We start from the raw sequence: 58,334 nt of genomic DNA, 5'->3' as shown, positions 1-58,334 counted from the left end.
GAGGATTATTCTTAAATTTATTTAAGTGTTGAATATTTACAATATTTAATTAGACTATAACACAAACAGTAAATAAAATACAGACAAATAAACAGCAGAGTTTGGTTCATGATGATAATTCAGAGGCCAAAGAAAAGAGATGGATCTTCAGATGTGTTTCAGAGTTGTGAAAACAGAGGATCGATAATAATCATCAATAAATGGTCAATAAAAGGTTTTATAATAAATCAAGTCATTTCAGCGACCGTGGTGTTAACTGTTAATAATCAGTTTTTAAACAGAACTTGTTCCAGATGTTGGAGGAGGATTTTCTACAACCTGGCAACGCAAACATTGTTCTAATGGTTTATAACTGATCTGTGAATTAAAAGATGTGATAATCATCAATAAATATATTGATTCCCGCTGATAAATGGTTTCTCATCAGAGGGTACAGGTACAGAACATTTACATTTCCCATGAGGCATCAGCAGGACGCAGAATAATAATAATAAAATAATGTGACATCCAAATAAATTTATATTTATATTCATATCTCAATAAAACAGAATTCACATTCATTTGAATCTGCTCTTGTTATCAGTGACTCTTGCATAATAATTCATGTTGATTTGCTTCTTATTTAATTTCACAGAATAAATAATATGTAAAGAATAGTATAATAGATAATAAATAAATAATATGTAGCGAACAGCACATGTTAAATTTTACATACAAAAATAATAAATAATAAATACTATGTAGAGAATAGTACATGTTTAATATTAGATATAAAAATAATAAACCAACACACATTAAATCAGTTTTCGGAACAGTGTCGCCCCCTGTCGACAAAAACATGTTTTTACTGCTTCTACCTCCCGTGATGCTCCGCGGTGCCAACGTCACGTGCGCGTTCTACACCAATCGCGTCGTTTGTTTGTCCGTTACTCCCCTGCTATTGGCCGGTGTAAATTTAAAAGTACAGTTTGAACAGTGTGAGTCGGAAGGATTGTGAGCGCCACAGAAGCGACGAGTGAGCTGCGGGAGAAAAGAAAAAACAAACACACGCAGGAAATATATCTGTATTTAACGCGTTTTATTCACGGACACGTTGTTCAAGAAGAGGCGGAGAAGGGAACGACGTCAGCGGGTGAGTTACCGCCCGAGCTGCCGCGGCTCTGTGGCTGTTAGCCGGCGGAAGCTAACGCAGCTAACGTCGTCGCGAGTTTAAAAAAAAAAAAAAACCGGTAACGGGTCGTTCGAACCGGTGAAAGTTGTTAAAAAAAGTCCGCGATCGTTGTGTGTTTCTCTCTGGGGCAGAACCGAAACATGGCGTCGCACAACCTGAGCGGATTGAAGCGAGACGAGAAGGGACGAAACATCCAGGTCGTTGTCAGATGCAGGTAAATTCACTTTAATGTCCTTTAACTTCACCTGTGTGTGTGTGTGTGTGTGTGTGTGTGTGTGTGTGTGTGTGTGTGTGTGTGTGTGTGTGTGTGTGTGTGTGTGTGTGTGTGTGTGTGTGTGTGTGTGTGTGTGTGTGTGTGTGTGTGTGTGTGTGGAGGTTTAACACACAAGTAGAGTTTGTAGTTTTTAAAATCACAATCTTCACTCGGGAGCAAAATCCAGATGAAAATAACAATAATAATGATGTGACATTTATCGTTATCGACTGATATGAAAACGATTATCTTGATGTCATTTAGGTTTCCCACATAGTTGATCTACCTCGGGTTTATAAACTGTTTTCTGTCTTTTTGGACATTTTAATCTGGATATAAGTTTGTAGTCGCTCAGACCATATTCCACCCACAGGATCTAGATCTGTTTAACTGTGTTCTTTCACTGACATGAGAGTTTCTGAAGCCCGTGAGTCAGTAACATGTTTAATTTGGTCACAGTGATGATATAATAAATAAAGGACAGTGACAGTTTGAGGCAGATTTCTGGTAATAACGTAAAATGAGTTGACGGAGCAACGAAACAATATCAATAATTATCTCAAGATCATTTTCATCAAAAGCAATGTAACAAAAAGTTGAATATATTGTTTATGCGTTGTATAAACACAGTGAGGGTAATAATATAAGAATAAAAGGTTAATTATTATAATAGTATTGAACAGAAATGTTACACACAGCATCACAGAACTGAAAGATAAATACTTCTCAACGCCGGCAGCTTCTGATGCAGATTTGCTTCTTATTCCTGTTTTTTTTTCTGTTTGAATTTAAATCGACGTCAGACTTCACCTCGGACACTCTTGAAATCCTGTTGTCTGCGTCTGTCTGATAAGTCGTCACTGCTCCGTTGTGCTTTCAGGCCGTTTAACACAGTGGAGCGGAAGTCGTCCTACGGCGTCATCGACTGCGATCAGAACAGGAAAGAGGTGCTTGTGAAGACGGGAGGGATGAACGACAAGGCGTCCCGAAAGACCTACACATTTGACATGGTGAGTGGCTGCAGTGTTGTTAGATACTTCATGCAAAGTACAAATTTACCTGAACCTAATGTGTCCACTGAGGATAATTAGATCATTTCCGCCTTTTCTTTTTTTTTTTAAATTGAATTATTCTGTGGTCAGGTGTTTGGTCCGGCAGCGAAGCAGATCGACGTGTACCGGAGCGTCGTTTGTCCCATTCTGGACGAAGTCATCATGGGATACAACTGCACCGTGTTTGCGTAAGTTTGTTTGAATGGTTCAGTAAACGCATGAAGGTGTTACTACTACAGGAAGGTGAACATAGTTATGGAAGTTATTACAACAACAAACCAGTGATGTGATCAAATCTAATCCTTTGTATTGGAAAAGTTTATGTTTCTTATTGGAGTCAAATATTTCGATTTTTCATGATGACATTTGTTGTTTGATTTGTTATGAGAGACTATTTCCCTCTGCTGTGGTTCAGCTACGGTCAGACAGGAACAGGAAAGACGTTCACCATGGAGGGCGAGAGGAGTCCGGGCGAACAGTTCACCTGGGAGGAGGTGAGTTCACAAACTCCTGCGTACGAGTTCTGTAAGAGGTCGTTACACACAGAATGGATCGAATGAACGTTTCCTCTGCGTTGTTAGGATCCTCTTGCCGGCATCATCCCCCGGACGCTGCACCAGATCTTCGAGAAACTTTCTGAGAACGGCACCGAGTTCTCCGTCAAAGTCTCGCTGCTGGAGATCTACAACGAGGAGCTGTTCGACCTGCTCAGTCCCAGCGAAGACGTCAACGAGCGGCTGCAGCTGTTCGATGACCCGCGCAACAAGGTGACCAAAGACTGAGGGAGATATTTAACTGCTGTTCCCAGGACACGGTTTGTCTGTAGAGCGTTTCCCTTTTGCTCTGAGTGATCTTGGGTGTTTCAGGAAGAGAAAATGATGTTGGTTTTTATCAAGAGTTAAATGTACAGTTAACACAGAGACACAGGATTCAACCTGGAACGTGGATCTTTAGTTTCAAAGAGACTTAAATCGGGATAAAACATCTTGTAGAGATAAATTAAAATGTCCCTGCAGCACAAACAGGGATGTTTGGCTTCTGTACATGTGATTTTCTGTCCTGACCCCTGTGTCGTGTCGTGTCGTGTATCGCAGCGTGGCGTGGTGGTGAAGGGCCTGGAGGACGTGACGGTCCACAACAAAGACGAAGTTTATCAGATCCTGGAGAGAGGATCCGCCAAGAGGAGGACGGCCTCGACACTGATGAACGCCTATTCCAGGTCAGCGTCAGCAAACAACTGTGGTCGGTATTTAATCACCTCGGCTGCTTGTGTCGCGCTCACGCTTTTTGTTGTGTTTTTTTGTGTCTGCGCAGTCGCTCCCACTCCGTCTTCTCCGTCACCATCCACATGAAGGAGATCACTCTGGACGGGGAGGAGCTGGTGAAGATTGGGAAACTCAACCTGGTATAAATCCTTCATGTTTGATAAAAGAGGTTTTCAATGTAAAGTAATAAAAGTTTCATTTCAAATCTCTCAGTAAAACTTTTCAATTCAAGAATTCTCTGAAAGAGCTGCTATGATTACTTTATCATACATTGGATTTGTAAATTCAAGAATATCGACAACATCCTGCGGATTATCAAACAATTAAACACCTGTTACACACACACACACACACGTCTTTTCAATGGTTACATTTCTAAGAGCTCCTCCTCATTAACCGTCCGCCCTCTGCAGGTGGACCTCGCCGGCAGCGAGAACATCGGGCGCTCGGGTGCGGTGGACAAGCGAGCTCGCGAGGCCGGAAACATCAACCAGTCTCTGCTGACGCTGGGCCGAGTGATCACAGCGCTGGTGGAGAAGAGGCCGCACGTCCCGTACAGGTACGAGCTGGTAGACGCACGGGGTTGTCGTTATGTTGTGTGAACGCAAGAAGAATAATGGATGAAACTAACACAAATGTGCATTTACATATTTCTATTCCTTTGTTTGTCTTCGTTCCTTCGTTTTTAATATAGGATAAGAAAACTAAAACCAAAAATCGTCACATTGGAGAGATTAGAGCCAGATGTTTTCTGACAATCGGTCACTAAATATTTTCAGCCTCAGAACAATTAAAGGGATAGTTTGATGTTTTTTGGAGACGGGTTTTCCTGCAGAAGCTTAGATGAGGAGTATAAATAATAAGAAGCTCCTTAGCTTAGCATGAAGACTGGAAACTGTCAGAGGTTGAACTAAATTAATATACGATCACCTCCGATGTCAACAAGTGAACGTGTTTTCATTTAATTTTTAAATCTAGTACAAAAAACTGAGTGTAAAAACTGACCAGTTGTGGCTTCTTGTTCAAGGTGTAAAAAGATTTTGGTGGGAAAAATTGGACTATGTTCCTAACCCATAAGTTCATGTCTGAAAACTCTTCTCACAGAGAGTCCAAGCTGACCAGGATCCTGCAGGACTCGCTGGGAGGACGAACGAAAACCTCCATCATTGCCACCGTGTCGCCTTCATCCAGCAACCTGGAAGTATGTCCTGCTGTCTCTGCACATCTGTTTTACCATCCATAACGTCACACTGCTCCAGAGCAGTTTCCTCCTCCGCCGGAGCTCGTGTTCATCAGTGTGATTCTCTCTGCAGGAGACACTGAGCACACTGGAGTACGCCAGCAGGGCCAAGAACATCATGAACAAACCTGAGGTCAACCAGAAACTCACCAAGAGGACGCTCATCAAGGTAGACGAGCTCTAAGACTTTGTATGATTGTGAGATTATTTCAAGCTCAAATATTAACACAGGCGTCACATCTCATCGGCCTGTGTCTGTGTTCAGGAGTACACGGAGGAGATCGAACGTCTGAAGCGTGACCTGGCCACCACTCGAGACAAGAACGGAGTTTACCTGTCCTCAGAAAACTTTGAGTAGGTCACACAAGGTGTTCCTTGTACTGGACAACATCCTTTATCTCTTTCACACCTGCTGAGTTCAGAGCTAACATATCCTTCTCTGCAACAACAACTACACATTTTATTTAATCCATAAAATGTGTTTTTAAATGGTGTTCCCTCATATAATTTCTTTCTTGTGTGTGTTTTATTTCAGGAGTATGAAGAGTCAGATCACCGCTCACGAGGAGCAGATAGTAGAGTACACAGACCGGATCGCCGCCATGGAGGAGGAGCTGAAGAAGGTTATGAGACTTTTACCACGTGTTTACCATGTGTTCTAATAAGTCCTGACTTCAGTGTTGCAGGTTGTTGCAGCAGCGACATGTTAGGAGCCGTGTGATGAGGCAACATTTATATTAATTTATATATCACGTTGTAGATGCTGCGAGAGAGAAAAAAAGAGAAATGCTTCCATTTCACTTACAACTCAAAGCTACAACCTGCTCGACGACAAATACAACTTGTGCCATGAATCATCACAGCATCACGTACAAGTCGTCCTCACACGTTTTCTCCTCTGCAGGCAATGGAGCTGTTCACCGACAGTAAAACCAGACTGGAGCAGTGCTCCGTGGACCTGGACGAGAAGCAGCAGAGGTGAGGCGTCGCTGTACTAGAGCAGCATCTAGCTGGGAAATCAGCAACTTGTGAAACTGAAGTGTCGTGCGTCTTTTTTCAGGCTGGAGGAAACAAATCGTTACCTGCAGGAGACCCAAGAGAAGCTGAGTCAGGAGGAGTTCATCTGCTCGGAGCTCAGCTCAGTCCAGGAAACCCTGTACGCCTCCGCTGACCAGGTACGAACACACATCACTGATTGATCTGAGTGAAATCTCTTTTTATATCTCTCTTCTTTTTAACGTTTTCGTCCGTGTGCTTTTGTGGTTCCACTTGTTCAGCTGCTGACGACGGTGGCCGCCAGCACCAGCGACGTGTCTGGTCTCCACGACAAACTGGACCGGAAGAAAAAGGTCAGACACCCCAGACACACTGTAGAAAACACTCAACTGCTTTATACACTGAATATAATGAAGAAGATTCAGAGTCCTGCAGTTTGGAAATGATTTTATCCCTGAATAGATCAAATATAATCAATAAATAACAAACATTGAAATATTTCAGGACGACATTCAGCAAAATCTTACGTTTAAGGGAACGTGACCGGACACAATCGATTTGTTTTCTTTGTCAAGTCTTTGCATCGTTTTTACGATTAACTGATTAAAATTTTAGCCTTAAAAATGTCAGTCACAGAAAAAAAGTCTTTAATGAATTTGGAGCATTTGTGTTTTAATGAGCAGCTTAAACCTTTAATTTATCATCAAAATCGTGGACGATTATTTTCATTTTCTTTAATTAGTTGATGAATTGACTAAATTTATTTCGCCTCTAAAACTGAATATAGTAATTTATCATTTTCACTTAACTAACCCTTCACTTCTTCTCCACTGCCCTAAACATTTTTTACATCGCGTCACATTTTCACATCATGTCCTCGTGACCTGAGATGTTGACGCTCTTGATTTTTAAATGTCAGGTGGAGCACCACAACAGGCAGATCCAGCAGAGTTTCTCTCAGCGTGTGGACGGAACTTTCAGCAGCATGCAGCGCTGCGTTCAGCAGCATGGAGCCAAACACCACGACATGATGAGCAGCTACTCGCACGCCATCGGTAAGACCAGAGAGCTCTGCTCACAGTGTAATGTCCCAGAACAGTCACACAACTCGTTTCTGACCCTCCACCCTGTCTCTTGCTCAGATGGTTTACTTGTGATGAACGAGGCTGTGCTGGAAGGAGCTCTGACCACCGTGGAGTCCTTCGTGGGCAGCGTGGGGCCGCTGGTGGCCGAGGGCGTGGCTCGCTGTCAGGAGAAAGTGCAGCAGCAGGAGGCGCTGTGTCTGCAGGACAAAGAGAATCTGCTGCAGCTGCTGGTGAGAAACAGACGACCTCCTGTGACGTTTCATACAAAACATGAGGTTTTTAAAGGTTAATGTATTGGTCTGAGTATTAACTCATTTATGGTCATAACGATTCTGAAACGCTAGTTGTCCTCAGATTGTAATCTCAGCGACCTCCAATGTTTGTTTCCAGCTTTTCCTGATGTGAGTTTTTAGCTGGTCCTTTTGTGTGACTGCAGGAGGAGCATCGACAGGACATGGAGCAGGTGTTAGTGGTTCGGACTCTGATGGGATTATCAGCCGTGAAGGAGCTCGGTGACACTCTGAAGGCGTCTGTGGCGGCGCAGCGAGCTCTGGCCGACAAGGTGAGAACACAATTGTGTTCTGACGTTTAATTGATCAAATATTTCTATGAAATCCAGGAATGAGAGGTCTCCTGTTGTAACCCTCATCGGTTTCACGCTCTCAGGTGGAGGCGATGAAGGAGATGGGGGTGTTTTTCAGCAGCCTGGTTCGGGAGCTGGGGGGGCTGCGGGTGGCCGCTGTTCAGGGTCTAAGCTCCGTGCAGACCGAACACGAGAAGCTTGAGGACGATATCAGACGAGCGCAGGAGAAACATCAGACGGTAAGATTTTTTCTCTCCGCACTGGTGACACGCAGCAGGAAGTCTCTGTCACAGTTGCTGCCCTCGGAGTGTAGTTCTGCCTCTTTCGTTATATTTAGGATGTTTGAAGCTTTTGCAAGAAATTCATTTGACACGGCAACTTCCTCAAAAACACGCCTGCCGTGTTTGACGTCATCGAGAAATAGAGAAGAGCATAGTTTGTCATGTTTCTAAAGGTTTGCTTCTATCGCTCACAAACCTTTTTGTAATGTGAGTAAAAACTGACGTAACTGTTTCGCTCCATCAGAATATGAAGCAGACCATCCAGTGCCTGCAAGACCAGCTCAACCTGCTGACCCTGGAGGCCCAGAGCGACTACACTGATCTGTGCACGTCCTCCAGAGCGCTGCTCAAACCTCTGCAGAGCCTCCAGCAGAGCATCAGCACGTGAGTCACACACAAGAAGGTTTCTCCTTTTATCCAACTACTACAAACCGAAATCATCAGACCTAGAGAAGGAATTTCTAACATTTGTTTTACCTTTTCATTTATGTCACGTCCTCGTCCTACAGCGGCTGCAGCACAGTCGAGCATCAGGCCTCGACCCAGGCGGACCTCCTCTGCTCCACCTCCTTATCCCTCGCCTCTTCACTGCGTCTCAGTGCAGACGAGAGTCAACAGACGCTGGAGGAGATGACGGGCTGCTGCTCCCACCTCCACAACTCTGTGTCTGGTACGACACCGATCGTTTCCTCATGTGAACTCACAACCTGCCGGACGTTCAGGGTGAGTTGGTGTTAATGCTGTTGATGTGTGGCTGCAGGTCTGGTGGAACGTGACCTCCAGTGGAGCTCCGGAGCCAGGGAGCATGCAGAGACACAAGCCCAGGAACATCTCACCCTGATGAGACAGAGTGTCACTGAAGCTCAGAACCTGCGTCAGGTAAGAAAAAAGTCACCATCGGAGAAACATCACCTGGAAGATTTCATATCTTTAAATTTGACCATAATCTAATCCTCCTCCAGAGCGTTGAGACGCGCTGCACCAAACAGCTGCACGAAGCCAAGGAGGAGCTGTCGTGTCGGCAGCAGGAGGTGAAGCGAGTTCTAGTGGCCGTGCAGGAGCAGAACTCCTCAGACAGGATTGTTCTTGACGAGCAGCAGGCGGAGCTACGTGACCACGTGGAGACGAGCCAACAGCTGGTTTATGGTTTCCTGCAGGACGAGCTGCAGCAGGATGTTCCCACCGGTAAAATCTTCAACCACCATCTGTTTCTGCTTTTATGTTTGGTTCGGCCCCAAAATCAAATCCACCCCGTGCCCATCTGAAAGAAATGAAATCGAGTCTCGCCTTCGTCACAAACCCGCTCTGTTGTCGCCTTCAGGTGCCACCCCTCAGCGTCGGCAGTTTTCGTATCCCAAGCAGCTGGTGAAGTCTCAGAGCCGTGGCGAGCTCCTGGATAGCCTGGGGAGGCAGCAGGAGGAGCTGCTCGCAGCCATGGAGGAGGAGGAGCCCGAAGAGGAGGACAGACACAGCCAGGTGGAACATGTACGTTCACCTTTTTCCTCCTCAGTGACGGTTACTCTGCATAGATGGCGATTCCTCGTGTAATCGGCTTCACATGACCTCAGTTAAAACTCGACGGCTTCTTTTCACTGTTTTTTTTTTACGCTGCTCCTCTTGGTTTCATCCAGGACTCTCTGGAGGACGAGCTGAGCACTTGTAACGAAAGCTTAGCCACGGAGCCGTCATTCATCGACGAGAACCTCGTCTTCAACGAGAGTAAACGTCTTCCCTTCTTCAAGGTGAGCAGCGAGAATGTTCAATTAAAACCAAAGGCTGAAACATGTGTGGTTGTTTGGGGAGGAGTTACATTTTTATTTCTGCAGATGATGAAAAAGATAACTGAGGTTGTTTTTTTTTTCCTGTTGCCCAGCAGCAGAAGGGCGGTAAGAAGGAAATGAAGATCCACGGCCGACAGAAGATGTTAGAAGCCGAAGCTGCGTTGACGCCGCAGAAATCCAGGCTGCCGCTCCGCTGCCAGAACTAAGACAGTTTTTAATTTTATTCTTTTAAACAATGTTGTTATCGCTAAACTCTTTCTAATATTAATCTTTTGTCTTTTTAAACATTACGATGCTGTGTCGTAAACTGTCTCTTGTTGTAGCACCGTGATTGTCCCGACATTTTCAAGTTGCTTGTAAAATTAAAGAGATTTATACTTGTTTTACTCCTTTTGTTTGTTTTTCAACTAAGAAAATTAAGTCTGAGCGGGTTGCCGTGACGCTTCTGTTTTAATTTTAACTTAAGTTTGGTTAAATTGTAAATAAACATGTCGGCTCCCATAAGTGAACCCAAAGTGTCTTGATCGCTCCCTGGTGTCTGGCTGCAGTATAGGTCATAAACCCCACCTCCTCCATGTTAGCAGATTGGAAATAGACAAAACAAAAAAAATTGACGTTAAATGTTTGTCAAATGTGGGTTTTTTTTTTTTCATTTCATTTCTGTGAAGCGGGAGGATGTCCAACATTATTTACAGTCTTTGGTTAAACGGTCTGTTTAATGTCACGATGTTAACACTCGTGTGGTCAACAGCTCAAGTTCACGTGGATTTGCAGATTGTGCTGGGACACTGAAAAAGCTGCATGAAAGATGGTCATAGGGATGCACGATGCAGTGTATATATCGATCCGATATATTATTGACTCGATAATAGACACTTTTTATTATTTATTTATCGGAATCTTAAATTATAGCCAATTAAAACGTCTGATGAACACAGCGTACCTGGTCGCGCTCATGACGTCATACATCAGTCCCTGTCCATGCCACCGTGATGTGTTTGAGTTGGAACTGAAAACTCGGTGTGGACGTTTTTTATACATTCTGAGAGTGACTGTAAGATTGCAATTTGCAACAAATGTGCAAAGGTTCCGAGAGGGAAAAGCATTTGCAAATTTTAACACTACCAACACCTTAGAGTCCCTCATCGCAATTACAATGTATGGCAAGAATGCGAGGCGCTTGCAGCCAGCGTTACTGAGGGGGGGAGTCTGGCAGTGACAGCTGCCTCCAACCGGTGTGGCATCAAAGACAGCTGCCTCCAACCGGTGTGGCATCAAAGACCACTGCCTTTACATATCAGTGGCAGTTTCCGTTGACACCAGAAGTACCTCTACGAGCTACCGCTGCCACGATTTGAGCTTGCCCTTACTGACCTATGGGCCTCAGACGTCAGTCCAGTGAGTATGGTTAGTTTGACGGCTCGATGGCTGCATGATGATTTCAATAAGAAACGGACATTGTTGCATGCACTCACATACAGCAGCCTGTCAGTTCTATAAGAGCCTTCATTTTTTAATGAAAGATGCACTATTTTGCTTCAACTAATTGTGTTTAAAAACATTTCTGTTCAGAGTAATTTGTAATCTATTTTGAATTTTTATGCAATACACTTGATAAGACTTATGTTACATGAAGGCCAAAGTATAAAGAAACCATCCTTACTCTCATGCACTAAAAGTACATAAGCTGTCCTCAACCTTTTTCCATTTCTTTATTGAGCAAAATATTCCATGTGCTTTTGTCAGTTTTCATCAGGCTTTCAGTTCTATAACAGATGCACCAGACACAGTTGATCTATTCTCATTATTCTGCTGCAGCTCAGAAAGGAAACAAAGAGTTTAGGGGGTTAATTTCAGTGACAACAGTTCTATCACAGCCCATGAATATGATACATAAAATACAGTACTTTTCAAATTGGTGAAGTTTCGATGATTGCTTATTATTCAAAGAGAAGCTGAAGATTGGACACAGAACAGATGTTTTCAGGTGGTTTGCTGTTTTCTGAAAACTGTGTGAATAACAGAGCTGGATCTTATTTCTGTGTTTCCATGTTCCTCCCTATTACTTCAACCTAAATAACTTCCCTCTTATTCATGCTATTTTTATTATAACCACACCCGAGGTGGAGTGTGTGGGGGGTGGGGGGAGACCCGCTCTGACCCTGCTTCTGATTGGCTCAACATGATACTCAGACTCGGCCAATCAGAGGCAGGGTATGGAAACAAACACACGAGAAGCTTCTTTTTTACTTTCGGTTTATTCTCGGTCCGTCTGAAAACTGACTGAGTCGTAGAAATAGAATCGTCTTTAAACTCTGAAACCTGAATAAATGTGCTGTGATATATATTTTAAATGATTCGAATTTAAATCAGGCACAGGCACGAAGAGCTGAAGGACCATCGGTGCCTGGTGATTTTGACGCTCGGCGGAGAAGGGCGGTTCCGGTCTAACGGAGGTTCCTACTTCCACAGAAGAAGGTTCGTGATCAGCGGAAAGAGACTCAGGCAGTGTCCGCCTCACAGCTCGTGTTCTGAGGCATATATGAAGTTTGAGTCGCTCCGGTTCTGAGTCGAGGACATGGATGGACACTCGAGTTCCGGACCCCTCACGGTGCTGCTGCTCGCCGCCCTCACGTGCTCCGCGCTGGGCCAAAGTAAACCGTTATACTTCTCGGTCGGCGACTCCCTGGTCCTGACCCCTCCCAAGCACGGAACCGCCATCTCCGGCGTCGTGTGGACCCACAACTCGAACCTGGTGGTGGAGTGGGTGAATAAAGACCTGGAGTTCTTCAGGTCGTTTAAAGGACGGAGCAGCCTGGACGAGAGCACCGCACAACTGACCGTCAACGACACCAAGCAAAGCGACGGGGGAGAATACAGGGTGGAGATCAACAACGTGCAGCAGAGTCAAGTGTACACGGTTATCGTGATCAAGAAGGTGCCCAAGCCCTCGGTGGTGGTGCCCCCGTCATGCAGCCCCACATCCAGCAAATGTACCCTCACCTGTCAGGGAGACCCCGCCGGGACTGAGCCCCTCACCTACAGCTGGAGGAAGGACTCAGGTGGGTGGGAGCCAGAGCAGCAGAGCATGGACCTCCTCATCATCGATGACGCGACGACGAAGCGTGTAGAACAGATCTCGTGCAGGATGAAGAACCCAGTCAGCGAAGAGGAGAGCGACCCTCTTAAGAACCCAATATACCAGAAGGGATATGTGTCTCCAGGCGAGCTGGCTGCAATTATCTGCTCCTCGATCCTTGCTGTGGTCTTGGTTGGTCTTGGAGTTTGGAAGCGAGAAGCCATCAAGAAAAAGTTCTCTGCAGATTCAGGGACTATTTAGGGGAGGTCGGGAGTTCTGGTTTAACTGAAGGAGATGGAAGTCCATCTGTTATGAAACCCCTGAATGGAAAGCCCAACTAGAGAGATTTACATTCCTCCACCAAGGCCATCAGTCTGTCTCACTATGAAACACGAGCAGAAGAAAAAAATCCAAGATTTGCCCCAAAATGAATTGAGCTCTTCCTTAAGTCGTGCCCCAGCCCTCCTCTAAACTTCACAGGACTCTGTTCAGTGGTTTCTTCGTGTTTCTGCTAACGAACAAACGCAGGAAAAACCACGACCTCCATCCAGGTAATGAAGCTCCAGCATCACATCTGGTCTCCGGTGCCATGAACAACTGGACTGTTCATCCCTGAATTCTTCCTGCTTTTTTAAGCAACCACCTGTGTACAGGCTGTAGCTGTATGGTATTCAAAATATGAGATGGGTGAGAAAAATAATTCAGTAACTGCCCCGTCTAAATTCATAGTATGACAGTGGTGGAAGAAATGAAGCATTTTTTGAAACCAAAGTAGTAAAAACAGTTTAGAAATATTATTTGACTATTATATGTAAAGTCAGGGAATCAAAATGAACTTGAGCTGCTTTCAGACCTTCACTAAACTGCTATTCAGATGAAATGTTCTGGAAGTTCTGTATGTGAGAACAGATGTCTGAGCCAGTGTCTCCCTGCAGCCTCCGAGTAAAATGTCTTCAAAATGTCAGAGTGAGTCCATGTGAGAGTTCAGCAGGAGGCGAAGTGGACGTGTTGATGAGGTTTCTAACACGTGACGGACATGAAACTGGAAGAATACAAATATCTCAGGATGACGATGATGGAGTATTCTGACCTTAGTCTCATTATGTTTACGTGTTAATCTCATAATGTCCCATTGGACGTTTCACAGCATTTTGTGTCATCGACATGCGACAGTTACCAACTGATGACAACATGTGTCCTGGATTTGAGTGTAAACAAGATTAAAAAACAGAGGAGTTGAAAGTTTGTTAAAACCAGACAGAAAACTCTCAGAAGGGTAAATGAGAGTATCGTGTATTAAATAATTCCAGTTTGGAGTTTTAAAATTCTAGTGGGAATGTCAGACGTATGACATAATGGACGTAATGTTGACATGTGACATCATCAGTGTAACAAGTCACCAGGATTATGAATGGAATATTCTATTAGCAACGTGTGTCAACATTATATTCATATTATTGTCTTACTCTGAATAAGGCCAATAGTCAATGTATTGTGTCCATGTAAACGCAAGTACTAATATAATAACTTCCTAATTGATTTGTTGATGGAGTAATCAGAGTATGATTGTGATGGAAACTGGAATGAGTACTTCAAAGTTGTACTCCTGAGTTAATGATCTTAATTACCTTCCACCGCTGCACAGCTATGACTGAACCATGTACACTGAAGGTGAAAATAGTTCCTGGCTCATTATGTGCCATCTTATGTATGTTGTTAACTAATGTTTCTTCATTTTATCAATTTTTATCCGTCACTCGAGGCAGAATAATTGAATGTATTTTTTAAAACGCAGCCTGTCGTGAGTCAGAATCATTTTTTTGCTTATTTTTCCCACAATATGCACGTACAGGGTCAATGTGAAACATTAAGACGCATGTGTGTGATTAAATTCAACAACCAAATCATTAACTGAACTATCACCATGTTTTATGCACTGGCTGCTTCTGTGTATTTAAAGTTGATCCCTGTTTGCTCTGAAAAACAACTTCCTCTCTTAACAAAATGGAAATATGTTACGAAAACCTCCACTTTGTCTTTGTAATTTATAGCTTCTCACATTTTAAATGTTTGACGCTGTAGAGTTGTGTGCCTTGAAATTAAATTTATTTTGTTGTGATGGTATAAAGTGTAGATTTGTGTTTATTTCAATCGAACCCATTTATTCATATATTCATGTCACAACTGTTTGATGTCCTGGCTCCTAAATGGTGGAATGAGCTCCCCAATGACATCAGGACAGCAGAAAGTCTGTACATCTTCCGCCGCAAACTAAAAACACACCTGATCCGACTATACCTTGGATAAAAGTTTAAACTAACAATTTAGTAGCACTTAAAATGGCACTTCCTTATAGCACTTTGTAGTTTGGCTTTCTGGAAGAAATAGTACTTTCTTGATTCTTGTTGTTCTGGGTTTGTACCCTCATGGTTGAATGCTCTTATTGTGAGTCGCTTTGGATAAAAGCCTTAGCTAAATGTAATGTAAAAATGTGTTGCCCTTCGATTAACGTGGCCAAGTACAGTGGGTGGATCTCTCTCTCTCTCTCTCTCTCTCTCTCTCTCTCTCTCTCTCTCTCTCTCTCTCTCTCTCTCTCTCTCTCTCTCTCTCTCTCTCTCTCTCTCTCTGCTTCTGATTGGCTCTCACCAGACTCCAACCAATCAGACAGGAAGCCACACGTGTTGGCCAATCAGAGGCAGGATAGGAAGCAGACAAACGAGAAAATTATTTTTACTTCCGGTTTATTCTCGGTCTGAAAACTGACTGAGTCGTAGTAATAGAATCGTCTTTAAACTCTGAATAAATGTGCTGTGATATATATTTTAAATGATTCGAATTTAAATCAGGCACAGGCACGAAGAGCTGAAGGACCATCGGTGCCTGGTGATTTTGACGCTCGGCGGAGAAGGGCGGTTCCGGTCTAAAGGAGGTTTTTACTTCCACAGAAGAAGGTTCGTGATCAGCGGAAAGAGAATCAGGTAGTGTCCGCCTCACAGCTCGTGTTCTGAGGCATATATGAAGTTTGAGTCGCTCCGGTTCTGAGTTGAGGACATGGATGGACACTCGAGTTCCGGACCCGTCACGGTGCTGCTGCTCGCCGCCCTCACGAGCTCCGCGCTGGGCCAAAGTCAATCGTTATACTTCGAGGACGGCAAACAACTGGTCCTGACTCCTCCCAAGCACAGAACCGTCATCCCAGCGTCGTGTGGACCCACAACACGAACCTGGTGGTGGAGTGGGTGAATAAAGACCTGGAGTTCTTCGGCTCGTTTGAAGGACGGAGCAGCCTGAACGAGAGCACCGCACAACTGACCGTCAGCGCCGCCAAGCAAAGCGACGGGGAGAATACAGGGTGGAGATCAACAACGTGCAGCAGAGTCAAGTGTACACGGTTATCGTGATCAAGAAGGTGCCCAAGCCCTCGGTGGTGGTGGTGCCCCTGTCATGCAGCCCCACAAATCCAGCAGATGTACCCTCACCTGTCAGGAGACCCCGCCGGGACTGAGCCCCTCACCTACAGCTGGAGGAATGACTCAGCTCAGTGGGAGCCGGAGCAGCAGAGCATGGACCTCATCATCATCAATGACGAGAAGACGAGCGTGTAAAAGAGATCTCGTGCAGGATGAAGAACCCAGTCAGCAAAGAGGAGAGCGACTCTTAGAACCCAATATACCAGAAGTTCCCGGTACCTCCAGGCGGGCTGGCTGCAATTATCTGCTTGTTGATTCTTGCTGGGGTCTTGGTTGGTCTTGGAGTTTGGAAGCGAGAAGCCATCAAGAAAAGGTTCTGTGCAGGTCCAGAGACTGTATCTTCAGGGAGGACGGCAGTTCTGGAAGTCCATCTGTTCATGAAACCCTGAATGGAAAGCCAACTAGAGAGATTACCAAGGCCATCAGTCTGTCTCACTATGAAACACGGCAGAAGAAAAATCCAGATTTCCCCAAAATGAATTGACCTCTTCCTGAAGTCGTGCCCCAGCCCTCCTCTAAACTTCACAGACTCGCTCCTCCAGCTAATGAAGCTCCAGCATCACATCTGGTCTCCGGTGCCATGAACAACTGGACTGTTCATCCCTGAATTCTTCCTTCTGAAGAAGGACCACAACAGTAGACTGAGGGCAGAAGCTAAGAAATTTTATAATCTGACTATTTTTTAAGCAACCACCTGTGTACAGGCTGTAGCTGTATGTATTCAAATATGAGATGGGTAAGAAAAATAATTCAGTAACTGTCCCGTCTCAATTCATAGTATGACAGTGGTGGAAGAAATGAAGCATTTTTGAAACCAAAGTAGTAAAAACAGTTTAGAAATATTATTTAACTATTATATGTAAAGTCAGGGAATCAAAATGAACTTGAGCTGCTTTCAGACCTTCACTAAACTGATATTCAGATGAAATGTTCTGGAAGTTCTGTATGTGAGAACAGATGTCTGAGCCAGTGTCTCCCTGCAGCCTCCGAGTAAAATGTCTTCAAAATGTTATTTGATTTGAAATGTTGATGTGTGAGGTAGCGTAATTTTAATGACTTCACATGCTTCAACTTAGTCTGTGAATTTATATTTTAGCAGACACGTTTCCATGGAACCAATATTCTGACATTAACCAGAATAAGACAATCTGAATAAGGCACTGCATGTAAAGGCGTGTTCTGATGAATTGAACCTGAATGAGACAACTCAGACTAATCAATTATCAAACTAAGACATATGGAGTATTCTGACCTTAGTCTCATTATGTTTATTGTTAATCTCTTATAATGTCCCATTGGACGTTTCACAGCATTTTGTGTCATCGACAATCGACAGTTACCAACTGATGACAACATGTGTCCTGGATTTGAGTGTAAACAAGATTAAAAAACAGGAGTTGAAAGTTTGTTAAAATCAGACAGAAAACTCTCAGAAGGGTAAATGAGAGTATCGTGTATTAAATAATTCCAGTTTGGAGTTTTAAAATTCTAGTGGGAATGTCAGACGTATGACATAATGGACGTAATGTTGACATGTGACATCATCAGTGTAACAAGTCACCAGGATTATGAATGGAATATTCTATTAGCAACGTGTGTCAACATTATATTCATATTATTGTCTTACTCTGAATAAGGCCAATAGTCAATGTATTGTGTCCATGTAAACGCAAGTACTAATATAATAACTTCCTAATTGATTTGTTGATGGAGTAATCAGAGTATGATTGTGATGGAAACTGGAATGAGTACTTCAAAGTTGTACTCCTGAGTTAATGATCTTCATTACCTTCCACCGCTGCACAGCTATGACTGAACCATGTACACTCAAGGTGAAAATAGTTCCTGGCTCATTATGTGCCATCTTATGTATGTTGTTAACTAATGTTTCTTCATTTTATTACTTTTTATCCGTCACTCGACGCAGAATAATTGAATGTATTTTTAAAAACGCAGCCTGTCGTGAGTCAGAATCATTTTTCTGATAATTTTTCCCACAATATGCACGTACAGGGTCAATGTGAAACATTAAGACGCATGTGTGTGATTAAATTCAACAACCAAATCATTAACCGAACTATCACCATGTTTTATGCACTGGCTGCTTCTGTGTATTTAAAGTTGATCCCTGTTTGCTCTGAAAAACAACTTCCTCTCTTAACAAAATGGAAATATGTTACGAAAACCTCCACTTTGTCTTTGTAATTTATAGCTTCTCACGTTTTAAATGTTTGACGCTGTAGAGTTGTGTGCCTTGAAATTAAATTTATTTTGTTGTGATGGTATAAAGTGTAGATTTGTGTTTATTTCAATCGAACCCATTTATTCATATGTCACGACTGTTTGCTGTCCTGGCTCCTAAATGGTGGAATGAGCTCCCCAATGACATCAGGACAGCAGAAAGTCTGTACATCTTCCGCCGCAAACTAAAAACACACCTGATCCGACTATACCTTGAATAAAAGTTTAAACTAACAATTTAGAAGCACTTAAATGGCACTTCCTTATAGCACTTTGTAGTTTGGCTTTCTGGAAGAAATAGTACTTTCTTGATTCTTGTTGTTCTGGGTTTGTACCCTCATGGTTGAATGCTCTTATTGTGAGTCGCTTTGGATAAAAGCCTTAGCTAAATGTAATGTAAAAATGTGTTGCCCTTCGATTAACGTGGCCAAGTACAGTGGGTGGATCTCTCTCTCTCTCTCTCTCTCTCTCTCTCTCTCTCTCTCTCTCTCTCTCTCTCTCTCTCTCTCTCTCTCTCTCTCTCTCTCTCTCTCTCTCTCTGCTTCTGATTGGCTCACCAGATGATACTCACCAGACTCCAACCAATCAGACAGGAAGCCACACGTGTTGGCCAATCAGAGGCAGGATAGGAAGCAGACAAACGAGAAAATTATTTTTACTTCCGGTTTATTCTTGGTCTGAAAACTGACTGAGTCGTAGTAATAGAATCGTCTTTAAACTCTGAATAAATGTGCTGTGATATATATTTTAAATGATTCGAATTTAAATCAGGCACAGGCACGAAGAGCTGAAGGACCATCGGTGCCTGGTGATTTTGACGCTGGGCGGAGAAGGGCGGTTCCGGTCTAACGGAGGTTCCTACTTCCACAGAAGAAGGTTCGTGATCAGCGGAAAGAGACTCAGGCAGTGTCCGCCTCACAGCTCGTGTTCTGAGGCATATATGAAGTTTGAGTCGCTCCGGTTCTGAGTCGAGGACATGGATGGACACTCGAGTTCCGGACCCGTCACGGTGCTGCTGCTCGCCGCCCTCACGAGCTCCGCGCTGGGCCAAAGTAAACCGTTATACTTCTCGGTCGGCGACTCCCTGGTCCTGACCCCTCCCAAGCACGGAACCGCCATCTCCGGCGTCGTGTGGACCCACAACTCGAACCTGGTGGTGGAGTGGGTGAATAAAGACTTGGAGTTCTTCAGGTCGTTTAAAGGACGGAGCAGCCTGAACGAGAGCACCGCACAACTGACCGTCAACGACACCAAGCAAAGCGACGGGGGAGAATACAGGGTGGAGATCAACAACGTGCAGCAGAGTCAAGTGTACACGGTTATCGTGATCAAGAAGGTGCCCAAGCCCTCGGTGGTGGTGAGGACCCTGACATGCAGCCCCAAATCCAGCAACTGTACCCTCACCTGTCAGGGAGACCCCGCCGGGACTGAGCCCGTCACCTACAGCTGGAGGAAGGTCGACCCAGATGACCCAGATGACCCAGCTCAGTGGGGGCCTGAGCAGCAGAGCATGGACCTCCTCATCATCGATGACGAGAAGACGAGGGGTGTAAAACAGTTCTTGTGCAGGATGAAGAACCCAGTCAGCAAAGAGGAGAGCGACCATCTTGATAACCCAATGTACCAGGAGGACACGGGATCTTTCTCTCCAGGCGGGCTGGTTGCAGGTCTCTTCTTCTTGATTCTTGCTGGGGTCTTGGCTGGACTTGGAGTTTGGAAGCGAGAAGCCATCAAGAAAAGGTTCTGTGCAGGTCCAGAGACTGTATCTTCAGAGGTGGTCAGGAGTTCTGATTTAGCAGAAAGAGAGCCATCTGTTCATGAACCCCTGAATGAAAATCCAAACCAAGGCGAGGATTTGCCCCAAAAACAATTGACCTCTTCCTGAAGTCGTGCCCCAGCCCTCCTCTAAGCTAATGAAGCTCCAGCATCACATCTGGTCTCCGGTGCCATAAACAACTTGACTGTTCATCCCTGAATTCTTCCTGCTGCAGAGGACTTTTCAGTTTTTTATATGAAACCACAACAGTAGAGCTGAGGGCAGAAGCTAAGAAATTTCATAATCTGACTATTTTTTTTAAGCAACCACCTGTGTACAGGCTGTACCTATATGAGATGGGTAAGAAAAATAATTCATGAACTGCCCCGTCTCAATTCATAGTATGACAGTGGTGGAAGAAATGATGCATTTTTTAAAACCAAAGTAGTAAAAACAACCGTTTAGAAATATTGTTTAACTATTATATGTAAAGTCAGGGAATCAAAATGAAGTTGAGCTGCTTTCAGACCTTCACTAAACTGATAATCAGATGAAATGTTCTGGAAGTTCTGTATGTGAGAACAGATGCCTGAGCCAGTGTCTCCCTGCAGCCTCCGAGTAAAATGTCTTCAAAATTTATTTGATTTGAAATGTTGATGTGTGAGGTAGCGTACATTTTAATGACTTCACATGCTTCAATTTAGCCTGTGAATTTATATCTTAGCAGACACGTTTCCATGGACACCAATATTCTGACATTAACCAGAATAAGACAATCTGAATAAGGCACTGCATGTAAAGGGCGTGTTCTGATGAATTGAACCTGAATGAGATCATACTCAGACTAATCAATTATCAAACTAAGACATATGGATTATTCTGACCTTAGTCTCATTATGTTTACGTGTTAATCTCATAATGTCCCATTGGACGTTTCACAGCATTTTGTGTCATCGACATGCGACAGTTACCAACTGATGACAACATGTGTCCTGGATTTGAGTGTAAACAAGATTAAAAAACAGGAGTTGAAAGTTTGTTAAAATCAGACAGAAAACTCTCAGAAGGGTAAATGAGAGTATCGTGTATTAAATAATTCCAGTTTGGAGTTTTAAAATTGTAGTGGGAATGTCAGACGTATGACATAATGGACGTAATGTTGACATGTGACATCATCAGTTTAAAAAGTCACCAGGATTATGAATGGAATATTCTATTAGCAACGTGTGTCAACATTATATTCATATTATTGTCTTACTCTGAATAAGGCCAATAGTCAATGTATTGTGTCCATGTAAACGCAAGTACTAATATAATAACTTCCTAATTGATTTGTTGATGGAGTAATCAGAGTATGATTGTGATGGAAACTGGAATGAGTACTTCAAAGTTGTCCTCCTGAGTTAATGATCTTAATTACCTTCCACCGCTGCACAGCTATGACTGAACCATGTACACTCAAGGTGAAAATAGTTCCTGGCTCATTATGTGCCATCTTATGTATGTTGTTAACTAATGTTTCTTCATTTTATCAATTTTTATCCGTCACTCGAGGCAGAATAATTGAATGTATTTTTAAAAACGCAGCCTGTCGTGAGTCAATCATTTTTTTGCTTATTTTTCCAACAATGTGCACGTACGGGGTCAATGTGAAACATTAAGACGCATGTGTGTGATTAAATTCAACAACAAAATCATTAACTGAACTATCACCATGTTTTATGCACTGGCTGCTTCTGTGTATTTAAAGTTGATCCCTGTTTGCTCTGAAAAACAACTTCCTCTCTTAACAAAATGGAAATATGTTACGAAAACCTCTTTTGTACGTGTTATTTATAGTTTATCACATTTTAAATGTTTGACGCTTTGGAGTTGTGTGCCTTGAAATAAAATTTATTTTGTTGTGATAGTATAAAGTCTAGATTTGTGTTTATTTCAATCGAACTCGTGGGATTCAGGAGGGAAACGAACCCGGAAATACACGGAGGTAACCCTCCCACGTTCCGTCGGTAATGAACTTTAGCTCCCGGTACTGGAGGCTCGGGGATGGATGTGGACGCAGCCTTCCTGGTGGTCGGTGAGTTCGGACCGTACCAGAAACGGGCGGTGGCGGTTCTGGTCGTGACTCAGGTCAGTAAAGCTCAAACTGTTGTTGTTTTTTTGTAAAAGAAGAAGAAGAAGAAGAAGAAGAAGAAGAGGAGGAGTCCATGTTGGAGGCGGCCGAGCGACGTGGCTTTAAGGTTCTACTGCTGGTTCATATTTCACTGTTTCACCGGAGCCATTAAACTATATATTCAACTTATATTTATATATTGAATTTCGGACACTTCTGTGAAGTTAAGCTAGCGCCACAAGTGCGTCCTTCCAGGGTTGATAGCACCAGACTTCATTCAAATAACCCACAAGAATAGAGTTACCTGACTTATCCACTAGCTTTAAAATAACGCAACCCATAATTCAATATACAATAGAAATGTACGAGAGCTATTAGTGAATTCGGCTGATAGCAGAAACATTTAAACACGAGTTAATCCAATTTAAAGTCTTATTCTAACACAGCTAAAACAACAGCTCCGCTCCGGACACCTGCTTTGACGAGCATCTGCGGAACATCTCAACAATTTGCCCATTTATGAAAAGGAAATCCCCCACATGGGCGTCAAACATATGCCGAATTCATCCCGACAGCCCCTTTATTCATATATGTCGTAATTGTGTCGCCCTTCGCTGTGTGTTGTCTCCAGTGTGACGTTAAATGTCAGTGTCCACATCTGTAAATGAGGTTCGCCATTGTGCTCTGTGAGGTTAAGCTAATCCCGTTAGCTGGTTAAACGTCACTAAACTAGTTAACTAAAGTTCCTACAAACACATTAATTTCTAACTTCTAACTTTTAACTTCTAAATGATGTCACATGACTTTAAAAACCTGTTGATCCAAACTGATTAAGACTGTGAGAAACCAGCCCGAGCCTGAGTGAACGAGCTGCTCAAACCCTCTTCAGTTACTTTCTAAGCTTTAGATTTCATCAATAATAATAATACTTTTTATTTGTACATCGCTTTTCAAGAAACTCAAAGACACTTTACGTAGCATTTAAAATAAAGATACACTGAAGATTAAAAATGAACATTAAACAAGGTCGCTGCAGTCGCTGAAGTGTTGGAATACTGAGTTTTAATTGAATCTGGATTGTGAAGGGTTCTAGTTTGCAGGAGGGGAGAGGATGTGTTTACAACATGGACGCTGTAATCGACATGTTGGAACTACACCTTGACACCTCTTTATAATATTTACTTAATAACTACGAGCAAAGAAAAGGATCAGATGTGACGGGCAGATAAAGGATGTACAACGTGCACTTAAACCATAAAAATGTCTGCTGGATAAAATGTGCTGTTAGGAGCTTGTGAGGTGTGAACAAACAGTTTGAGGGGAAGTTCACATTAAAAGCTTCTATAGAGTGGAATGTAAAATTATGTTAATTGGTTAATAAGTGATGACAAAGTTTTTTGGGACTTTCCGAGTTTTTGTTCCGATTTGAGATGGTGTTCATGTGAATTTCATGTCAATCAGGAAACATGGACATTTGAACAAACATCAGTGTGATAAGAATTACCTGAAATGACAGAAACCATCTTTGACAAACATTTATTTAACGTCTACTTTGATTTTCTTTTAGTTTGGTCCATGTCCCATTTGCTAACATGGAGGAGGTGGGGTTTATACTGCAGCCAGCCACCAGGGGACGATCAAGATGATTTGGCTTCACTGTCAGTGAGCCGTCATGTCGTCCATCTTTATTCAGTGTGTTTGTTACAGTTGTGTTCTGTGTGTTTCAGGTGTACATGGCGTGTCAGTCCATGCTGATTGTTCTGGTTGGTTCTACACCCGAGTACCACATCGAGCAGCAGGACGACGCCGCGGCCGGACGCCAGGAGCTGCACCAACAAGTCACCTTTACAGAGGACATCGACTCCATAGTGACTGAGGTGAAGGAGTTAACATTCACGGTCGCTCTTACTGAGCCGAGGCCTCTGGATTCATCGTCTGTGCTCGTTTAAATCTCTGCATCTTAAATGTACAGAAACAAAACTGGTTTGTGTGTCTGTCCCCTGTCGCTCCTCAGTGGTTTCTCGTCAAGCAGCAGGCCTATAAGGTCAGTCTCGCTGGATCGCTGTTCTTCGCGGGCCTTCTGGTGGGAAACATCGTCTTCGGGCCGCTTTCCGACAAGATCGGGAGGAGACCGGTCTACTTGACAGGTGAGAGAAACCACAGAGCATTGATAGACGGGCGCTGTTTGTCCTGGGAACAGTGGAAATTATCTGCACGTCTGGAAAATTCTCAAAAAGCATTGGATTCAGTTTTCTTAAAAAACTGGGCTTTAGACAGTTTTCAAAAGTTTGAAATTGAATTCACAGTAATTTTGAATATTTTTTTCTTGTCTGCTACCGGCAATTATGTTATTTTAATGTTATGTAATGTTGTAAAATGACTGTGTGTCCGACTGCTGACTGTCGGGAGACACCACACGTATCAACTAGAACTGGGATTATTGTGCGGGTGTGTTACGCTGCAGGAGACGTTTTTTTTGTCACTTCTGCAGTTCATCATCCCATAATGAGCTGGTGTTGTACATGACCTTTTAAAGATTTTATAATTTTCTTACTACTCGTAGGCCGAGGCCGACGTTAATTAAATCATCAAGAATCAGTGATGCACAAAACAAGGAAATACTGATAAAAATGTGATTTAGTAATAAATCATTCCAGGGCATATCGTCCTCACTGGATTGCTTTTGGTTTTATTGTGTAACGGGTATTAAACTTTGTGTGATTTTAAAAAGTCTTTCATTACATTGGGTGAATCTGTAGAAACCCCGGTGAGTTATTTTCAGAAGAGTTGTGGTTTATATATTTAATTTGTGGCATGGCCTGAAAAGAAAAAGTGTGTTTACCTGGAGCTGTAAGGGATCATTGCTTTGTGTCATTAAAATAATTCAGCCTTATCACTTATTCATTCACTTCTTCCATAAATCCATAATGATCGTCTCTCTCCTTCCCAGGTCTTTTTTTTGAGGTGGTCTTTGGCTACATGACGGCGTTAGCCCCCAACTACGAGGTCTTCGCCGTGTCTCGTCTTCTGGTGGGACTGATGAACGGCGGCATCGGCCTGGTCAGCTTCGTCCTCACTCAGGAGTACGTGGGCAAGTCCTACTGGGCCATGACAGGCAAGACGACACCACGGAAACATTGTCATTCGCAGTTTTCTTTGCTGTCTTGGTTTAGACCTGCTGCTAAATTATTGGCAGTGAAATTGTTTGTTCATCAGGTGAAGTGCAGATTTTTGTGGGTGGGATGGATTTGTAGCATCGGACACTAAAGCCGTTTTCAGACATGACCTCCAGGTAAAATCCAGAGGCGAATATCCCCTCCAGAGAAAATACTGAGGATCTGCGGTGTCCACTGAATGTCTGAAAGCAGCTTAAACGACCCTGGTCTCACTTCTTTGTTTCTTCAGGGACATTGACCAGTATGAGTTTTGCGATCGGTATTGCTCTGTTCGGAGCTCTGGGATACTTCATCCGGCCGTGGAGGAGTCTCGCCACGGCAGCCAACTCGCTTGGCGTCCTGTTCTTCCTTCTGTCTGTGTGAGTGTGAACCTCAGAGACAAGTCTCTGCCTGCATCCACATCAAACCAAAACAAATACAACAGAGTGGGGGTTGGTTTTTGGAACACACAGAACAAGGCGTATTTATCATTTACCACAGGTTTCTATTGTCTATTTCTACAAATAACATATCATGACCTCTAAATATAATCTGACGTGCAAATCTACAACACATATCCACTTCCTTCCGTTGTAAAAAAATTAAGCTAAAATATCTCGGGTACGAATCTTGTGTTCTTGACGTCATTTTGAGGCAGACCTTGTGCAAACTAACTTTAATTAAAGTTAATGGAAGTTTCTAAGATTAACTCTGTCGCATTTTTCAAAATTAAACTATGTGGGAAAATTATATTTCCTCTCTTGTCGCCTCCAGAACTCTTCCAGAGTCTCCTCGGTGGCTGTATTCTCAGGGTCAGACGGAGCGAGCTGAAGAGGTGAATGTTTTAATACAGATGTTGTTCTTGAGTAGATCTAGTGTCAGTTTATTCATTTTTTTTTTATCTCTGGTTCAACAACAGAGTGAACTGAGGAGTCAAAAAATATGCTTTCTGTTTTTTAAGATTTGACCTCAGTGGAAAATGTCATGAGCTCAGAAAAAAATCAAAATGACAAATAATGTTTGAGAAGGAAAACCACAGTTTAATACACAATGTCCATCTGAAACATATTTTAAAATATTGTCATCAAGAGGAATTATGGAGCAGTATGTTCAATTTCGTGGAGAATATTCCAGACTAAAAACACGATAACTCTGAAATGTCATGGTTAATAAATGAATACATTATTGAAGTCAGAAGCTGCTCTGGTGTTCACTCGTCTCTGTCTGTAACTGTGCTGTCTTCTGATTGGAGGTTCTGCGCTACATGGCGCTGAGAAACGGCAACGCCGCCAACCACCTGGTGCTGCAGCGAGTCGGCAATGCTAAAGCTGGTAACCATGGCAACATGGGCACGGGTGTCCTGCAGCTGGTCCTCCATCCGGTCCTGCGCCTTAGGACCATGGTGCTCATGTATGTCTGGTGAGTGTACCACTTGTTGATGGTTGCTGGTTCAAATCCTGCTTCTACCACAGATTCAGTAATTTCTGCTTGTTCTGCAGCTACTGTAGTATTACTGCTGTTAATACTAATTTCTAACATTTAAGCTCTTTATACCAGCTCTGTCTGCTGATGCAACAACTACATCTTCAGGTTCTGTTAATTCTCTAAATGTTATGATAAAGACATTCATGTCTTTATCATAACATTTAAAAAGTATTTTGTCTGAAGGTCATTTTAATACAGATGATTTGATCTGGTGAGTTTTCTATCTAAAAATAACTTTTTTAATTCTTAAAATACAGGAATAAATATATTGCAATCCTGAAGTAAAATTTAATTAAAATTCAATTTAGAATTTATTTTCATGCATTTGTCTGAGGAGAGGCCCACAGTGGCAGGCTCCCCCTGCAGGAGGTGACAGTTTCTACTGACACTGAAGGTGAAGAGAGACGTCAAAGAACTGCTGAGTGCTGCAGATCGTTATTACCACAAACGTGTGTGTGTGTTGCAGGTATGCGTGCAGTCTGGTGTACTATGGTCTGACTTTTGGGGCCAGTGAAACCTCTGGCAACCGTTACGTTAATGTGGCCATGTACGGTCTGGTGGAGCTGCCCGCCTATCCGCTCTGTATATACTTCATCAACAAACACTGGTGAGACACATACACACACGCACACACACAAAAACCGTGTGCGAGGAGTGTCAGTTAATTCTTGTGTTGTGGCTTGTTGTGCAGGGCTGGGAGGAGGAAAAGCATGGCCGGCTTCCTGTGTCTGGCCGGCACCGCCTGCCTCTGCACCACGTTCATCCCTGAAAACACAGGTGAGAGTGATGCAGCTGTCGTGGTGGGAAGCAACAGTTAGAATTCTGTGCTGGAAAAGGAGACGGAGCGGCAGATGCAAGTGTTTTTTAACGGTCAAAATAAATGAATATAATAAAGATCAAACCAAGCTGAACAACAGACACTGTAAACTCTGCTACAACATGTCTGAAGACTGTGCCTGCGGCTCGCTGCGTGTCCAGGATCGTCAGCTCTATGAAGCTGTGAATACTGTAAGGAATGTGTCATGTCAATGAGTGGTCCCACAGGGATAGTAAAGCAAACTTAAGTGTGTGTTTCTATATAGATTATGATAATATGATGAAATATTCTCATGTGTCCTCACAGGAGAAAAATCTTCATCCGATTAGTTTTTTCCTCATGACTAGTTCACAGACCATTGGACAGATGAGCATTTCCAAGTTCCCTGTGTTACGTGTTCAGTTACCTCATGTTACATGTTGAATGAATACAGACGACGCTCCTCGCCCACACGACCCACTGTGATGTTCTGATGTTTGACTGTTTTCAGTGATGTCGAAGCTGAATAGTTTTTTATCTTGTGTCCGTAGGGACGTTGCTGAGCGTCACGTCGTTGGCACTTCTGGGGAAACTGATGGTCAGCGCTGCGTTCAACATCGCCTACATCTACACGTCGGAGCTCTACCCAACAGTTATCAGGTGAACTGCGTGTTGTAGCGAGCGTTAACTCGGTGTAACTATTTAACAGAGCGAGGATTTTAATAAAGTTTTGATCTAAAAGATTTCACTGTTTTATATTTGTTTTTATCGTGTGTGTTTCAGGAACGCTGGTTTGGGGGTGTGTTCAATGTCGAGCAGAATTGGAGGAATTCTGGCACCATTTGTTCCCTCCATGGTAAGTGTGTGTGTGTGTGTGTGTGTGTGTGTGTGTGTGTGTGTGTGTGTGTGTGTGTGTGTGTGTGTGTGTGTGTGTGTGTGTGTGTGTGTGTGTGTGTGTGTGTGTGTGTGTGTGTGTGTGTGTGTGTGTGTGTGTGTGTGAGAGAGAACCGATTAAACTAAAAAAACAGTGTCTCAATTGCCCCCTGGTGGCTGGGTGTAGTATAGGTCATAAACTCCTCCTCCATAGATGTTTAAGACATGACCTGCAGGTAAAATCCGGAAAAAGAGATGGGGTTTCACACATGAGCAACAAAGCAAGAGGTTTTCTGCACAGACTCGTTCACAACAACATAAAATCCTCCTCGTTATTCAGGTGAGAGGTGGAGCAGCAGACAGAGACAGGAAGTGATAATTAACTTCACTGTGGAGATCACATGATTTTATATACATCATCCTTGTGTCAGCTCTTATCTCCACAAACTCTCTTGACATCTTCGTCTGTGTCTTCTAAGTGTATGACGCCGCTTTTTCACCAGGAGATATTTGAATTTATTTATATGTATCTCTTGAGCAGATTCGGGACTGTAAATTAGAGATTAGATTTAAAACTATAACTTCACATATTTTCATTGTTTCCTTAAAATTAAAGCTCAACAGTAACTCCTTTATGTTTTTATTTTAGTTCATGTGATATGAATGTATAATGATATTTTTGTGAAGTAAAGAAATTTACATTATTGATATATATTATGTGTGTGTGTTGCAGCGGGCCTTCCACACTTCCATGCCCTTCACTGTGTTCTGTCTGAGCGGCCTCTCCGCAGGCTGCCTTGGCCTCCTGCTTCCTGAGACCCTCAATGGACCCGTAGCCGAAACTCTGGAGGAGCTCAACAGCATAACACGCAGCCGAGTGCTGGAGAGCAAGGTGACGCAACGCACATCTGTAACACAGCTGTGAACTGAGGAAGTTACATAAATGATGACTTAAGCCAGTATAAAGGGCCTAAGGAGAGGGAGTTGAGACCTTTCGTGAGAAACAAGAGCAGGCACACAGGCAGTTGATTGACAGATTAACACATGATGGGTCAGGTAGGTGTATCGGCTTGTATGACATCATCAGCAGAAGGGTCTGTGTAGTATCGATCGGGGGATGGAGCCGTTGTATTAAGGTCCAATACGACCTGTCAATCATTTCTCAGCACATTTTTGAGATTTTGAGAAAAAATGTATTCATTGTTTACTTTGTCCCATCTGCTAACATGGAGGAGGTGGGGTTTATCACCAGTAGTACAGTCAGCCAACCACTTTGGAGGGCTATCTTGTCGTCCATTTTTATTTACAATCTGTCATGCACACCTACATATAAAAATAGATTAATTTCATCTATGTAGTCATATCACAATCCATAATCATCAAACTGTCTTCCTTCAAATTCGTATGATTAATTGATGCTGAAAACACTGGTTCGTTAACATCCATACAGACAGAGTAAATTCACTGGGCGGATTGATGATGGATGATAAATCAAATATTAACATCAGTGTGTGGGAATCAGTAATTTACTGTAAAGTCAGTCTTCAACAGAAGCAGAGCTGGTCCACAGGTTGAACTCATGAAAGAAACTCTCTGAGAATCAAAATGGCAGAAAGGGGAAGCTCTTTATCTTCGACAGCTGCGGTTTGATGTCCGTTTGGAGCTGAATTTCTCTTTATTCACTTGTGTCTTTTCGTCTCTTTGACTCCAGGCGCTTTTGTACGAGGACAACAAAAGGAAATCAAACAACAAATGAAGCCTTCGGCCTTGTCTTCATCGCAGCTGCAGCTCAGAGCAGCGAGACAGGACTGTCCACGCTTAATTCCTTATGGAACTGATTGCCTCAATAGTTCGGTCCCTTCAATGAACTCGAAGGACATTTTAAACAAGGTGGTGCCACGGACACTCTGGGATTCCCCCTGTTTCTAAATCTACAGGACAGTAGAAACTCTGCCTTGATTCAATATCCCTGAATGACATTGTGATGTTGGTGCCTTTATTTGGTGGCAGTTGATCCAACAGGATGGATATGTGACAGTTGTTAAGCTTCAGGAGAAGCTGCTTAAAAAAGAGTGAGTGAAAAATACTGGAATATTAAAAGGAAACGAGACGAAAAACACATCACATCACACACTCGCTGAGTTTAATCACATTCCTCAAAAGACATTTCCAGTTTGTGTGTACGTGCGTGTGTGTGCGTGCATGGTGGCGGGGGGGTCATCAGGATTTAATGTTGGGAAGATGCAGCTTTACAGCATCAGAACAGACTGAGGTCAGATTATCAATGTTTTTAAGTCAGATTTTTGTGAGACTGAAACTAGATCTCTTTATGATCTGATGTGTACAGGAAGTTTCTGCCTCTCGACCAATGTCAGCTGGGATTGACCATAGCCAAAAAGAGTGATGGACTGCCCCCCCCCTTCACCACAAAATGATATAATTTAGTGTCTCTGCCTTCTGTGCCTTTTCTTGTCACCTTTATTACAGATGAAGCTACACTTTGCACGTCAATTGTTTGAAAGAGAAAAATGTGATTCGTTGTTTATATTCATGTAAATAAAGAAATAAGAAAACAAATGTTGCACAAGATGTTTTATGCGCAATCATTTTGTGTGGAGTGTTGTGGAGTGTGGATATGTTCCCTGTGTGAAGATGCAGGAAAGGTCCGGTGGTGTTTTCCTCACCATCACTCAGACTTGCATCAGCCAGTAGAACCAGATGAAGGGCTTTGTGAGCCTGTTTAAAAGTATTATTTATATATCAATCAATCAAATTGTATTTGTATTGTCTCATATTCACAAATCACAGTTTGTCTCATAGATCTGAACAAGGTGCAACATCCTCTGTTCTTAACCCTCAACAAGAGTAAAACTACCAAAAATACTTTTTGAACAGGAAAATAAACCTCAGTCACGTGTGAGGATTCCTCTCCAAGGACGGACGGAGGTACAATAGATGCTACGTGTTACTGAACACATCAACAAAATAACAGTATTTACATTAATTACATACATAACATTAACATTAATTGGAAGAAACAGCTTGTAACAATGTTTAAAGTATTTATACATAAGAAAATGTTTGATAGAGATGAAGGGAGCTGCAATGACAAATGAATTGAGGAGTTATTGTCAGTACTGGTAGAATATGTGTCTTGTTGTGATCATAGTAAACAATCAGCTACCACCACGATCAGGATCCATCATCATGATCTATAAATACATGATAAATAAAGTATTTATTTATTGATCATGACCCTAAATAAATGATAAATTATTTATTTATCATGTATTTATATGAACATAATTGATAAAGTTTTGAATAGTGCTGTATTATAAAGTTAAATAAAACCCAAAATAAAAAACTCCTCACAACACTTATTATTGTATTTTGAAGAAACTGCTGCAGTTACAGGAAGTGACCAGCAGGCGTCAGTGCGAACCGCTCAGCGAATCACAGCACAGAGAGGCGCCGACGTCATAGTTGGGGTATTTTCAAGATGGCGGCGGACTGAGGCTGCAGCTCCGCAGCTGAGCGCTGAGGGATTTATTCAATCTTCACCGCGTCACACACCGGGAATGAGCGCTGTTCTCCCGGTGTTCTCCGGGCAACGCTGCGGCTCCTCCGGCTAAAATGCTGGCCCCTTCCTCCCGGAACATCAGAACCTGCTGCTGCGGAGCTCGGCCCACCGGGCACGGGCACTCGTCGCGGGATCTTACGCCCGAGGCCGAGGCTCTGTTGACGGACTGAGCGGACATGGAGGAGACTGGAGGAGGGTCGCTTTGCTTCGATTTAAACGACGAGGCCGGAGGAGTGAGAGCGGGGCTCGGTGCTCTGAAAGACCGCAGTATCGCACTGCTAGCCGGTGTCAGCGGGGGTCAGGGAGCCGGGAAGGGCCATTTTTATGTGACCGGTAACGGAAGGAATGTAAACACCGACGCGTCGGTACATCCGCCCCCGGTACAGAGGGAGGTGATGTTGGTGGAGAGGAGCCTAACAGACCGCCTGACCGACAGGTGTGGGGTGTCGGGGGATGTCGGTGACCACCGCGGCCTGAACGGATTCACTGAGTCACTGTGTCAGGAGGAGCCGGCCATGGTGGCCCTGGAGGAGGGAGGAGCAGCGGGCAGCCGCGGCCTCGCAGGGGCCGCTTCCTTTCCGGCTGTGCTCGGGACTCGGGTTTCAGTGGAGACGGGTCCGCAGATGCTGCAGCGATCTGCGGGGGAGAGCACGGGGGAAATCCCGGATGTAACCGTGGGAGGAGAGGAGCCGACGGGCGGTGGTGCGGTTACCGGGAGTGTCAGGACTTCTCTCCCCCTCGAGCGGCTGCCATGCCCGGGGAAGCAGCAGGGGAATTGCGGATTCACCGCAGGTTTCCAGTGTCCAACTGTGGACATGTCCAACGGGGTGGTGGACAGTGAGGACCCCGGGGTGGACACCGCTTATAACCCGACAGCAGTGATTTCCAGTCCCGGTGTGTGCGACGTGGACTGCGGGGAAGTGAAATTAGCCAACGGCGGTTTACACATCGTGAACAGCTCCAGAGCAACATGTGACTCTTCAGACTCAGACACCGACATCCATGCGGACCCGGGGACAGGGCGAGAGACCGGGGCCTGCAGCGGGGAAGAGGTCACTCAGTGCCCCGGGGAGGATGCGCCTGCTGCCGCGGAGCCCCCTCCCTCCCCCTCGGTCTCCCCCACCCCAGATTCAAGTGCCAAACTCCCCTCACCCAGCCCGTCACCCCCCAGCAAACCGAACGGCGACAGCCCGCTCTCAGAGCCCGAGTCCGAGGAGGACGAGGCGGGTTTCGGTGACCTGAGTTTACCCGTCAGGCCGCAGAGCCTGAGGACTAACCCCGGCCTCCCGGTGTCCCTGAGCTGCGACGCCACCCCGCTGTCCCCGGACGAGGATGGGGGCTTTTATTTTGGAGACGACGGGTACATGGAGGAGTGTCGGGGCGCGTTGGAGGCGGCGGGTCGGAGACAGAGCGCCCCGGACAAACTCCCGGACCTGACCGACCACCCGGACTGCTCGGACGGCAAACTGATGCCGAAGAGATTCGGCATCGCTGACTTCTTCACCAGGTAAAATACAGTGGCCGGACATGGTCCCCATCCCACCACCATAAATACATAGAGAACAAAAGTTATTAGTTTTCACTGCACAGCACACAGCTGCTTTCACACATGCCTGAACTCCGGAGAATCTCCGGACATTCTCCAGAGGGGATGAATGTGAGAAGGCAAATGTCTGAGTCAGATTCTCCGGAGTTCATCCGAAGTTTCTCCAGCCGATAACCCAGTAAAAAGTTAGGAGAATGTCTGGATGAGCTGATGTGAGCTGATGGAGATTATTGGGAGATATCACCGCCAGGGAGTTGATGAAGAAACTTTCTGAAGGGCAGCCAGAACACACTAAGTCTTACTTTTATAGTGTTAAACAGAGAACAACTATTCTTACAGCACAGACTCACACACACATGGACTCACACACGGTCTTACACACACATGGTCTTACACACATACTCACACACGGTCTTACACACACATGGTCTTACACACATACTCACACACGGTCTTACACACACATGGTCTTACACACATACTCACACACGGTCTTACACACACATGAACTCACACACACATGAACTCACACACACACGGTCTCACACACTTGGTCGCAGTAAACTCACAGATTCTTTATTGTTTTGTGGCAGTGAGATGTTTTCAATGGAAGTGCAGAGCTGGTGTTTGAGTCGATGTTACAGAAAGTTGTGACCAAACCTGACCCAACCCCTCAGGTCCCGTCACACCTCGTGGGGACTTTGGCCGGGTATCTATCACGGAGCTATTGGTGCCGTAAACACCAATCGATATCCAATATATAAAACCACACATCAGCTGCTGTCAAACCTACATGTGCTCACGAGTCCTGAATACGAAGCAGCGTCTGTGTACGACAGCAACTCAGATGTGGAAAGTTCTCAGTTAATTCAAATATTCTTTACTCACCTGAAGGAAGGACACAACCGATATTTGCACATTGACCCACATTCGCACGCCAAGCGGCTTCTCTCACATTCCCCTAACAAAGTCAGGTAAAGCGAGAGCGGAGGCCGACAGCAGTGGACCAATCACAACAGAGGGGACCAGCAGAGACAGGAGCTAAAAATCAAGTGTTTGAGACAGAGGCTGAAAAGAGGAGCTGCAGCAATGGACATTCTGATAGAGTGGACATTGGAGCATGTAAACATTTTACAGTCATAACACTAATTAAAGTGATTGATGTGAATATGAACAGGATCTGTATCCTTTCAGAGGAGGTGATCTTGGCGAATTGACCGTTTGACTTATATGTCTTTTCATAGGATCTCACAGCTCCAGTCTTCAGCCTGTGTAACAGCTCACATGTTAATCACGCCCTAGTTGAGTATGTGAGCAGTCAGTGATACAGCAGGACTAAATGAGCATCGACTCTGTGCAGCCTCTTTCCTCAGGGCGTAGCCCACATTCACAGCTCCCTCTGCTTTCGCTCTCTGAAGCCGAGTCGACTATCGTGCCGATTCGTCACGTTGTTTAGCCGCCGCACGGCAGAGATGCTAAGCCCGTCAGGTTCTCGGTTCCTGAAAAGCTGCTATTTCAGACACGTCAGGGTTCAACAGCCACACTCACAGGTGCACGAGTAAAGATTCTCTCGTCACACATTTTACACACTATGTAATTTTACACTCTCAACACGTAGTTTTTATTATTTTCTTTCCCTAAACTATGAACTATTTAAAAATAAAAAAAGGAAGTTAAATGACTGAGAGGAACTCAATAACTGATAATTTATAAAATAAATAGTATATAAGGCAAAATATCTATAAATGATTAACTTGGTCGTCTCCAGCCTTTACCTTTATCATCAATACATGATTATAACTTTTAGTTTTTACATTAAACTGTTTCTATCTCAAACATTAAACTGTTCGGTGAAAGAAATCCACATTGACGTCTTCGTCTTCTACGTGTATGGCTCCTCTTCTTCATCCTGAGATATTTGTCTTCTTCCAGTTTCACGTCCGTCACGTGTTAGAAACCTCATCAACACGTCCACTCGCTCACTGGGATGTTTCCAGACATTTTCTTGCTGTATTCTCACCTGGACATTATTCTGAGTTTTTACCAGGGGGCAGCAGGAAAAACTCCAGAGAATGTCCTGAGCAACTGACTCAGACATTTGCGTTCTCACATACAGAACCTCTGGATATTTTCAGGAGAAAATCCGTAGTTCAGTGTAGTTCTGAAAACATCTTAATTGAGCTCAGGGTTGTCAGGGAGACCAAAGTGGTGACAGCGGTTGGCCGAGCGTCTGTTTATTTAGGAGAGGTCCGATTATAAGACAGAACCATGAACATGATGTCAGAGTAGATATCAAGAGGATTTGTTTTTGTAAATCACTCTGACTTTAAGTCTACATGACTTTATGCAGCTGCAGGTTTTACAGCTAAAAGAAAATGGCGTCATCAGACTGTGTGGCTTCAGTATCTGTGAGAATGTCATAAATCGTAAAGTCTGTCCCTGCACCCCGACGACATTTCTGTATGAGGAGGTAAAAAGGTTAAATACAGTTAAAACCTTGTCTTTTCCTGAAAATATTCAAGAATTCGGTCCAGAGAGCAGTTCACAGCCTGAGGGGGCAGATCGTTCTCTGTTTGTCTATAGAGAAAATCCTGTCCGACTGGCAGGTGGAGGAAAATCTGTGTTTTTTTTAAATCTCCGTCAGTGTGAGCCTGGTTTTGGACTCGGGCCTCGACAGCTGGCTGGAGCGTCCAGCCGTCTCAGAGGAAATCCAGACAAACGGAGCAGCGCTGGAAAATGTCCACGCTGGCTGTTTGTTTCACAGCGTAGCTGAGGGCAGGACGGGGAGGATCAAATAGAAGCAGGAATGTTTCTTTATTTAAATGAACAACTCGCTGCCTGAAGACTGTTTTCTCTGACAGACGTCTGCTTGTGTTGTGTTTAACGTTTTTGACCTTTTCATGGTTCAATTTATCCTCCTGTAAAATCAGGGAAATTACAAGAACCAACTCACAACCTAAGTTTCAAATTAGTTAAATTATAAGAATGATGGATTTTGTTTTGTAGAAGATTTACTTCACAATTTACTTTTTTACAGTCGCCATCCTCTGCTGTGATTCGTGAACTGAACCCCGTTTAACTTTAGAGAATTGGAGAGAAGTAGTGACAGACATTGGGTGAAAACTATCGGCTACATGTTTACCTTCTGTCTCACTCGTGCAGCAAGTGAAACCAGAAATAAAAAGAGGAAGTTGTTTTCTCCATGTTTCGTCACTGTGGTCTGGTCTCACCACTGCTGCTCTCTGTCTCTGCTTTATTCTACCTGTCTGTGGAAGCTTTGGTGAAACTGTGGTTTAAAAAAAACAAACATGAAATAAAAAACGGAGCCCTGTGAGGTTTGAGCTTCTCCGCTTCATCTTCTGCAAATTAACAAATACACAAATCTTTATTGAAGAAGATGAGGAGCTGACAGTGCCGGTGAGTCAGATAGAACGGGTCAGGTCGTCTCGATTCAAACGAGAGAGAAATAAAACACGAAGCTTCACTATGTGTCGGTTTCATCAAACTGCGCCTGGGATGAGAAGAAGCCTTGTTCTCTGCCGACACCTGAGCAGCACCTGTAGCTGTGTGTGTGTGTGTGTGGCTGTGTGTGTGTGTGTGGTGTTCTTCACACTTCCTCTCCCTCCTTCCCTCTGTCTCCTCCTCCTCAGACTGTCGATCTGGCAGCTTCTTTTTTCCCCCTCCGTCATCATCATCATCATCTTCAGAATCTGCTGCAGTTGCACGATTGTGGTCAGAATGATGATGAGGATGAATTTACCTCATTACGTCTCCCAGTGTTTTTCGCTGGATTTTCTCTTGCGTTCGTTTGAGGAACTGAAACCTTTTATCTGCAGCATCTGGCATCAGCAACTTTAAGGTTTAGAGGAAAAAAGCTGTTCATCGTAAACCATGGAAACAGATTTACAAAAACAATTCCAGCTTTGGTTTTGTCCAGAGAATCTTTCGAGAAAGTAAATACATTTAAACACCCTTTCACCCACTTTAGTGTGAGCCCATCATCACAAATCCTGAGTCTTTCTTCTCATTTCCCTTTCAGGAGCCTATTTTCTAGGAGATCCAAAGAGCCAAAGGCACCGACCCATAATGCAGCAGGATGGCGACTGTTCGGCAAGACAGGAGCCAGAGGGGCGGATCCAACTAAAGACCCAGCCTCCACAGTGTCCAATCAGCAGGTTGGTTCTTCACGTCCACGTCATCTTGCTGATTCACTCCTCCGCCTCTTAAACCTGTGGTCTTGATAAATTGTCCAGAACAACTTTACATGTTTGCGGAAACTTCAAAATAGAAATAAATCCGTATTTTCTGAACCAGTGTCTCCGCACTGTGAGAGCCTCCATGTTGAGTTAGTGTTTTTTCTGCTTTTGTAAGCTGTTGAATATAAAGTGCAGATGAAGAGGACTGACGTGTGATTGGTCCGACCGATGAGTTGTGTTTGTCAGTACGAATCTTCAGAGGATGAGTAACGCTGTCAGCCTGCTTCTGTTTACATACAACCGCTGGAATAAGACAGTAAAATAGAGTGTGTGCGTGTGCGTGCGTGCGTGCGATCGATCATCTGCCTCCCCAGCTGCAGACAGTGTGAGGAATTTGCCTAGCAAACACACACACACACAATTTACCCCTGTAAGTCCCACTTGTTGTGTTGTATAAGGCTCGGACATGCACACACAGCTGTTCATCTTCCATCTAGAGCAGGTGCTATCCTAGACACACACACACACACACACACACACACACACACACACACACACACACACACACACACACACACACACGTGTTCTGGCTCAATTTAATTAAACTACGTTTGATTTTCACATCAGTGAAACCTGTCAGGCAGCAGCTGTGTCCCTGTCGTCTCATCCATTAGTGGCACGTTCCCACTTTGCTAAAGTGCCTTTGAACAAGATGCCAAATCTCTGCTGTCCTTGCTGTTGTTGTGACCTCTGAGCTTTCGGAGGATGCAGACCCAGGCCCGGCAACGCTAACAGCAAAAGCGTCTGACAGCCACCAGCCTCCGCGCTCGCTCTGCTCACATGACAGCTGCCAGATTCAGATGATTCATCAGGGAAAGGAGTGAACCAGATGTGGTTTGGCTTCAGCTGGTGGACACGTCAGATACACAATTGAGGAGGAGAACGGAGGAGGAGAACGGAGGAAGAGAGGGGGAGGAGGGAGAGGGGGAGGAGGAATGACTGACCTCATCTAATCGTCACTGTGATCATTCGCAGGAATCTTCATCATCAGTCATCAACAGGCTTTTCTTGTGGTCTGAAGTCAGCGTCTTTACACCTGTGGTGAAACCGTCCAAACCTAACGTACATGATAAATTTATAAAAAAAAGACCATTATCCCCGGTTCAGAGTGCAGCTGACACAACAGACAAGATGAAGAGGAACCTTTTTGATCCACTCAGGTATCGAACATAGACATGAGAGAAGGTGCGATCATCACAATGACATCAACCAATCACAGTTTTCTGCTATAGCCGACTCGGTAGTGAGGCTGGTTCTGTCTCTGCCTCCGCTCCAGGTCTGGTCTCCTGCTGTTTGTGTGGAGTTAATAATATCGGATCATGGAGAACTGGATTATTAATCAATAATTATCTCTCTTCCATTTTAATGTTAGGGCCGGACTTAAATAAATATAAACCTAATTTGATTGGCTGGTGCCTTCACTGCTGCTTGAAAAGTCGATTAGTTTTTTTTTAATAGATTCTACCACCAAGAAAACAAAGGAACAACCTCGCTGCGATTTAGCAACAGATGATGTGAGATTATAAAGTTGCAAAGCGTTGATTTAAACGTGGAACAGTAACTCGTCAAAGTCTGAAGCTCACTGGTCTCGTGTCGGCAGCTGTGATGATTCTCTTCAGTTTATCACAGTATGAGACTAAGTGCTTGAGCTATTTAATGTAACTGTTTAAAATCAGTTCCAAACTGTTAGAAAAAAGTTCAGTTGTTCCATTAAGATTTTTAAAAAGCAGCAGTTAAGTAATCTTGGTGGAAATCTCCATGGATACAGTGAACTTTATATTTGACTTATATAATAACTATAATTACAATGTAATTCTGTATCACAGAAAGTTATTGTATGTTATGAAGCAGCTTTCATGATGCAGTTTTTTTTCTGAAATCTCTGGATCAGTCACATGATTTCATACATGAGGCTCAACTTTTAGTGAAGGTGTCAGAGCCACAGTCTGAGGGAAGTCGTCTCCCTCTGCTGGTGACGCTCAGACCTCTGTTTATAAAGGGCTTGTTGTCTTGTTGACCCACAGCTGTTCTGTTCCTGTGAATGAACTGTTTGTTGTGCAGGACACACACACACACACACACACACACACACACACACACACACACACACACACACACACACACACACACACACACACACACACACACACACACACACACACACACACACACTGCAGTGCTTCGACCGTTAGACTCACATACACAGACACAAGTCTTGACATTCATTAAGCGGCAGCCACATGTAAATATGCACACACAAAATGAGAGACACACAAACACACACCTGTATTTGTCAGCTTTGATGGTGCATGTGCAAGTGTGAGTACACACACACACACAGATGGAGCTCTCTTCAGACTCTGATTCTTTATGCAAGTTATCGTCCAACTGTCGTCGTCCAACAAGGGTTCTGATTGTGTGTGTGTGTGTGGGGGGGGTGTTTGCTGTATGCATTAGGAGAAAATACGATAATATGAAGAATTAAAGCGACTGAAACTTAAATTATTTTAACTACACAAAAAATAATCTCACGGTCTGTTCAGTAGTTGTCGATGCTTTGGAACGTTTAGCACAATCTACAGATATTTTTCATCCAGGTGTTTTTGCATTGCAGATTTCGGATCTTCCATTTTTCTGAGTTTTCGTCCTCATCGGCTTTTATCAAAGATTTATTGGTTTTCAGGAATTTGAATGAAAACAATGATCAGTCGCTGCTCTGTAAGAAGCACTGAGAGACTTAGAGACTTGTTTTTTCTGAACTGTAGTTTCCACAGGAGGAGGAAGAGGAGGAGGAGGAAGAGGAGGAGGTGAAGGACTCAGATGTGTCCCCGTGTCGGGAGCGCCCCCCAGCTGCAGGGAGGAGGAAGAACCTGGAGTTTGAGCCTCTTTCCACCACAGCTCTCATCCTGGAGGATCGACCAGCGTGAGTAACAGTTGTGATCGTCTTAGCAGTCGCTTAGCAACAGTGAGCATCTGGTGAGAGACGCAGGAGGAACACGAGAACACACAGAAAGAGAGAAGGAGTCCCCAGGGCGGAACCTGTTACCTGAAACTGCTCATCTCTCCATCCATCCATCTTTCCATCTGTTCATCCATCCGTCCGTCTGATTCTCTTTCTCTCTCCTTCAGGAACCTTCCGGCCAAATCTGAAGAGGAAACTCAGCGACACAAACTCGAATATGAGGAGATGGTGGCAGGAGCCAAGAGGAGAGGTACACACACACACACACACACACACACACACACACACACACACACACACACACATACACACAGGCTGAAATGTCCTCAGTACACTGGTTTAAAACTAAAACTGGTCCCCACAAAGACAGATGTTCAGTGTGTGTGTGTGTGTCCTTCGCTCAGAGTTGAAAGAAGCACAGAGGAAGAAGCGTCAGATGAAGGAGAGACACCGGCAGGAGGACAGCATCTCCAACGCCATGGTCATCTGGAACACTGAGATCCTGCCTCACTGGGACACCATGTACGTCCGCTCTGCTCCGTGTGTGTGTGTGTGTTTAATACAGTGTATGTGTGTTTGCACCACTCGTATATTTAGCTCACTCTCTCTCTGTGTGTGTGTGTGTGTGTGTGTGTGTGTGTGTGTGTGTGTGTGTGTGTGTGTGTGTGTGTGTGTGTGTGTGTGTGTGTGTGTGTGTGTGTGTGTGTGTGTGTGTGTGTGTGTGTGTGTGTGTGTGTGTAGGAAGGGGACGAGGCGGGTGAGGGACCTGTGGTGGCAGGGACTTCCTCCCAGCGTCAGAGGTCGAGTTTGGAGTCTCGCCATCGGCAACGAGCTCAACATCACGTCAGGTACGAACTGACACACACTTTCTTTTATTCACTCTCACTTGATTAATCTGCTGCTGAAAATAGCTCCAACAAATGAAGTTTCCTCCAGTTGGGTCACAGAGCCTGTTTGAAATGAAACCATTTCTTTGTAAGGTGTTTTAAAAAGATTTACGATCCAGGCTTGATCCTGGTTTGACGTGTTTTTGTGTTTCATGCAGATCTGTACGAGATCTTTCTGTCCAGAGCCAAAGAGAAGTGGAGGAGCTACAGCGAGACCAGCTCAGTGAACGACAACGAGAGCGGTATGACGCAGCCGCGGCGTGAAACGAGTCTCTGCTGCTGTCGAACAGTCAGAACTGGAAACTAAACCTTTCTCTGTGTGTGTGTTTCTCTGGCAGATGGAGCGTCTCTGGCCGACAGAGAGTCCAGTCTGGACCTCATCAAACTGGACATTTCCAGAACCTTCCCCTCGCTCTTCATCTTCCAGAAGGTAACGCGTCTGCTTGTGTGTTTCTGTCACCGTGACAACGATCTGTCGGCTGTCACTTCTAGAAAGGTTGAGGGTGAAGTGACGATACTACAGAAAGAAACACTGACACCAGTTGTTATCCTCTGTATTTTTTAAATGGAACTTAACAGTTTTGTAAATCAGGTAGTGAAGTGGAGAGTTTTGATATTTTAGGATTCACCAGACAAAGTAAAACCTCAGGTAATTGTGATGTCGCTAAATGATGCGTTTAGGACAATGATTCGATCTCCTCACTTCCTCTCTCCTCTCTCCTCAGGGCGGTCCGTACCACGACCTCCTCCACAGTGTTCTCGGAGCTTACACCTGTTACAGGCCCGACATCGGCTATGTGAGTTTGATTTTCCTCCTCCACCCTCAAAGTGATGATATTCAATGATTAACAGACTCAGGGGCATCGCAACAGGGGAGATAAAGAGGGCAATTGTTTGGGACCCTGAGCTGAGAGGGGCCCCAGAGAACAGGTGATAACAGTCGTCCACATGAACAACGAGTTCCCATGTCTCATTTTCTGCTAAAAGCTTCTTACTTTTAGAGGTTTGGTTGAAAACTAGAATGTTTAAATGCGTGTGCCTCCTAAAAGTGGATTGTGGGAATTGTGTGTGTATTTTAAAGCTGAAACATTAAATGAAACCGATGAAACAAAAACACGTACGTGACGTTTGTGTGTTTTCAGGTTCAGGGGATGTCGTTCATCGCTGCTGTTCTGATCCTCAACCTGGAGGAGGCAGAGGCCTTCATCACCTTCGCCAACCTGCTCAATAAACCCTGTCAGATGGCGTTCTTCAGGGTCGACCACGAACTGGTACATCGTTTTTCACGTTACTTGGCTTGCGCGTCTGTTTTATCTGTCGTCTGATCTTTTTTTTTCGCCTCCTTTTCTTCCCTTCGTCAGATGTTGAAATACTTTGCAGCCTTTGAGGTTTTCTTTGAGGAGAATCTTCCCCGTCTCTTCAGCCACTTCCAGACGAACAGCCTGACCCCTGACCTCTATCTCATCGACTGGTGAGTCTGGTGTCTTCCACTGAACAGCTGATGAAATCATTCTGATTCCTCATTCAGAGCAACAGTGAACACCTGAGTAATCTAAAGTGTCCGTCTGTGCAGGATCTTCACGCTGTACAGTAAGTCCCTCCCCCTGGACGTGGCGTGTCGAGTGTGGGACGTCTTCTGTCGGGACGGGGAGGAGAGCCTGTTTCGAACGGGGCTGGGTATCCTGCGTCTGTTCGAGGAAGTCCTGCTGCAGATGGACTTCATCCACATCGCTCAGTTCCTCACGCGCCTGCCCGATGACCTGCAGTCGCACACGCTCTTCGTGGCCATGGCCAACACGCACATGATCAGCAGAAACCGCCGCTGGGCTCAGGTCAGTTGCTGAGGAAGAGTTTTTTCTTTACTTTGCATTTCTAGAAAGATGTTAAATTAAATCAGATGAGATTTTTTTTTCCTGATTTCACAAGGGACTCAAATTTTTAATTTGTTCTGTTTTGTTTCAGGTGTTTTCTGCTTTGACGAAGGAAGGAAACAAAGAGGTGGATAAAAACACCAGCCCGGCGTTGCGAAGTTAACTGCTGATGCCAAACGCTGCTGTGGAGGAGGATGGAGCTGGCGTCAGGCGGCCGGGAACTTCAGAGGTGAATGTGAGCCCGTCCTGTCGGCACTGAAGCGAACACCTGAGGCTGCGTAGCTTCAAGCTAAACTCTTCACTCCCAAGCTCGAAGCAAACACGAGGCTGAGGTCAGAGGAACCGTCAGCTTGAGCGTCCAGGTCGGTGAAGGAACAACGGCCCCCGGGAGTCTGCGCAGGGACCAGAGCGGTCGGTCAAACCTCCACAGCCACTGTCAGTATTTCACGTAGGGATTTAGTTTTGATGAAGCAGCAGCGTCATGTTTCACCAGCGTATCAAAGGTGGAAAAATCAAACAGACTTTCAGCCGCTGGCCGGGTGCAAACACTTGATCCTGGCCTTTGATCGGTTTGTGGTGATTCTGTCTCCTCCGTGTCGGGATGTCTACGCCACTAAGAGCGAGTATTTCTCCGTGTGTAATTCTCAGACTCCAGCTCTAATGTTTCGGTGCTAATCATTTTCTGAAGGCTTCGACTCGTCTGTGGTTTAATAATTAACTTTGGTCTTCGTGGTTTTTTTAAAATTTCACACTGTTGTTTCATTTGCTGCTCTTCCAGCTCGAACCAGACGATTGATAAGGCTCCAACTTTAAACTGTAACTTTTTAAACTTAAAATCTCTTGACAAATAGAAAATAACATGGTAAGAATCTTAAAGACATTTTGTACGACGTAGATTTTCCAAATCGTAAGCGAAGAATACGTCGAATCATTGATCCTCATTGAGTAAAAAACTAATATAATAACATATTCTGTTTTTACAGGACACTAATTATTCAACTGGACTCAACAATTATTTCCTCTTTGTATTAAATCATTTGAAATCTTCTCCTGAATCTAAAAATCTCTGATGATGCCTTTTATTTTTTAAGTTAAAATCTGGTGGAACAACTTTGAATGTAGGACGACGCAGTTTTCAATTAGCGTTCAATTAAGATTTTCTGTCAGAACACTTTCTACCTGCAGCACCGACGCATCTTCGTGAACGTTCATCCTGTCTTATTTGTTGTTGGAGGCAAAACATTTGGTCATAACCGAAAATTAAACATTATAAACTGTTTGTGTGGCATCGAGTCGTATGGACACACAAAGGTTATCGTTTAAACAGGTTTTTACTACAATAATAACCACGGCAACAATGATCAATGCTAGAAATTAAGCAATTTATCTAAATTAAAATCTCACACACAGGACGCCCCCTGCAGGCCCGTCTGTTTTTAACACTCAGATTTAAACACTATTAAATATAAACCTCAGCACCAGTTCATCCCTAACTCTACACACACCTCTGCGAATGTCACCAAACAGCAGAGGATGAAGGACGGACATTTTCATCCTGACTTTTTTGCTGTTGATAACGACCAGATTCTTCCTAAATTTCAAAATGTCAAACCAGAAGGAAGAACAGAAACACACACTGACGTCGTAAAGATTAAAACATGTCACTGCTGTCAAGTAAAATCATCTTTTAATATTTCAACAACAAAATCTTTTTTCCTCCGACCTCTCCCTCGCCTTGTTTTCCGCTCTTACACCAAATCACTCCACCAATAAGACTCAGCTGTTGATGTTGTACAACAGCCAATCAGAAGCCAGGGCTTGACGGTGAAACCATGACATCGTGCTTCATGGACGTCACATGATCTCTGACATCACACTAACTCTCAGCAGCACACGTTTGTTTTTTAAAAAGTGGTAACGAAGCACTTTACAATAAAAAGACTGGAGATGAAGTTTGAATATACATTAAAAGTAATAGTTTCCACTACGAGTCTCTGACAGATCATCGGATAAAGATAGAAAAACTTTCTGATTCTCTTAATCTCGAAGACTCGGGAAACGTAAACGATGGTCGCGATGTTTCAGGTGTAACGTTCCTCTCTGCTCACCAACACTCCTCCGTCAACACTCAGACTAACGACTGATGTTTTACAGGTCAAATACTTCTTCTGTTTGTGACATCATTCCTCCTTCCTTCATGTCAGCAGCATTTCAAAACTAAACCGGTTTGTCTGGATGTTTGTCGTCTGCTAGATTAATTAAAAAATCAACTCAACTGTTAAAAGACTCAGTAACATTCCACATGAAATACAGTCATTCACAGAAACACAACAGATTAAAGGTTTCTGATAATAATTCGTATTTAATTGATATGCAATATAAATTAAGACAGTCAGAGATGATCCTCGCTCATTCTAACATGACGGGGAAACATCCGCTGTCGTCGTTGAGATGTAAAACAACGTGAATCTCGAAACTCGGACGGGTTGATGGTAAAAGACGCTGATTATTTTTGTCTTTGTGCTCAAACTCATTTGGAAAATACAATATGTGCAATATGGTTTAGATTAAGATGAATAATCCAGAAACCTGAGCAACGTTCCCTCGTCTCGCTTCACTCCAGATTGTCGATGAAACACTCAAAGAGCCGCAGAGCGAAGACGACTTTAATAATGTGAGATTATTTTTTTCCTCCCACATGTTCCAAACATTCATTTTATTTAAGTTTTATCATTTGTATTTTCTACTTCCATGTAAATTCATTTAGCTTTGTTCCGTTTACGTGTGCTATTGTTTTTCTTGTTAAATTTCAATGTACATTTTTATTCGCAATGCCTTACAGGTGATGTAAATAAACTGTAAAAATGTTCTTTCTTTTCATATAATGGCCACTAGTTAAATGTGTAAATAAATATCTTAGCAAACGGAATATTGTTGTGTTATGTTTTTTTCTTTTAAATTAATCTGAGGAGGTAACTCTGCTCACGTCTGCTGCAAATTTCACATTTTTCTTAATTGTTTTTTGTGACATGAAATTAACATTGAGGTTTTTTTTTTATTTTAATAAAAATAAAATTCAAATGTAGAGATGAAAATAAAAGGATGAAAAAAAGAGCACGGGAGAAAGTGGAGGAAAAGTATATTGATATTATCTGAAGATGTTATTTATCAGGATCACACACTTGTTGATGTATTGACATGTGATGTAAAAACAAGTGGTTTCCACATGATTCCTTCTAAAATATTGTAAAAATGAATTATAGAAAATACTTCAGTACCTCAAAAGTGTACTTGTACAATACTTGAGTAAATGCACTTGCCACGGCTGACCAGCAGGAGGAAAGCTGATTCAGTGGCATGTGTCATGTACACATTAGACCACGAGGTGGCGTGTTATGATCAGTTTTATCACGGACACTTGGTTTTCACTGATCATTTATGAAACGTGAAAATGTGTTTAAAACCATAAATATGAGAAATGCCTTTGATTCAAAGCACCTTGTTCTCTTGGAGATTAATAATTTAATTTCCTCCAATATCTTTTATTTTTATTTTAACAACATTTAGCAACACAGGCCTGGAGCCCCTCTCACGAAGCATCATGGGAACTGTAGTCAAACAATAACATTGATCGATACTTGACAGAAAACACAACTTTTTTGTTTTTGTTTTTCAGAGACAACTATTTAAAAATGAAAGATTCTCTTAGAGGATCCTGTCAAAAGAAATATGTTATTTTCTTCTTCCCTTTCAGCTGTGAAACTACTAACATGGACGCTCGATCACAGTCACTTGTCGATGCTTCTTTCTGGTTTAGTGTCAGTTTTACGTCTCAGATCAGATGGAATCAGTTTCCAGAAGGAACCTGATTCAAAGCGTGTGTGAAGATCTCGTCTGTGAAGCTTCAGGAGCAGACGAACCTCAGTCAGGGAGCTCAGGTATTTCCGAGGCCTGCGGTGGAGGAGAGGCGAGGCCGCGAGGGGCCTCCCGCTGCCTCTGAGCGAGGGGAAGAATCCGTGGAGGTATTTGGAGCCAGTCTGGGGGCTTTCCTGTGGAGGTGGGGGCTGAAGGGGAAGAAGGAGGCTGGTGCCCCGGGGGCCTCTGGGATACCACAGCGGGAGGTGGGGAGGCCGAGGTCACAGGAGGCGGCGTGGAGGAGAATAGACGAGTGTTTAAAGAGGAGGAAAAAAACACCAGCAGCAACACAGTGAAAATATCATTTAAATTACGTAAAGTTAAAATAAATTAAATATCGATCAGCTGCTGACGGACGATGTCACACAGGAAATATACATTGAGGAAAAAAAGCTTTGAGTTTAATTCATTAAATGTTTGTAAACTGTCACAGAATCAAAGGATTTAAAAACCAACTCGATATTTATTAATGAATTAGTTTAATTCAGTGATTTTATAACTTCACATTCATTTAGACTATGGAGGCCAAATGTTGCCAAAACCTTATCAAGGGAATAAAGTCTTAACGTCATTCTTGCTCCTGTTTTGTGAAAATCTTAAATCTTTGGGAAAACTGGAAAAGCGTCTTTATTTACAAATTTTACATAAAATTTTCTAATTTTCTTTCACTGTCTAATATTATATATATATATTACATGTATAAAGCTTCATATGTTATTTGTGATTACAAAATGGTAAATATAAGTATATTAAAATGAAGTAAATAATGAATATTAAATACACTGTGTGTAATACTGTTTAATGTTGTACAGCAAGTTTCTGCATTTATTCATAGATTTATTAAAATTATTAAAAAGTTAATTTAAAGCCTGTAAATAATCTAAAGAGAAAAAAATGTGATGATTAAAAAAGCAGAAACCTTGTTATTGTTTATTGTGATGTGGACGTAAACCTGAGGGTGTGTCCGCACATGGTGACATCACTGGTGGGCGTGGTCACAGGTGCAGGTGCAGGTTTAATTAAAGCTAAATAAGGATCAGTTCATCCATTAAAATAAAATAAAATAAAACTAAGACAAATGTCCCATTTAAGCTCCTAAAATCTCTTTTTAAATCACATTAAACTTAATTATTTTTGTATTTTTCTGCAGATTCCCGTGTTTCTAATCATTAATCCTGGAAATAAAAGTCTCCTGGTTGTTTTGATTTAAAATATTAACGTGTAACTACAACAAAAAAAAATTATTGGTTTACTCAGAAAGAAATTTGTAACTTAAAGAACCATAAACCAAAGTTTTACGATAAATACTTAGAAATATCCAGTTCTATATGAACTGGAAAAATTAAACCTAATAATTTAAAGCCAATCATGTGAATTATTTCCCTGAACTCCAAAGTTAAAATGATGAGAAATCAAACATAAACAGAATGATTTTTAAAGACCTTCATCATGTCCCTGGTATTTAAACAGATTCATCTTTTCTGGTTTTTACGCCGTCGATGCCTCTAGAAGTTTGAATGATGAAAATAAATATTTACGTCCTCATTCATTTCAGTGGGGAGGAAAAGAAAAGAGGGAGTAATCGGAGGTGAGAGAGGAGGACGGAGGTGAAGACGAAGGGTCAACACACTGTTTCCTGTCCTCTGGGACGTCTGATCACTCATCTCTCCTCCTGCACTCTTTCATCTCTCCCTTCGCTCTCCCTCTTCCTCCTCTCATCACTCCATCACCACAGGCTGTTTGCTTTCAGTCCACGATGACCTGCAGAGGACCAGCCCACCGCCGTCACCACGACAACCGCACCATGTGATTGGCAGGTAGAAAATGGTCACCTGTCAGCGAGCGGCGAGGAGACTTGAAATAAAGTTCGTGGGACTGTACGTTAAATATTAACGTCAAATTAGAAGAATTATGAGCCACATTTAAAATGTTAGTCCAATTAAATTATGTTGAATAATTAGTTCAAAGTTGTAGAAAAACGTTCAGAAAACTCAGGATTCAAAGTTGAATCAACAAGTGTTTAGTTTCACTGAAAAGTTTTGTTACAGAGAAAAGATTCGACTGAAGTGAGAAAAATTTGTGCTATATAAAAATATACATATATACGTATATATGCTCTGATATATCAGTATATATTTGGTAAAACAAACAAAACACAAACTCTCACTTTGTGCTTTTTGAGACTTTAAAATTATGCTTGGAAACATTAATTATTTTTTTTTACAGGACAGAAAATGGTCATGAATAAAGTTGAGTAATTTAAACTCTCGAGGTTTACGCTGTGACCCGGGACGTTCCACCTGTGGAAATCCTCCGACCTCCAGCGGCGGCAGAAAACTCACCCGAGCTGCTTTCCCATTAGGTCAGTGGTCGCCCCCAGAGGCCAATTCTCTTTAGCTCCCCTTTCACTCCTCGCACAGCGAATACCACCGGGTCAGACGGAGGGAAAGCCGCTAGGCGCCGAGTTGCAATTAGATGCTCCATTATATAAAGGCATATTCAGATAACAGGGGCACCAATGAGGTCAGTACGTGCCTTTTGTTGTGGGATTAATGAGATTTTTAATAAAACAAAAAAATGCCTCCTTCCTTATTGTAATGACCTAATGAGTGTGCCGGTGGCGCCGGGCCATGTTGGTGGGAAAGTCCCGCGGTCGGACCCGTCTCTCGGTGCAACCCCCCTCCCCTCCTCCACTTCATCCCTCCATCCTTTCCTTGCACCTGCATCCCCCCCCAGTGCCGCCCCGTGCTTTCCGGACCCCCCCCTCCAGTGTTTGTATTCAAAGCGAGGAACCAAACGAGTGTTTAATTACCATAAAATGCTATCGGCATTTAGCCCTCTGACACAATGAATGGCAACATAGAGCTCATTGAGGTTATCAACAAGGGGACCACTGGTCAATTGGGTCATTGATTTGGATTGTTTGACAGACCCGGAGCCAAGGCCGCAGGAGCAAGCAAAGTTCAAAAATCCCCCTCAGTTGAATCGAGAAGTTTGTCACAGAATCTGTTGGAAGGGGCTGTCAGGAGCGATTAGGGGGCATGAAAGGGCTCAGCGATCAAACGGGGCCTGTCCCAACGCTGCACATTTAATTAGAATTTGCATGTCTTTGTCCCTGACCCTTCAGCAGGCATGATCTGATTACAAGGGTGAACAGTTAGCACCGGGGGAACGGGGAACTCGCAGCGAACCACCGCACTTATTTATCTTAACGAAACCCGTCGGCTTTTAAAGACCACAACAGGTCCCCGGCATCGCTACGTCTCCGCGGCGACCGGACGACGAAGAAGGTTGGAAGGAGCCGCGCTCTCGGACACTGAAGTTCAAGTTCTGCTGCTCACGTTCCATTTTCCTGCTGCTTCGTTTTCATCTCCCACTGAATTGTGGGAGTTTGGGATCGGAGGAGGAGGGTCGGGGGCTGAGGCGCTCGCTGGCTCATTAATTGGGAGGCACAGCGACCTTTGACCCCAATGATGCAGGGTGACAGGGCAAATGACGAGAGGTGATTGGCTGGCAGCTTCAGCGGTTGAACGTGCCACCAGTGGTGTTCCAGAGTGGAAAAGGGCAGCGAGGAACAAAACACGGCTCCGGTCTTTCTTTTCTTTCTTCTCTCGTTTCTTTGTTCTTCTCCATTTTACCTGTCGCGGCTTTTTCTCGTCTTTTCTTTTGTCGTAATTTTTTTTACCCGAAGGTTGAAAATGAAATAATTATGATGGGATTGTTTTTTTTTTAATAACAAATTTGATTTAATTTAAACCTTGTGGATCACATTTGTAATTTTTTTAAAATATTCAAATAAAATATTATTTGCAGTTATATTTGAATTGTCAGATTTAAATTGAACACAGATTATATGGAGAAGTTATTAATTTAACTCATCATGGAAAAACTCAACATGAAAACTGCATCAGGAGCAAATCTGAACAATCTTATAAGAAATAAAACAAATCAAAATAAAGACTTTTGTTTTTTAATTTTAAAGGATCTAGAAAGAAATTCTGTATTTTTCGAGTTAATGTTAGAAAAATTAGATTTTCATTTGTAGTTTAACAAGAAAAAAACTTAAATATTTTTCGTTTGTTAATCAAAATTAAATTTTATTTTGAATTATACTTTTTTAACGCAAAATTACACTTTTATACAAATGTCAGTTTGAATTTGATTTGTTATGGAATCAGAATTAATGAATGAAAATTGTGTCAATAAATATAAATTAAAAAAGTTGTGATAATTATCATTTGTGAGAAAAACAACAACAACAATAATTGTGATTTGGATACTTCTTAATAATAGTATTCACCTGGTTTGAAAAATGTTTTGTGATTAGTTCATGTGATTAGTTCAGTTCAGCATTTTAAACTTTCCTGTTTGTTATTCTGCAACATTTGAATTTACGGTTTTATTTTGTTTAGTAAAATCCAGAAAAAAATCCTTTAATTTTCACACTAATGAATCTGTGACAGTAAAACTGATTTGATGAGATCGGAAGGTTTCATGCGTTTGGACAGGAACAGGCCTGTGAGTGTGTGTGTGTGTGTGAGTGAGTGTGTGTGTGAGTCGGAGGTCGTTAGTGTGTGTGTTTGCATGTCGTCTCCTCTCTCGTCTTTGTTAAAATGTCTCCAGTGTGTCTGGGATGGAGACACGCACTCCGTCCTGCTCCCACATCTCTTCACCTCCTCCTCTTTTCTCGTCATCCGGCTTCTCTCCTCTTTTCTTTACGTCCACTCCTCTTTTTTTTCATTCTATAACTTCTCCTCTTCCACTTTCTCTTCATCTGCTTTTTTCTCACTCTTGTCTCTGACTTCAAATCTGATTCCTTTGCTTTATGGTTTTACTTTCATCAGCGTCTCTGACCAATCAGAAGTCAGAGCTGTGTCCATGCAGCTGACATCATTTTACACAGAGGACGTAAAACTGGATTCTACATTTAAAATGATTTACATTAACGTCTTCAGCTGCTTTCGTCCTTTTTAAGTCACAGTTCTGACATCAGCCGAGCTCTGATTGGTCAAAGATTGATCAACTGAGGAAACCATCGTCATCCAGAAACTCCCTGAATGTCTCACGTCCAACGTTAGATTATGGGAAGTTGAATAAACTGTTTTTTGAACGTTTTTCTGTGAGTTCTTGAAAACGTAATTTGACCAAAATGATCAGGAACACACAGGTTTATAAATGTGTGTAAAACAGGTGATTGGCATCTTTTAGAAGAAGAGCCTCTGTTTCTGTTAAGTTCAAGGTCACAACGTGATGGAAACTGAGGCGCTCTCTCACCTCGCTGTCTCGTCGCGTTGAAGAAGTTAAAAATCCTTTTTGCACGTTGTTCCAAAGAAGTAAAAAATAACAAGTAGACTAACATTTATGCACCAATGCCAAGAACTTCACTGCACGTGGTGACGTTGCACCAGACAACTGAGTCTAGACTGCCAGCATATAGAAGAAGAAGAACTGAGAGCGTTCTTCAGGGTGTCATGTTTCACCACTGCCCATCAGAGCCAATACAAATCTGAGTCTATTCACATTAGAGACAAAAGTGTTTTTTAACCGTTGGAAAAGAGGCTGAAAAGTGTAAAATTATGCAGTTATTTTATCCATATTTAAAAAAAACATTGCTCCATCCGTTGTTTTCAGACCTGCACTGAAGTCTGGACATGTTCCTAAAAAACTCTGAAAACGTCTTTGATTCTTGTCGTTAACACGTCGAACAATCTTCTCCATCTCATCTTCTTCCTGTTTATTTGTTAGTATCTTTGTCCTTTACCTCAATCAATCACATTTTATTTGTATAGTCTCATATTCACAAATCACAGTTTGCCTCATAGATCTCAACAAGGTGCAACATCCTCTGTTCTTTACCCTCAACAAGAGTCAAACTACCGAAGAAACTTTATTAACAGTAAAACAAACTTCACATGTGAGGATTCCTGTTCCAGGACAAGTACGATAGATGCTGCCTGTAACTGAACACGTCAACAAAATAACAGCATTTACAACATTGATTAGAAGAAACAGTTTGTAACAAACCTCCGTGTTCATCTGCTTTATCGAGTTTATATCAACTCATTTTATTTCTCCACTCGTTCCTCCTCTTCCTCTTTGGTTCTTCATCAGCTAACGTCCTTGTGTTGCTGATCATTCCCGATCATTAACATTCGGGACCAAACTTTGGAGAACTTCCAAACCCGGTGGCGTTCAGATTTACGTGTTTCTTTGCGTCATGTGTTGTAACAACTCCCCGTTTGTCACGCTGCAGTCGACCTTTGTGTTCAGACAGTTTGGCTCCATGTTCCTCTTGAACTTCTCATTGTCGGCTCCTCTTCGCTCTGATGATAAAAAACTGACGCACACGCTTACGTACGTGAATCTTACTCTGTCTCCGTTTGCCAGAACTTCGCCATCCGCTGCGTCTCGTATGTTTGATCGTGTTGTTTGTTTTATGAACGTTCGAAGACACAACGTCCTGGGAATCACGTTATCGCAGGTCATTTTCCAAATGACAGGGGCTGACGTTGGAATGACGAACGTTGAAATGATATGATTTTGCTCGCCGAGCTCGGTGCAGCCAGGCGGAAAACGGGCTCCTTGTGCTTGGCCGTGGTTTCTGTACTCCCTGAACCCTGAAATAATGACCCTTCCTTGTTCATTAGTGTCTACTCGGTCAATCATAACACATCAGAAATGAGTTTAGCATTCAGGCGCAGGACAATTGACCTTGTGTGTGCCCTTCCTCACCAGCGAGCTGTCACAGGGCTTCATCCAAATTGAGGCAATTAGCTGCGATGTGTCTCCCCCATTAAAGCTGAGTGTTTCCACTGTGTCCTAATGACAGCAGCAGGACATGGTCTAATCAGCCGCGGCGTTTCCCCAGAGTTCACATCCACTCCGAGCTGGCACACCCAGGGCGAGCCGACGGTACGAGACAAAAACCAAACGGCAGCGGTGACGCCACAGGAGGCTTCGACCCGAGGAAACAGGTACACAAGTGGCAGCATCTGATATAAAGATGCTTGAACTCTTTGTGCAAAAAAAAACGTACAAATCTTGCAGGTAATTAAATTCAACGCTGAGTTTTTAAAATTGTTTTAAAAGTCCCAAACACCATTTTATCTCTTTAGCTGCTTTCAGACACTGAACTCCTCAGTTCCTCCGTATTTTCTCTGGAAGAGATGAACGTAAATGTCCCAGTGAGACGCTCCACAGTTTCTACAGAGTTTCTCCTCCTGACCTCCTGTATGAAGTATAGATCCAGGAGAGGTGGATGTGTGAACACAGCACACACCTCACTTCCTGTCTCTGTCGGCTGCACCCGGCTGCTCCACCTCTCACCTGAAGCAGGTTTGATGCTGTGTTGTTCAAGTGTGAAACACAAACTCTGGAGAAACTCCGGAGATAATTCATGTCTGAAAACGGCTTCATATTGTAAACACGTTCCAAACGTCTCGCTGCACGTGACTGAGAGTTTGGGACAAACTCACTTTATTAAAAAAACTGATTCTGTTGAATAGAAACTTTTTATTCATCTCAACCTCGTCTTCTCTTTTTATTGATAACATTTGCTTTTACAGCTTTAAAAACTCAGCAGATCGAGGATGTTTCCATGGTTTCTGTCAGCAGGACAACTGGAAAAGTACTGAACCGACTTTACGGAGGGGCGGGACTCGATCTGAGGAAGAATCCAGGACATTTTGGAGCAGATCCAGATAAACAGGCAGATGTAGGATTTAATTTTTATGTCCTTTAGCTTGATATAAAGCGTTTGGTGGAGGTGTAAGCTCTCTGAGTGACCTTCTACTCTAAAGATTTAATTGTTTTAACTTTATTGTCCTAACATGTTCGGTTTTTCTTGTAAAGCGCCATAAGCTACATTTCATGAAAATCACCTTTTAAACGACTCGTGACTGAATTTCAGCGTCGTGCAGTGGAACCAGCGGAGCCAGGAGCCGTCAGATGAATTGTCTTTGGCTCGGCCCTCTTCTCTCTCTCTCAGTTGAAGTGTAACTGCGAGTTGATTCCTCAAACTCTGCAGCTTCCTCTCACTGTGTCTGCGTAAAATGTCACAATTAAAGTGAAGAAGTCAAGAAGTCAAGAAGTCAATGGTTCCTCCTCCTTCCATCACACCAGAGAGAAACAACTCTTCATCTCCTCGTCTTCGTCTTCTACGTGTACGGCTCCTCTTCTTCATCCTGAGATATTTGTGTTCTTCCAGTTTTACGTCCGTCATGTGTTAGAAACCTCATCAACATGTCCACTCGCTCACTGTGGTTTTTCCTGACATTTCTTTTTTTATTTCATTTAAAAACTGTATTTTTCCAGTAATTTATTGAAGTGAAAATGTTAAATAGGAACATAAGACATTCCCCAGTTGATAATCACACTAACACTGAACGGGATCATCTCTCTAAACATCATATTTAAAGGCTCTGTACAGATCAGTTGAAATACATGGTCCAGATTCTTTGCATCAACAGAGGGATTTGAACTGGCGTCGCTCCCGTCACAGACCCACTCCTGTAACCTCCAGGTCGCCGCCTGAGCGCCTAAAAGGGATCGGCACTGATGAGATTCCTGTCCAGTTGACCTCCCCCTGTCCTCGTTCAGATGAAACATCCCATAATACCGCCTGTTTGTCCTGACCTCACATGGTCTGAGGTTGTCGGGTTATGTAAGCTCTCCGGACTGAATCTACACAAACAGATTCTTCACCGGGCGGCAGCGGACTGAATACGTTTAAAGACGTATCACAACACAGACGGCATTAACACACACACACACACACACACACACACACACACACACACACACCAGTAGATACCAGTAATTGGAAGTTACTCAAATTAAAGTACAATAAGTTTTATTTACCACATTATACTCGTCTTGCAGCAGAGAGGTGGAGCTGCCTCCGACTGAGGAAGAGTCCAGCAGCATAAACATGTAGATACAGGATTCATGACTCTGATCAGTTTCTACACTATCACAATGTTGGTTTTTAAACACGTCACCGGATTTTAAATTTCAAGTCAATGATAGATCTCAACACATCACTGTGAATCATTGTGTGTGAGACTCAACAATTCATCACCTGGTTTGTTCAGTTTTACCTCTTCACAGTTTACAAATAGCAGATATTTCACTTACTCATTTTTAATATACAACAGTAAGCTCACTTGTCAATGGAGAATTATTTGGATTTGTCAGTTGCAGCATGTTTCCCTTTGTTCCTGTGGTTCTCATCCAGCAGCTCATTGCTCTGTTTACACTCTTTCTTCAACCACAGATTTGATACAAAGCTTAACCTCATGTAGAAAAACCTCCACAGCGCCACCAGCAGTCTAACAGGATCTTGTTCCTGTTTTATAAGGAAGATGATCAGTGGAGGAACAACCTGCATATGGAAATCAGAAAGTCCTGCTGCTTAACTTCAACCAAGTTGAACTTTCACTTGAACTAAACATGCAACTGAGACTCAAAAGAAAACTTTCATAGATTTCAAAGATGGGTTCACAAAAATAAATGAATGATTGCACATTCATCCACAACATCACAGCACCAATCACATTCATCCACAACATCACAGAACCAATCACATTCATCCACAACATCACAGCACCAATCACATTCATCCACAACATCACAGCACCAATCACATTCATCCACAACATCACAGAACCAATCACATTCATCCACAACATCACAGCACCAATCACATTCATCCACAACATCACAGAACCAATCACATTCATCCACAACATCACAGCACCAATCACATTCATCCACAACATTTTAGATGACAACACGCCCACTTCAGGCACCGTCTACAAACCAATCAGAGTCAAGTACAGGTAGAAGCAGCCCACGTAGGTGATGGTGACAGGACGTACGTATGTCAGACAAAATTCTTTAGTCCCTAAATTACAATGTGAAACCAAAACAAACCAGATGAAATGAAACTCTGGAACAAACACATGAAGCTTTTTCAGACTCTCAGGTGAGAAAATGTTGTTGTTGAAGCAGCGACTTTACATATTTTTTCTTGTAATTCAAATTACATGTATTACAAACATAAATTGCCTTAAAGTACGAATCAGACCTCTGAGAAATCTCCTTCAACCCAAGAGTCATTCAACAAACTGCAGTACCCATGATACTTTGCAGTCATTAGAGCATTTTAACTCCATTGCACCAATCAGAAAGGTCAAGACGTTCCTCTAACGTCAGGAGGTGAAGAAAAGAGCGGATTAAAACGTGAAATACATCAAAATGAAAAGATGAATGACAGAAGAACAATGTGAGTCAGCGAGCTGGTTGGGGAACAAGCGTTCGTGCCGGCCCAGTCTGTGTGCATGTGTGTGTCTCTTTCTGTGAATGAAATAAAAGCTTGTCTTGTTTAGCGAGCCTCTAACAGCGCAAAAGGCTAATAGGGCTGACCCGCCGCTCACCCCGCAGCAGCAGAAACAGAATGAGAAAGAAAAACAGAGGGAAGAGGAGCCGGTATTCTTCTTGTGCATGAACGAGAAGGGTGAACGAGGGAACGAAGCAGCCCCGGGTGGCAGATTAGTGCAGGTTGTGCCCCTCTGAAGAATGGACGGAGAGACGGAGGAGGGAGGAGAGATGGAGGGATGGAGGGATGGAGAGATGCAGGGA

General features: G+C 43.2%; 4 protein-coding genes across 7 annotated transcripts; all 4 read left to right on the top strand.

Moving 5' to 3' along the window:
• The first annotated feature begins 959 nt into the window (after positions 1–959).
• On the top strand, positions 960–10,093 carry kif11 (kinesin family member 11). 2 transcript variants are annotated; one of them, XM_035173123.1, is made up of 27 exons: positions 960–1,132; positions 1,303–1,385; positions 2,305–2,434; positions 2,567–2,664; positions 2,892–2,970; positions 3,058–3,243; positions 3,571–3,695; positions 3,791–3,881; positions 4,155–4,300; positions 4,846–4,942; positions 5,055–5,150; positions 5,247–5,335; positions 5,517–5,604; positions 5,886–5,959; positions 6,042–6,156; positions 6,259–6,330; positions 6,897–7,032; positions 7,120–7,292; positions 7,499–7,624; positions 7,729–7,884; positions 8,171–8,310; positions 8,436–8,596; positions 8,687–8,805; positions 8,889–9,111; positions 9,248–9,411; positions 9,558–9,668; positions 9,803–10,093. In XM_035173123.1, the coding sequence occupies exons 2-27, from the start codon at positions 1,312–1,314 to the stop codon at positions 9,911–9,913; spliced, it is 3,180 nt and encodes a 1,059-aa protein (XP_035029014.1). In that variant the 5' UTR covers positions 960–1,132; positions 1,303–1,311; the 3' UTR covers positions 9,914–10,093. The 2 variants fall into 2 exon arrangements, with proteins under 2 accessions (XP_035029014.1, XP_035029013.1); XM_035173122.1 differs by having other exon boundaries at positions 9,800–10,093.
• A 1,822-nt stretch (positions 10,094–11,915) lies between these two features.
• LOC118118658 (CXADR-like membrane protein) lies at positions 11,916–22,165 on the top strand. Of its 2 annotated transcripts, none has more exons than XM_035171821.2 (2): positions 11,916–12,663; positions 19,852–22,165. In XM_035171821.2, exons 1-2 carry the CDS (start codon positions 12,286–12,288, stop codon positions 20,380–20,382), a joined length of 909 nt encoding a protein of 302 aa, XP_035027712.2. In that variant the 5' UTR covers positions 11,916–12,285; the 3' UTR covers positions 20,383–22,165. The 2 variants fall into 2 exon arrangements, with proteins under 2 accessions (XP_035027712.2, XP_047198194.1); XM_047342238.1 differs by having other exon boundaries at positions 11,916–12,783; positions 19,996–22,165.
• A 53-nt stretch (positions 22,166–22,218) lies between these two features.
• slc22a15 (solute carrier family 22 member 15) lies at positions 22,219–31,252 on the top strand. Its single transcript, XM_035171818.2, has 13 exons — positions 22,219–22,383; positions 24,094–24,243; positions 24,381–24,513; positions 25,317–25,481; positions 25,772–25,901; positions 26,296–26,356; positions 26,774–26,940; positions 27,473–27,613; positions 27,698–27,783; positions 28,354–28,462; positions 28,586–28,658; positions 29,409–29,567; positions 30,387–31,252. The coding sequence occupies exons 1-13, from the start codon at positions 22,300–22,302 to the stop codon at positions 30,429–30,431; spliced, it is 1,503 nt and encodes a 500-aa protein (XP_035027709.1). The 5' UTR covers positions 22,219–22,299; the 3' UTR covers positions 30,432–31,252.
• A 916-nt stretch (positions 31,253–32,168) lies between these two features.
• LOC118119003 (TBC1 domain family member 12) lies at positions 32,169–46,707 on the top strand. Of its 2 annotated transcripts, none has more exons than XM_035172634.2 (13): positions 32,169–33,762; positions 37,841–37,976; positions 40,833–40,981; positions 41,188–41,270; positions 41,425–41,542; positions 41,762–41,868; positions 42,066–42,149; positions 42,246–42,337; positions 42,633–42,704; positions 43,050–43,178; positions 43,269–43,378; positions 43,481–43,739; positions 43,870–46,707. In XM_035172634.2, exons 1-13 carry the CDS (start codon positions 32,432–32,434, stop codon positions 43,939–43,941), a joined length of 2,742 nt encoding a protein of 913 aa, XP_035028525.2. In that variant the 5' UTR covers positions 32,169–32,431; the 3' UTR covers positions 43,942–46,707. The 2 variants fall into 2 exon arrangements, with proteins under 2 accessions (XP_035028525.2, XP_035028524.2); XM_035172633.2 differs by having other exon boundaries at positions 40,824–40,981.
• Positions 46,708–58,334: the final 11,627 nt, after the last annotated feature.

Source organism: Hippoglossus stenolepis, chromosome 12 (assembly GCF_022539355.2).
Source record: "Hippoglossus stenolepis isolate QCI-W04-F060 chromosome 12, HSTE1.2, whole genome shotgun sequence".
NCBI classification, from domain to species: Eukaryota; Metazoa; Chordata; class Actinopteri; order Pleuronectiformes; family Pleuronectidae; genus Hippoglossus; species Hippoglossus stenolepis.
Note: the sequence above shows the minus strand (reverse complement) of the source record. Positions and strands in the feature narration are given on the sequence as shown.

Bases quoted from the DNA above. Each gene is read 5' to 3' on its own strand.
- kif11 (XM_035173122.1), top strand. From the start codon at position 1,312: ATGGCGTCGCACAACCTGAGCGGATTGAAGCGAGACGAGAAGGGACGA. The intron at 6,331-6,896 runs GTCAGACACCCC...TTTAAATGTCAG, and splicing joins AACTGGACCGGAAGAAAAAG to GTGGAGCACCACAACAGGCA. The intron at 9,412-9,557 runs GTACGTTCACCT...GGTTTCATCCAG, and splicing joins GACACAGCCAGGTGGAACAT to GACTCTCTGGAGGACGAGCT.
- LOC118118658 (XM_035171821.2), top strand. From the start codon at position 12,286: ATGGATGGACACTCGAGTTCCGGACCCCTCACGGTGCTGCTGCTCGCC. The intron at 12,664-19,851 runs GTGGTGCCCCCG...AAGCCCTCGGTG, and splicing joins AGGTGCCCAAGCCCTCGGTG to GTGGTGAGGACCCTGACATG.
- slc22a15 (XM_035171818.2), top strand. From the start codon at position 22,300: ATGGATGTGGACGCAGCCTTCCTGGTGGTCGGTGAGTTCGGACCGTAC. The intron at 27,614-27,697 runs GTGAGACACATA...CTTGTTGTGCAG, and splicing joins TACTTCATCAACAAACACTG to GGCTGGGAGGAGGAAAAGCA. The intron at 28,463-28,585 runs GTGAACTGCGTG...TGTGTGTTTCAG, and splicing joins CTCTACCCAACAGTTATCAG to GAACGCTGGTTTGGGGGTGT.
- LOC118119003 (XM_035172633.2), top strand. From the start codon at position 32,432: ATGGAGGAGACTGGAGGAGGGTCGCTTTGCTTCGATTTAAACGACGAG. The intron at 41,869-42,065 runs GTACGAACTGAC...TGTTTCATGCAG, and splicing joins CGAGCTCAACATCACGTCAG to ATCTGTACGAGATCTTTCTG. The intron at 42,150-42,245 runs GTATGACGCAGC...TTTCTCTGGCAG, and splicing joins AGTGAACGACAACGAGAGCG to ATGGAGCGTCTCTGGCCGAC.